The sequence below is a fragment of the Heterocephalus glaber genome, unplaced genomic scaffold, assembly GCF_053883595.1.
Source record: "Heterocephalus glaber isolate CG9 unplaced genomic scaffold, H.glaber_assembly_v1.0 deba00001805, whole genome shotgun sequence".
NCBI classification, from domain to species: Eukaryota; Metazoa; Chordata; class Mammalia; order Rodentia; family Bathyergidae; genus Heterocephalus; species Heterocephalus glaber.
In genome coordinates, this window is record NW_028258480.1 from 3,282,982 (window position 1) to 3,346,868 (window position 63,887).

General features: G+C 41.4%; 5 protein-coding genes and 1 pseudogene across 5 annotated transcripts; all 6 read left to right on the plus strand.

Moving 5' to 3' along the window:
• Nucleotides 1-5,841: 5,841 nt before the first annotated feature.
• Nucleotides 5,842-6,786, plus strand: LOC101708083 (olfactory receptor 5A1). The gene has a single exon (XM_004869724.1). The coding sequence runs from the start codon at nt 5,842-5,844 to the stop codon at nt 6,784-6,786; it is 945 nt and encodes a 314-aa protein (XP_004869781.1).
• A 5,944-nt stretch (nt 6,787-12,730) lies between these two features.
• On the plus strand, nt 12,731-13,654 carry LOC101719022 (olfactory receptor 4D6). The gene is given in 5 exon segments (XM_087203596.1): nt 12,731-12,782; nt 12,785-12,842; nt 12,844-13,081; nt 13,083-13,572; nt 13,575-13,654. Coding segments are annotated over 5 exon segments (915 nt in total). The 5' UTR covers nt 12,731-12,733.
• A 6,586-nt stretch (nt 13,655-20,240) lies between these two features.
• Nucleotides 20,241-21,174, plus strand: LOC101718328 (olfactory receptor 4D11-like; annotated as a pseudogene).
• An 8,329-nt stretch (nt 21,175-29,503) lies between these two features.
• LOC147820765 (olfactory receptor 4D10-like) lies at nt 29,504-30,625 on the plus strand. Its single transcript, XM_087203589.1, has one exon. The coding sequence runs from the start codon at nt 29,504-29,506 to the stop codon at nt 30,437-30,439; it is 936 nt and encodes a 311-aa protein (XP_087059715.1). The 3' UTR covers nt 30,440-30,625.
• A 10,524-nt stretch (nt 30,626-41,149) lies between these two features.
• Nucleotides 41,150-42,085, plus strand: LOC101717992 (olfactory receptor 4D10-like). The gene has a single exon (XM_087203590.1). The coding sequence runs from the start codon at nt 41,150-41,152 to the stop codon at nt 42,083-42,085; it is 936 nt and encodes a 311-aa protein (XP_087059716.1).
• Nucleotides 42,086-56,819: 14,734 nt separating this feature from the next.
• LOC101707714 (olfactory receptor 4D10) lies at nt 56,820-57,755 on the plus strand. Its single transcript, XM_013067469.2, has one exon. The coding sequence runs from the start codon at nt 56,820-56,822 to the stop codon at nt 57,753-57,755; it is 936 nt and encodes a 311-aa protein (XP_012922923.2).
• The last annotated feature ends 6,132 nt before the right edge of the window (nt 57,756-63,887 follow it).

Here is a 63,887-nt window from a genome sequence, read left to right on the forward strand (position 1 = left end):
CCAAGGCTCACTCATTGTGGCCGCCAGAGCTATGATCCCAGTGTCACCTAGGGCCGTTTGAGCTGTGGCTGGAGTGACCAAGGAGGACCGTGCCCACGTGCATGGGTCAGAGTCCCCTGGTGGCCCAGGGCAGAACTCCCATGGAGGGCACCCCCAGGCCAAACTCCTGGAACCACTCTGCTTATCTAGAGCTCCGAGACTATGACAGGAGAGGAAATTCCCAGGACCTCTGAAATGTCTTTGGGACTTCTCTGTCCACCTCCACAGCAGTCTCGACAATTAATCACTAGCTCCCTCCTATCCACGTTAATTCTTTTTTTTTTTACCAGAGATCAAACTCAGGGCCTTGTGCTTCCAAGGCAGGTGGCTGCACCACTTAGCTAAATCCCTGGCCCTCCATGTTAATTCTTAAATAACATCTGACCACACTTTTGTATGCTTCTTCATTCCTTACAAGGTCAGGTGGCTAATTTTTCAAATAATTACATTCTACTTTCTTTTTAATTATAAATTATATCACTACGGCATTCTTTATTCCAGTGTTGAATAACATATTCCTCATTTACATCTGAGACCTCATCAGAATGGCTCTTGCTGTCCATATTTCTATCAGAGTTCTGCTCATGACCCTGTAAGCAAATTTGAAGTTACATGATTCCCTTAATCTTGTCTTCTGAATTCTCATCAAAATTACCCTTAACACATTGTTTATATCCTTCTAGACATTTTATAGCTTGCTCCTCAAAAGTCTCCCGACCTGTTCATTCCCCAGTTCCAGAGCTACTTCCACCTGTTTAGTTATCATTATTGCAACTCTCCAATTCTCAGGACCAATTAATTTTCTTAGTCCATTTTCTGTTACACTAACCAAATACCTGATACAGAATAATCCATAACAAGAAGAAATTTCTTTAGCTCATAATTTGGGAGGCTGGAAATCCAAGATCATGTGGTCACACATTGAAAGGCCCTCAAGCTGCATCATAACATGGCAGAAAACGTGAAAGGCAGGCAAGTGTGTGCCGAAGAGAGGGAGAAGACAAAGCCGCTGACCACTTTATAACTACCCATTCACTACAGGACTTGATGTTTGCCCTGCTGCGTTTCAGTCTTACTTTGATTCTTTTATATCCCTCTCTTCCTCCCTTTTGGGACAGGAATATTTACTCTGTGCCATTGAACCTTAGGATTATGCAACTTTTTTAACAGAAGTTCACAGCTAGGAATTTGCCTTGAGTCTCTGAAGTGACTTTGACTTGAACTTTTGAAAAATACTGGAACTTTTGAGATTTTGAGGAAGGGATTGTTGTGCTCTTAGTGGTACACAGGATAGTTGTAACATGTTGGGTGGAATTATTGTTATTGTGCTTATTGGGAGATTAGGTGTGGTTTAAAGAGATTATTTGGGTGTCAGGTTGGCAAGGGGTGGAATGTGGCCCTGAATTATAGTTCAGGCATCAGGTCTCTGCTGAGCAAATGGCTGACCCTCCATGGGATGGGTAAAGGCTTCCTTCAGTAGAGCTCTTTCTCTTTTTTTTTTTTTTAATTAATTTTATAGGTACATTTTAGGTATACAATATAATGACATTCATCATTGGATATTTGTACCTTTACATAATCTCTCTTGGTTCTTATTTTTCTCTATTCCCCTGCCCTCCCTATAACCCCTCCATTCCTCCCTATTTACAAAGACTTTGTTTCCATTTTTTCATTTTCTCATATTAATTCCATTCCCTTCTTTCCTTTCCCCCACCTCTCCCACTTGCCCTTCCCCTTTGCCCCTTTTCTCTCTATTTCAAATTATATATTATACCTTTTAGTCCTTATTTACACTTTCAATCTCTTACACTAGAGAAATTATTTGGTATTTACACATGTGTGTTCTATTTATTTCACTTAAGAGTATCACCTCAATATGCATCCATTTAGCTATAAATGTCTCTAATTTCTCATTTTTTATGGCTGAGTAGTACTCCACTTTATTTTAAAAACCACTTTTTCTTTATCCAATCTCCAGTTGATGGACAATTGGACTGCATCCAAGTTGTAGGTATTACAAATTGTGCTGCTATGAACATTGGTGCACATATATCGCTATGGTAAGATTCTTTTAATTCTTTGGGGAAGATACCCAGCAGGGAAATAGCTGGGTCAAATGGGACTTCCAGTCCTAGTTCTTTGAGGTATCTCCACACTGATTTCCACAGTGGCTGCACCAGTCTACACTCCCACCAACAGTGGAGCAGGGTTCCTCTTTCCCGACAGCCCCGCCACCATTTGTTATTGGTTGATTTCATGATAGCAGCCATTCTTTCTGGGGTGAGATGGAATCTCAGCATTGTTTTCATTTGCATCTCTCGATTGACCAGTGATGTTGCACATTTTTTCATATGTTTATTTGCTATTTCTACTTTGTCTGAGAAATGTCTGTTCATTTCAGACGCCCATTTTTAGATTGGGTCTTTACATTTGGGAGGTCTGATTTTTTTTAAGTTCTTTATAGATTCTAGATAGTAGACCTTTGTCTGAAGAACAGCAGGTGAAAATTTTTTCCCACATTGTGGGTTGTCTCTTCACACTGTTGGTGGTTTCTCTTGCTGTGCAGAAGATTTTTAATAAGAGATCCCACTTGTTGATTGTGCTAGTCCATGGGCAACTGAGGTTTTGCTCATAAAATCTTTTCCTATACTGGTGTCTTCAAGAGTTCTACCTAACCACTGTTCCAGCTGGTTCAGTATTTCTGTTTTAATATTTACACCTTTAATCCATTTTTATTTCAGTTTAGTGCATGGTGAGAGATATAGGTCTAGTTTTAATCTTTGGCAAGTTGAAACCAGTTTTTCCAGCACCATTTATTAAAGAGGCTATCTTTCTCCCAGTGAGGGTGTGGTCTCCTTTGTCAAAGATGAGGTGGCTGAGTGTGTCTGGAGTTGTTTCTGCATCTTCTAATCTGTTCCACTGGTCCTCAGGTCTGTTTCTTTGCCAGTACAATGCTGTTTTTATCACAGTAGCTTTGTAGTATAGTTTCAAGTTGGGGGTTGTGATACCCCTTGCCATGTCCCTGTTGCCTAGAATTGCTTTTGCTATTCTAGGTCTCTTCTTGTTCCAAATGAATTTTGGATTGTTTTCTCAAGGTCCATGAAGTATGTTGCCGGAATTTTAATTGGAATTGCATTGAATCTATATAGCAGTTTTGGAAGTATGGCCATTTTCACTATGTTGATTCTTTCTACCCAGGAGCAGGGGATGTCTGTCCGTTTTCTGATATCATCTTCAATCTCTCTTTTCAGAGTGCTACAGTTTTCAGAGAAGAGGTCTTTGATTGCTTTTGTTAGGTTGATTCCTAGGTATTTCAGTTTTTTGGATGCTATTATGAAAGGAATTGTTTGCTCTATTTCTCTCTCAGTGAGTCCGTTGTTTGTGTAGAGGAAAGCTATTGATTTTTGTGTGGCTGACCTTGTATCCAGCTACTCTACTGAATTTGGTTATTAAGTCTAGAAGACTTTTGGTGGAGTTCTTGGGGTCTTCTATATAGAGTATAATGTCATCTGAAAATAGTGACAATTTGACTTCTTCATTTTCTATCTTTATTCCTTTTATTTCTTTCTCTTGTCTAATTGCTGTGGCTAATGTTTCCAAGACTATACTGAACAGGAGTGGTGATAGTGGACATCCTTGTCTTGTTCCTGATTTTAGTGTGAAGGATTTCAGTTTTTGACCATTTAGAATGATATTGGCTGTTGGTTTTTTATAGATGGCTTTTATCAGATTGAGGTACAGACCATCTATTCTAATATTTTGTAGGGTTTTTAACATAAATGTGTGTTGGATTTTGCCAAATGCTTTTTCTGCATCTATTGAGATGATCATATGGTTTTTGTCCTTGGCTCTATTGATGTAGTGTTGATTGATTTGCATATGTTGGACCATCCCTGCATCCCTGGGATAAATCCCACTTGGTCTGGGTGTATGATCTTCTTGATGATCTTCTGCATTCTATTTGCCAGTACCTTATTTAAAATTTTTGCATCTATGTTAGTGAGATTGGCCTATAGTTCTCTTTTTTGATTGGGTCTTTCTCTCCTTTGGGGATCAAGGTGATGCTTGCTTCCAGGAATGAATTCGGGAGTATTGCTTCTCTTTCAATTTCATTGAGGAGTTTAAACAGTAGTGGCAGTAGTTCTTCCCTAAACGTCTTGTAGAATTTGGCAGTGAAGCCATCAGGATCCAGACTTTTCTTCGTTGGTAAGTTTTTAGTTATGTTTTCAATTTCATTGATTGATATTGGGTTGTTTAAATTTTTTAGGTCTTCTTTGTTCAACTTTGGTAATTCACACATATCTAGGAATCTGTCCATTTCTTCTGTGTTTTCTGTCTTATTGGCATATAGGTTCTGGAAGTAGTTATTGATGATCCTCTGTATTTCTGCTGGGTCTGTTGTAATTTCACCCTTTTCATTCCTAATTGCATGGATTTGGGCCTTTTCTTTCCTTTTTCTGATAAGGCTGGCTAAGGTTTGTCAATTTTGTTTATTCTTTCAAAGAACCAACTCTTGGCTTCATTGATTTTTTGTATCATTCTCTTAGTCTCCATTGCATTGATTTCAGCTCTGAGAGCTCTTTCTCTTTTAACTCCCAATTTCTCTATGTGGCTCTACATCTCCATTCAAATATGCTACAGTTTGCTGCCAGACTCTTTTTTTTCACCAAGGAAAAAGAATCTTCTCAACCCTGGCAAGTTTTCATGCCTTTCCCACATGGGTGTGTAAGCTTCAAATATAGGTTAATGCATAATCATTCTGACAGGACTGCAGCTACTGTGAGGAGTCTGTGAAACTGCATAAAAGATAACATCGTGTTGACTAAAAGGAGCTTCAAATTCCCTCACCATTCAGATTTGAAGGATTCAGCACTGAAAATATATAGCAGCAGCTACTGAGGAGAGAGGATGGGCCTCAATTTCATCTCTCTGTGCAAGTTCCAGGAGAATCATTAAAAGGTCAGTGAGATTTTGACTAGCAATGAGGATACAGATTGATTTGTGAGAACTGGGGATTTAAAATGAAATGACTCTCCTAATTTGAGCAACAGGGAAAGTGTTACTTCCCAAATTATGAAGATACCTGACCTAGAATGATTTCTAGAACTATGTAGCAAGGCTGCGAATTGAATTGAAGGAGTTTAGATCCAGAGCCCACACTCTCGGTTAAATAGTTCAGGATTTGACAACTAAGATCATTTCTATACATAGCTGGCCTGATTCTTTGCATTAAAAGCATTCTGTGCATCTTACTGATCACCTCTCAACCACACACATCTACCTGCTTTCATTTATTTTTCCATTCTAATGTTGAAACCTGAACAAAGTAGATAACTAGCTACTTATACGATACCTTGACTCATCACAGAACCTTTCTAATCATAACTTACCGGTCACTACTATGTGTCAGACATTCTTACATATTTTGATTTATTTAATTCTTAAAACGTGTGTGAATCAATCACTGTCACCCAGTTTTACAGATAAAGAAATTGAAGCAAGAGATGTTAGGGTCTCTCACCTAAAGTGATAGAAATTGTAAATAATGGAAGCAGGAGGAGTTGATGCTGTGGCTCATGAATTGAAAGCTTAAAATCACATCAGCTACAATATTTTGTTCAAATGGTTAAGATAATGACACCAATAGCCTTCTGAGAAAGAAAGAATCTCTGTCAAGTTTAACCCTTGACGATCTCCTGCCCTCCTTCTCGTGCATTTGTGATCGTTTACTGACACCACTTGCAACGTGGATGGTCATTATTGGCCCAGGTCTGCATCTTGTCCTTCTGGTCCATGAGCAACATGCCCATAGCCGAAGCCTGGAACAGCTCATCCGTGGCCATGTTTGTCCTCCTGGGCTTCACAGACCATGTGGAACTCCAAGCCTTCCTCTTTGTGACATTCCTGGGCATCTACTTTGTGACTCTGGTTTGGAACCTGGCCCTCATCTTTCTGATCAGAGCTGACAGCCGTCTGCACACACCCATGTACTTCTTCCTCAGCAACCTGTCCTTCATTGACATTTGCTACTCTTCTACTGTGGCTCCCAAGATGCTCACAGACTTTTTTCGGGAGCAGAAGACCATATCATTCTCGGGATGTGCTGCTCAGTTTTTTTTCTTCGTGGGCATGGGTCTAACTGAGTGTCTCCTCCTGACTGCCATGGCGTGTGACCGATCTGCAGCCATCTCCAGACCCCTTCTCTACACCACCATCATGTCCCCAGGTGTCTGTATGCGCATGGTGGCTGGGGCTTATGTTGGAGGCTTCCTGAGCTCCCTGGTCCAGGCCAGCTCCTTATTTAGTCTCAACTTCTGCGGACCAAATGTCATCAACCACTTCTTCTGTGACCTCCCACCAATTCTGGCTCTTTCTTGCTCTGACACCTTCCTCAGTCAAGTGATGAACTGCCTTGTGGTGAGCGCTGTTGGAGGAACATCATGTCTCATCCTCCTGATCTCCTACAGTCACATAGTGTCTGCTGTCTTGAAGATCTGCTCAGTGGAAGGCCGATGGAAAGCCTTCAACACCTGTGCCTCGCACCTGACGGTGGTGACTCTGTTGTTCGGGACAGCTCTTTTCATGTACCTGCGACCCAGCTCCAGCTACTCGCTCAGCAGGGATAAGGTGGTGTCTGTGTGCTATTCACTGGTGATCCCCATGCTGAACCCTCTCATTTACAGTTTGAGGAACAAAGAGATCAAGGATGCCTTGTGGAAGTTGATGGAGAAGAAAGTGTTTTCCTAGGTCATGAGTGGAAACGATTCTCCATGCTGCTGGAGAGGTGCATGATTCATGGCACCACTTCCACCTCCACCTTCAGCATGGGAGACATTCTCTGTTTGTATTTTTAAAAGGAGGCTCCTCCCACCAAATTCCTCTCTCTGCTTTTCGTGGTCACTTGTCTATCAACCATTCATGCCCAAAAAGAAAGGAATTTCTTCAGCCAAAAGAAAATAGCCTGTTGTTATAAAAATCCTAACAACTAGCCTTTATTGGGCACTTAGTATATAACAAGTTACCTAATCGAATATTCATTACAGAGCTATGATGCTTATTGCACTATGGGTGTGTTGCCAGATGAGAAGAGGTCTCAGAGGGGTGCTTACTTGCTGAGCATCACACAGGAAGGAAAAGGGTTAGAACCCGGATTCACTCCAGGTCTTCCTGACACCAGAGCCATCTCTGCCCCAGTGCGGCACTCCACACCCGACACCTCATGCCCTACTGTGCTGCAAGCATACAACTCCTGTCACTGGCACATGGGAGCATTTCTAAAGATCCATTTATATACAGTCGAGGTGAATTGCAAGAACAAGATGTCTACCCATGAAACAGGTCTCCTTGCTGGATTTATTCTTTGCTATCATTTCTCTTTTTCAGCTGTGCAGGGGTCTGGCCGATTTGAGGCCAATCATCTCCCAGCAATACTCTTCTCTTCCCAGTCTTGGTCAGATAATCAGTCGGTTTCTCCTTGATGTCAGCCACACTCATTCTCCAGCAGTCTGGGACGGAAAACAGATTCCTTTTCACAGTTCAGTGTCACTTTTGATTCCCACACCTTGAATTGACCCTTGCCTGGTCCCATTGCTCACATTAAACCTTCTCTTCACCTACATGGATTTCCACCTGCAGCCCCACTGCGACTATTATCTGCTGTCATCTCAGGGTGGCGTAAGCTGCCTCTTGCCTCCAGGTGACTTCTTCCTGAGGGGCATCTGCAGGGGATTTGTCCAACACAACTATCTTTCCCGGTAAATCCCTCACTCATTTCCTGTGGCCCCCAGCACACTCCCTTTTCCATTACTGTCCATCTATTGCCTGTGCAGAAATTTGATTTGACCTCATTGCTTAGATAAGAGAACTTTTCTCCATATCTGGAGGACCATGCTCAGTGCACGGAGAAGGAACGATCTCGGGTTTTGTGGATTCTTCAGCGTCTCTCATTCCTATCCATTCAAGGCCAAGAAAACAGAATGACCTCTACAAACCATATGTAGTTACCCTTTAGTGTCCACCGGGGCTGGTTCCAAGACGATAAGTACCCAAAATCTGCAGATGCTCAAGTCCCTTCTATAAAATGGCATAGTATTTTTAGGCAACTTGTACACATCTTCTCATACATTTTAAGTAATCATTCTAAGTAATACATTTTAAGCGCTAGGCTATAACACCTAACAATATAAGTGCCATGTAAAATCACTGCTGTACTGTATTGTTTAGGGGAAACTGACAAGAAAAAACGGTGCATGTTCAGGAAAGAGGCAGTTTTTTTGAATATTTTCAAGCCATCTTTCGCTGGATATGTGGTCGTGGGACTCACAGATGCTGAGGGATAAGTCAAGTGATACACATACAGAGTTAATATTCACGTACTATATTTCAAGCGCTATTTTAAACATTTTGCACATATTAACACATGGGCTCTCCATTGAGGAAAAAATTCTGACTTCACATTCAAGAAGTATGGTTACCAAGACTGCACTTTTCCACACCGAGTTGTGCTGCCTCCCCAGGAACCCATAATGAGATCGATGGTGGCTGTTTTATAGCAGCAGCCAAGCATACCAGCCAGGTCAGCTACTAGAAAAATTCACCTCCTGCCTTCTCCTCTCCACTGGCCATATCCCACTCCTGCACCCTCCTGCTGTGGGCTTCCAAAGTGTAGTCCCTTACGCGGAGGCCTAGGACTGAAGGACAACTGCTCCCGGGGTCAGAGTGGTGTGTGAGTCAGCAACGGGGAAGGCGTAGAATGTTAGGAAAGAAAAGTTGGCAGCACAGCTGTGTACTAAGACCCACTTTGTAGAAATGTAAGCAAAGGAGCCCAAAATGTGCAGGCACCTTAACATCCTGAGGGAAATCTGAGGAAGAGTATGGGACAGGAGGCGTCTCGGGCTCTTTAGGGAAGAGTCACTGGGTTTTCATTTCTTTCGTGGTTTATCCCAGCATTATTGGGTGGCGATTGAGCTCATGGCCAAACGGACTCCCTCATTTCCTAGCCGTCTGACGTTAGAAACTCAATATGTCTAACTCAGTGATAGAGTGCTGGGTATAATGATCAAAAGTGGTTATCCCCAGACAGCATACAGCAAACACTTAACAAACAGTAGCTAATAAAAATTATGTTTAAGGTAGAGGAAGTAGTAGTAGCAGAAATAGATTAATGCAATCAACAGTTATTAAGCTTTTAATACATACCATATACTGTAAGGAACAGAAAGAAATACTGACAAATCAGACAGTATCTGTATTACAAAATTTCATAATCTTTAAAGGTAAATATTCTGAGTTAAATTTTTTAGCCTAAATTTAAAACACGACATGCTCTCTGTGCTCTTTGTGCTGTTGATCGCATCTCTGTTGTCTAAATTGACTACCAGCAGCCCGGTGGGGCATCTTTCTATGTCCCAACCATTGCAAGCAAACTGTTTTTAAAATTTAGAATCTGAACATCTAAAATGTACCAATCTTAATATCTAAAATGTACCAATAAATATTTTGCTTCCAAAAAATTAGAACTCGGATGTTTAGATCCTTAGATAATACTTGTTTTGTTACAATTGATTTAATCATTTATTGTCAACTCTTGCAAGCATCGTTGATGGGCTGAGAGTGTAAAGGAAGGCTCTGAAATCCAAATCATTGCATAGCTCCTCTTCTTTAAACTAAAGAGCCTGATTTTCTTGCATATTTTTGATTGACCTAGAATATTTGTGCATATTGGTGAGGGGCAGTGTGATGATTTGACTTCCGTGCACAGTGAGAAGTAACCAGGGCCCCTAATTAACATAGCCATAGTTCTAGACTATCAGGCTTTCTAAGGTCACTAGCCCAGAAAACAAGTCAAATATTACTGACTCAAAAGAGAAGCCAACAATAAACAGCTTTGACCTCAGTTCCCAGAAACACAACTCGGCCGCTCCTGGCCAATCCTCTCTACTGGATTCCTCCAGCCAGTGCCTGATGGAGCCATAACATATGGAAAGAAAAATTAGAACTGTCCTTCCCTCAATAAGTCAACTTTCTTAGAATAATTTTGCAGAAAAGGAAAAAGAAAATATGCTTAATATCAGAGCCCTTACTAATGGAGAAAATCTTTTACTCCAAATTGTAAACAGGTATGTGCAATCTGGTGATTTTCAAAATCAGAAGCCATTGTAAATCATTCTCAAATTGGACACAATACAATTACTTTTACAATTACTCATAGATGACAACTGCTAGTATTGGGCTATATATTTTTCCAGAATTCTAGGCATGTGTATTTTCTTTCTAAAAAATAACATTCTATGATACACTGAGTGTTTTAACCTGTCACTAAAAGGGAACATCTTGTCATGTCTACAAGTACAATTCCACACTTCTACATTATCAATTTGAATGGCTGCAAATGCTAAATTATATTATTGTACCATACTTACTAAACTAATTTTGTATCTGAGACATTAATTTAAATTCTAATTTCTTCCAGGTTAAATTGTACTTGGACAAGCTTTCTTTATACTTAAGCATTTGTTTTATGAACTCTTTAGCATAAATTCTTAAAGTAGAATTTCTACCAGGATTTGTAGCTTTAGGATTTTCTGCTAGGATTTTAAGCTTTAGTACACATTTTCAGAATGACTGGAAAAATTTTGTTTCTGTGTGTTGTATTGTCAACCAGCTATGAAGGTGTCTCTTTCTCCACATTCATGCCAATGATGGGCCTTTTCAGAATTGGTCAGTATTGTAGATGAAAAAATCATATCTCACTGAAATTTAAATTTGTATTTCTTTAATAAGAGTGTGATTGATCACCTTTTCATGTGTGGGCTCACTAACTATATTTCTAGGTTATGCATGATCCATTTTTATTTTACAGTGTCTATCTGTTTCTTACTGATTTATAAGAGCTCTTAAATATCAAAGATATGAAGTCTGTTTAGTATTATGTTTTAACACATATTTTCCCAAGTTTTTCACTTATATTTAGTTTTTAAATTATTTATAATGCTTTTGAAATATAGAAGTTTCTTTTTTTCTTTTTGGTACTAGGGATCTAACTTGGGACCTTGCTAAATCCCCAGCCCAAAGTTTCAAATTTTTAATTAGACAAATCTAATAATCCCTCTTATAATGCTCTTCTCCAAAAAATTATATAAACATTTACTTAAATTTTCTTTTAATATTTCATTGTTTTAATTTTTGTATTTATATTATTAAGACAGCAGAATCTTTAGCCTTCTCTTTCTATGAGAAACTAGAAGGTGTGCAAATTATTTCGGCTTAGAGTATCCATGAAAAGAAATCTAACCCTCAAACACAATTAGAATTAGGCTCTTTCTTTATATTGCCTTAATCATCACTTAAAATTAGAAAACACATCATTTGATTCTGTAACTCCGTTTATAGGAATTTGTCTTGAAGAAATCAAATATGCATGCAAAAATAGACTTTAAAATGTGTAGCACAGCATTATCTGAAAACACTTTTAGGGTCAAATCTGGCAAACAGAATAAGGTAACACTGGACTTTTGAGATCCTTTGCTTTCTGTACAGTAAGAAACCGTGACTCCAACGCCAACCACCCACCATGGCTTCTGTACTCGCTTCTCACCTCTGTCTCCCCCGCTGCTGTGCTGCCTCGGTGGCCCTCATTCCACTCCAGCCTTCACCACCATTGCGGGTCTACACTCACTTGGTTCCCACAGACCCAGAACACTCTGTCCCTCTCTTTACAAGCAATGTACTATGGATCCCATGGAGATTTTTACAGCAGCAACAATAAAACACATGCAATAAGACAATAAAATGTAAAGGAGGACCCAGATGGTAGGAAACTAAGCCACAAATATATTATTTAGTGTAGGGAAGGCAAAACAAAGATGTGTGGTTGGTTACAAAGTCCTCATTTTCTAAGAATATGAGTCTTACTGATGTTCCAAGGAGCACATCCTTGTTCTTGACTCTAGGGTGAATATGTCCCTGGGAGTCTCGTGTGGGGATAGCTGAATAGATTCCGCCCTTAGGCCCATCATGGGCGGGTGCCCTTCCTTGTAGAGAGACTTCCTTGATGAAAAACAGTAGCATAATTCCAAGTGTCTGTTTCTATTTGCAGAGCTCTTTGATAGATGCCAAAAAGAAACATCAAGTATCAGTTTTAGATCAGGTGTTGCTGGATGCTGGTACAGTAAAGTAGGATTTCCACTAGATTGTATATCTCAGCAATATAAAATATATTGTTAAATTTGTAATTAAAAATAAAGTGGGAGGCTGGGGATGTGGCTCCCGGATAGAGCGCTTGCTCAGCCCACATGAGGCCCTGGGTTCCATCCCAGCACCACAGTAAGCAAGTAAACAATTAAATAAGTAAGACCACCCACACTCTGCCAGTTATGGCTACTTTCCTTCCTCTTGCCCTACATCCTTACCTCCCCTCCTGCCACCTCTCCTTTATAGATAGATAGATAGATGATAGATAGATGATAGATAGATGATAGATAGATAGATGATAGATAGATAAGTGGCAACTCGATTTCCCAAGGAATGAAATTGTCCCTAACAGTAGGCAGGGACATTCTCCATAGTTTTCTATCAGACCTGATAGATAAATGATGATGTACCTTCCCAGTGCCTTCCTCCTCACCCTCCCTCCCTTCTCCCCAGGCTGACTCCGGACAGGGCTCGCCTCTCCACGGACCCGAGCAACCACACCATGGTGAAGGAGTTCGTCTTCTCAGAACTTACTCACTTCCAGGAGCTGGAGCTCTGCTGTTTGTGTTCTTCCTTGCTGTGTCTGTGACAACTGTGCTGGGAAATGCTCTCCCTGGTCACCATCACCTGCGAGTCCCGCCTCCACACCCCCATGCACTTTCTCCTGGGAAACAAACCAGACCTGGACATTGTCTTTCAACCTGTTACGGTCCCCAAGTTCCTGGTGGATCTTCTGTCAAAGAGGAAAGCCATCTCCTACAACGGCTGCACGGTACAGATCTTTTTCTTCCACTTTGCTGGTGGGGCAGATACTTTTTTCCTCTCTGTGGTGGCCTTTGACAGATACCTTTGCAATCGCCAAACCCCTGCACTATGTTATCATCACGAGGAGAGGCTTGTGGGTGGCGTTGGTGGTGGCTTCCTGGGTGGGTGAAGGTTTCCATTCAATTGTCCAGATAATTCTCATGCTTCCGCTCCCCTTCTGCGGCCCCAGTGTCCTGGATGCCTTTTACTGCCACATGCCCCAGGTGGGGAGACCGGCCTACATGCACACTTACGCTCCGGAGCTTCTTCTGATCTCTAACAATGGACTGGTGACCTTGCTGTGGTTCTTCCTGCTGCTGGGCTCCTACACTGCCATTCTGGTGATGCTCAGGTCCCACTCCGGAGAAAGACGGAGCAAGGCCCTCTCCACCTGCACCTCCCACAGCCTGGTGGTGACTCTGCACTTTGTGCTTTGCGTCTACATCTACTGTGGGCCCTTCACCACCCTGACCATGGACACAGCTGTGTCCATCAATAACACAGTCACCACCTCCATGCTGAACCCCGTAATCTACACCCTAGGAACCAAAAGATGAAGTCAGCCATGAGGAGGCTGCAGAGGAGGCTGGGACCTGATGAGAGCACTAATGTGGGGTGAAATCGGGTGGAGCCTGGGCGTCTGAGACTGGACTCTTTGTCTCAAACTGCCAGCTTAGGAGTAGAAGGTGGCCAGCTCTTCGCTCTAGTCATCCCAGTGTGCATCTTCATAGCCACTCGGCTCTCACAGAGGGGCAATAAGAACAGAAGAGTTGCGACTGAACGACATGAGCTAACACCATGTGGACTGGGAAGAAGTGCAGGCAATAAGAGTAAAATCCACAACCTAACTGCTGCTTCAGTGTCACCTCTTGCTCTTTGGCCATCAGTTACTTCATTTTTACCACCTGTAATGTGGAGATGGCATTGGCTGATCACAGACCTGTCATAGGCATGAAACATGGACAGTGTCATATGCTCCCAGTTGGTTTTCCCTCCACTCCCAAATATGCATATACAAAGACTAGAGACATATTTCACACATACTCTCTCTGGTGACTCTGTTATTTCCAGTCAATTATTAAAATCATTTGTTCTTTTTTTTTCATTTTAATGTTATTGGCACAATTTAGATTTACATAATGATCGCATTCATCATAGGGGATTTGTCACTTCACATGATGTACCTTGATTCACTTGTTCATTTTATATGTTTTCAGTAAACTGTGAACATTTTGGCATAAGTCTTTATTTTTAATATTTTTCTCTTTATATCAGTGCATGTTTGCAGTGCGTAATGAGCACCTTCATCGTGGATAGCTGGTGCACATACATAACACGTCTTCACCTTTGCCTACCTCCTTTCTCTCCCCCTTCTCCCCTCCCTCCGTCTCTGGGTCCGCTTCCTATTTGCAAAAGATCAGTCTCCCTGTTTCCTATTGTTCATTTTTCATTCTGCTTTTTAGTTTTATTCTATGGTTTTCTCATATTCGAGAAACGATGTCATATTTAAATGTATGTGTCTGACTTATTTCACCTGATAGATTCAAGGTGCATCCGTTTTCCTACAAAAGATTCAGGTTTATTCTTTCTATAGCAGCGTAGTTACAGTATCTTAGTATGTTTCACCAGCTGGTGAAAAGAGGGGATGTTTTCAGCTGTGTTGAGTCAGGCATACACAGGAATGAATCTACACATGAATCAATTTATTTCCTGTTCTGAGGTCCATTCTACCGGCTTGGCCACTGAAATGAACCTCAAAGTTACTTGTGCAGTTTAGAAACATACTTGCATGAAACCCACAAGGACGGTTTATTTTATGTTAACCTGAGCCCCCTTTCACCTCTATCCCTTCTTTCCATTTCACCCCAAGGCTCTTATAACTGAAGTAAACTTGTAACTTTTGACTGTGCGTGCATGAACAATCCAAGACAAGTCATTTTAGTTTTTAAAAATCTACCTAAGATATACCTTCTCCCCTCAAGGCCTATATTTTGTACCAGAAGAGAAAAAGAACACGTTGTATTTAAATTCTTTCAGGAATAGCCACTGAGCTTGTGCTGGAATCCACCTCTCTCTCCAGGGAAATATTCCAGGAGAGTAGATACATCAAGAAACAATGAATCTCCCTCTCCTTCTGTGGATGCCTCAAATTCCATCCTTTAGCTTTCAATATTTATTCAAAACTAGGCCAAGAGAAGTAAAGCAGCTCAGGAAATTGCAACACAATGAGCATATTTTTCACAAAATATCAAATTGTTGTAAGGCATTAATATTTGACCAAGAAGGGCTTAGATAATGACACATGACACACATCTGTCATCCTCCTGGAGTCTCGTGAGACAGAGATTCATTGAACCAATACACCCATTATTTCCCCTATAAGGTGCTTTTTGAAATATTTTTCCTAGCTGCTCCCCACAAGGAAATTTAACACCAAGGATCTATTATGTGTCCTTTATGTATCGAGGATTTCTGAAGGGCCACACATTTCTGGAATAGCCAGCATGATTTCGCTTCCTCAAGAGCAACTAGTTGTCCCTTGGGGCACGTTGCACTGGAGTGAGTGACCATATAGCAGTAGCTCTTTCGAAAGAGAGAGAGAGAGAGAGTCTTCTGGGGCCTTGCAAGAATTTGGAAAGCAGAGGTGTGTGTGTGTGTGTGTGTGTGTGTGTGTGTGTGTTGTAGTGAACTATTTAATAACTCCCACTGGAGCTCTGACACTCAAGACTGCCCATTCTATTTTCATGCTGTCATCCAAATTCCCTTTGCCAATTCTCACATGGGGTTTGGGACTAAGAGACTAGTGCTTTTGCTAGGGACACTTTCAAACAGGCAAAAGAATCGCGATGGGTCTGTCTTCCCAAGATGAAGAATAAAGACATGACGGTGAAGTCTGGCATAATCGTCAAGAGGATGCCACCTTCACCCACAATGCTCCCCCTCCATCACAGGCGCTGAGGCCTCGCTGCCCATCTCCATGGTGTAAATTCGTCACTGGACACTGGAGGATTTAGGTAAGGATACTGAAATGTCAGTTGAGAGATATTATGGATTAAATACAAATATGATGACCATGAAAAATGTGCCAAGTGTCTAAGATAATGCAGAAATAGGTGAAAACTCTAATAAGTTTTAAAACTCTAATAAGTAAAAACTCTAATAACTCTAAGAAGTAATAAAGGAGTGGATGTTAAATATTGGGAAGTGAACCATGCTTTCTAGAGAAGAGTCACAGAGATTGGGTCGTCCAGTAAGAGAAGGCACTTTTTGTTGGTTTTTTTTTGTTTTTTCTTTTCCAGTACCAGGGATTGAACTCAGGACCTTGCGCTTGCAAGGCAGATGTAGCACCACTGAGCTAAATCCCCAGTCCGAGAAGGCAGTTTTTGAATGAAAAATGAGTTGGATGCGGTACAGATTTTGTTTCAGTTTAGGATTTTTCCATGGGGATCATAAACCTCTCTCTACCAAATAGGAGCTTCCTTTAAACAACCAAATTCCCTTACAAACTGTGGAGGGTTAGACAGCAGCCTCTGTGTGCATCCTCAGCCCTGGTTCACTGGGTCTCCTCCCCCTCTCCTCCAGGGGCTTGTTCATTCCCAAACCCCAGAGCCAGAGCCAGAGCCTTTATTCCACTTGCCCAGTTCATGCAAACTCATTCGGGGAAAAATAATCAAGTTGGTTCAGAGAGAAGCTCTTCCTTGGTGGGACGGCATTTTCCATTTTGCAAATGCCTTCATACGTAGCTTTCATGTCATCCAAGGAAGATATGCTTTCAGAAGAAATGGAAAGAACCTATTCTTGGAAATCATGCCACGTGCTGAAGAGTTTCCAACACTGTCATATTTACTCAATCTGAGGTGCAGAGAAGCAAAGAGGCAACTGAAACATAAGAGCATGAGGTTGTAGCTTGTACCTGGAGACCTGTGTCACAGTCTCCAGTGCTGGTGGTTATCTGTCAAGGTGTACGCTCATCATTCAAGTCGTTCACTCATTTAGTCTTTATTGAGCACCCACCCTGTGCCCCAGACAAGGTAAGATTCTGACGTCAGGGTGGATAAAGCATTGGAGAATCAGGATGAACTTGAGGGTTAGTAGGGAGATTATGCCAAGTTAAGGAGACAAGAAATTAGTTCAAGAAACTGTTACAGGTGCCTGAAGAGAAGTCAGTCCAGGGAATGATGGAGACTTGTAAGAGGAAGGGAGAGGGAGAGGGAGAGGGCATGCACAAGAGAGAGAGACAGACACAGAAAGAGAGAGAGAGAGAGAGAGATCATGCCCATGCTTTGCAGGACTCCACAATGTGAAGAAGAAAATTCTTCTCAAATTTGCCAATAGATTCAATTCAATCCCAGACAAAATTCCAGCAGTTATTTTGATGGAAATTGCTGAACTGATTTTAAAGGACCAAAGGACCTAGAATAGTTTCAAAAAATTTAAGTAGACAAAATTCTTGCCAGGGATTTAGCTCAGTGGTTCCACTGCCTGCCTTGCAAGCACAAGGTCTCGCGTTCAATCCCCAGTACCAAAATTCTCACAGAGGAAGACAACTCAAACCTGAGAGTCGAAGGTGGGTGTTTGCCAGGAAGATGGGCTGGAGACTGAGTGGGGAGGACATGGGAGGCATAGGGAACCAAAGGAATTCAGATCCTAAGGCACAGACTTCCAGCAATCTGTGCGAGATCCGAGCCACTGAAACAGAGGATCAAAGGAAACAGGCCCTGGATGACGTCTGAGATGGAGGGAAGTCTTAGGTCCCACTTTAGAACAACCCTGGCCCTTGATCTGCGGGTGATAGAAACCACTGAAGATTTTCAAACAAAAGGATAATGGGGCCCAGTGCTGACATAGAGCTATCTCTGGAAACAACAGAGAGAGGAATTGGAGAAATGCAGACTGAACAGAAGTAAACCATTGAGGGAACTCTTGCAATAATCTAAGGAGCGAGGACACAGGCTTAACTGAGGATTAAGAAGATGGAACAAATTGAGAGAAGCGAAGAAAATAGAATACTCAAGAAATTTAATTTTGTGCAATATCCTGGTTCTTGGCGGTATGGACAGCTCATGGAAGACTTTCGGTTCATAGCCACAACGTGCTGTGAGAGGGATTGTTCCTCTCGCAGTCACCATGGGTTTGCCTATGTAATTCCCCAAGGTGTTTATACACTGCTGGAGCACGCTGCTCCTCAGCGGGGCACTGAACTGGGAGCTATCAGTCTCTGTGATGGCCCCAGGGAATCGATGCTTGGCTGAGGCTGGCTCTTCCTCTGACCACTGTCACGAGGCCATCAGAGGTCTCCTCAGGAAGTACTGATGTGACACAGATGGAAAATGCGTTGGGCTGAAAGGCAAAGCTGGACTCTGCCATTAGCTTGCTGCCCAGATTTCTCTGCCGCTCAAGCCCATCAGAAACTATGTTTTTCATGAATTGATCTTCAAGCAACGAGACATGATTCATTCCCAACTCAGACAGGAAAAGCCCACTGAGGTGCAAATTCTCCCTGGTGGATCTGCCTCTCCACTCAGACTTCATAACAAGGAAGGCTACAAACCACAGGGGAGGGAGGCTGCCATTTTTTCCATCCTGTGCTGAAGGGAGTCTGGGTCTGAATTCTGCCAGGAAATGCAAATCCTGAGCTGGACAGACACTGCTTAACATCTTCCCTTTTTATTAGTTTATGTTTGCAATAATAATCAGTGCATTCATTCTGGGAAGTTGGAACATATGCATATCGCACCCTGATCGTTCTTACTTCCCCTTCCTCTCTCCTGCCTTCCATCAGTCTCCACCTCCAGATCCCTTCCCATCTGAACAAAGGCAACTTCCCTGTTTCCTGTCATCTGTTTTTTATTTGGCTCTTCAAATTATTTATACTTTGTTTCTCATCTAAGAAAAACCATGTGACACTTAACCTTCTAAGTCTAACATGTCACTTTAGCATTGTGGTCTCAAGGTGCACTCGTTTTCCTCCAGATGACTCAAATTCATCCATCTTTACAGCTAAGTAGTATTCCATTGAGCCACTGCTCCATATTTATAAGAAGAGAGAAGAAGAAAATCCACCTACCTGACTGATTGCATCACCATGGTGACTTTGCTTCCCACACCTTCTCCTACATGCCTGCTTGGGCCTTAACCCTCATGAATACAAGCATTTCTTACCATCTTTGTGTCGAGCTCTGTCATTATCCCAACACCGGAGTGTCCATAAAATGAAATTTAAAAAGCTAAGAGGAGAGGTGCCGGTTACAGAACACATTTTGTGAAAGGTAACAATCACCACTGCCCTAAAGTCTACAGTGGTGGAGAGAGGAATTTGTTCTGTTTTGTTTTGTTTTTGGTACCGGGGATCGAACTCGGGTCCTTGCGCTTGCAAGGCAGGCGGCAGAACCACTAAACTAAATCCCTGGCCCTGGAGAGAGGAATTTGAAAGGACAATGACTCCTACCATTGAGAGGTTGGCGAAAATCTGTGAAGAGTTCCTTATGCCAATGGCTGTTGAACTTATGAGTCCTGCAATAGGCAGGCAGTGAACTGTAGTATTTATCACGGAATGAGAAGCCAGAGGAATTCATCTTCCCTGCCATTGCCTTTCTTTATGTCCTTGGAAAATCAACTTGGTTGTCTCGTGTTCGTTTTTGGTATTATTGATGCAGGAATAATAATATCTTCTCTTGAATCTCAGAGGGACGTTATGAGAATTTATTGTATTTAAGGACACGGTCGTTTTAAAGTTATCATACGCTGTTTAAATGGATTCCTGTCACATTGTAAATGAGCGTTAATTCAGTCCAATGTCTCTTAAGCCATAGAAACAACATGGAAAGGGAATAAAATCAGAGCTTCTCTGATTCATGAAGGTGTGAAGAACCCAGAACGACGTGCACAAAGACTTCCCTAAGATCCCCTCCCTTGACAGCATCTATAGGTAAGTTTTCACAGAATCTATGGCCACTCTCCGAGTACAGTAAGAAAGCAAGTGATCTAGTCCAACCCACAGCTGATACAGATGAGAAAACTGAGGCAAGGAGAACTGAGTGATTTTTCCCAAGCAGTGCAGCCAGTTCAGGAAGAACTTGGTGCAGTGACAAAAGCAGACTCGTATGCGTGGTCAATTTCTGTAGAACAGATGAACCTTGCTTGATGTCGTTGTCTCAGTAATAGTATTCCCTTCAAGGTGTGCATGGAGGAAGAAATAGCATCCAATGGCCCTCAGAAATCATACCAAGGTAACTGAATTTATTTTTTGTGGACTTAGCCAGTCTCCAGAAGTGAGCTTACTCTTATTTTTCCTTTTATCTCTGGTTTACGTGAGCACTGTGTTGGCAAATGTGGCCATCGTGGTGACCGTGACCTGTGAGTCCTGCCTTCACACCCCCATGTACTTGCTGCTCCACAATCTCTCTGTCTTGGACATCTGCTTCTCCTCCATCACGGCTCCCAACGTCCTCATAGACCTTCTTTCCTGGAAAAAGGCCATCTTCTTCAATGGATGCATCACCCAGATGTTCTTCTTCCACCTGCTGGGGGGAGCAGATGTGTTTTCTCTCTCCGTCATGGCCTTGGATCGGTACGTGGCCATCTCCAGGCCCCTGCACTACGTGACCATCATGAGCAGGGGGTGCTGCTTAGCCCTCATCGCGGCCTCCTGGCTGGGGGGCTTTGTCCACTCCATCATGCAGATTTCCCTCTTGCTCCCTCTCCCCTTCTGTGGCCCCAACGTCCTTGACGCTTTCTACTGTGATGTCCTGCACGTCCTCAAACTCGCCTGCACGGACACCTTCATGCTCGAGCTCCTGATGATTTCCAACAATGCCCTGGTCACTACTGGGTGGTTTATCTTCCTGCTTCTGTCCTACACGGTCATCCTGATGATGTTGAGGTCTCACACGGGTGAGGGCAGGAGGAGAGCCATCTCCACCTGCACCTCCCACATCACGGTGGTGACCCTGCACTTTGTGCCCTGCATCTACGTCTACGCCCGGCCCTTCACCGCCCTCCCATGGACAAAGCTGTCTCATCACCTTCACGGTCATCATCCCTGTCCTGAACCCTGTGATCTACACTCTGAGGAACCAGGAGATGAAGTCAGCCATGTGGAGACTGAAGAAAAAACTCATGCTTCCTCCAGGAGAATAGCCTCATTTATGGATTTCTGGTCAGATGGAAGTATCAGGTTAAATTATTTTCCTAAAATATTGTTCATGAAATGTTAGGACCCAGCCATGCACAGTTAACTGTATAGCAGGAGAGCAAAGATGCAAAGGATCAGTGACTTGCAGCACTGGTTTAAAAAAGAACATTATCAGAAAGCTAACAGGAAGGATACAGCCTTCATGGTGCAACTGAGAGCAACCAGGAAACAACTTTGAAGTATAAAAGCAGTTTGGGGTGTCCAGGCAATGGGTAAAGGATAGCTCTGTGGTGTTCTGACATGCAGTAGGCAACAGAGGCATCTGTCCCAACATAGCAGGACTCCAGCTGGTAGGTCCCAGTTCATCTGTAGTTGTCCTGTGACTACTGCGGATGCACTACGCATGAACACTGTTGGGAAACACGCTCTATCACTTCTGCTCTGTCAGTAATTTTGGACATCCTTTCAAAATAAACTCACCTTAAATTACAGTAGCACTACATGTCCCTCCCAGCCCATGTGGTAGATGTAGAGCTTTAGCTTTTAAGGATTTCCTGTTGTTTTTCCCTCCTTGTGACTGTCAGAATTGAGTTTGACTGGACTTGTGCAGTCTGATTTGTAAAATCTCACTCTATGACCACAGAAATGGCAAGAACCTGAAACTATCTATCCTGCTATTCATAAAACCTCAGGCATACGTCAGTTTGACTAACTGAAAAAAATTAAAAGCTCTATCCAAACCCAATAAATACTTCTATTGTTCCTATATGATGCCCTTCTTTGTCATTTCCTCTACTTTGGTGCATTACTTTGTCTCATAAAATTGTCAAACTGTGGGGTTGGGGATTTAGCTCAGTGGTTCCACCACCTGCCCCACAACCACAAGGACCCAAGTTCAATCCCCGGTACCAAAAAAAAAAAACTGTCAAACTATGGAGTCTAATTCTCCTTTATATTCCCCATGGCTAGAATGTGCCAGGGCTATACGAGGCTGTAAATGAATGTCAGCTGAATCTGTGGAATAAAAGAAAATGAATGTATGGAAAAGATATTACCAAATTCTAGTTACATGGCTTTTAGTTTTTAAAACTGACCTTATTTCTTGAACACATACACTTCTTCCAGAGAAGCCAAGGAAACAGAAATGACCAAGTCAGAGTACACTACAATGCCACACTCACGACCAAAGCATCCGCATGTGTGCCTTTATGAGGTCAAATCAAAGGTTAGATTTGAAAATTTTGTCAGAGCTTGTGTACACAAGAGAGGAGAAAAACCACAGAGCGAAAGAGTCTTTGCACATAGAATCATTCATTCTGAGTTCCAATGGGCCTATGTCCTGAGGATGTACAGACAGGCCCAAGGTACCTAAACTAAATTGTAACCGTGTATAAGAGGGTGGATTTTACTTCCTCCTTTCTCCTTCTAGGGCACTGAATTTAGGTAAATCAAGGTAAGAAGTTCATTGAAATGTGTCCAAAAATTAATAACTATTATCATAGTTACGATAATAGAGTCAGACAACTGATTTGATAACAGAATTGCATTTTCTTATTGAATTTATAGAGCCAGATAGCTTTTGAAATTCAGAATCTCTTAGAGTTTAGAAATATAATCAGTGTTCATATTGTATCCTATATTCTTTCCTCCTTGATAAGCAGCCAATACCCAAACACATTAATGTTTCTATAGGAAGATGTGTGGATATTCCTACTAAGTACAATAAATAAAAACTATATGCTGTCACATCAATTCAGATCAAATATTGCCACCAAAATAGTTCAGGTTGGATCAAGTTTTACTAACAAATGACTTTCTACAAATCTTTCTGCATGCAGAGATGGAGCTTTCAGGATGACTGCAGGAACTGAAAAAGAGGACAGTGCCAGCAAAAGACCCCTTGCAGATTTGTTCACATCCTATTCCCTGGGGTCTGTGAGAAGCTGCCCAGCACAGGGAAACTGAGGTTGCAGCTGGGAATAAAATTACTAATGGGCCAATCTTGAAATTAGGGAAATTATTCTGATTTATCCTGGTGGCCCCATTGTGACAAGGGTCCTTAAAAGTGAACAAACTGGAAGAAGAAGAGTCCCAGGAAGGCCACCGAGAAACGCAACTGGCCACTGTCGACTTTGAAGGTGGGAGGGGATGGGAGTCGATCTCTAGCACCAAGGTAGGAAAAGCGAGGCAATGGCTCCTCCCTAGAGGCCCCACGTCGGAGCACAGCCTCCAACACCTCAGCCTAGCCCCTCGAGATCGCTCGGCATTCTGACCTGCAGAGCCGTAAGATAACACATTTGTGCTAGGTTAAGCCACGAAGCTTACAGTGCTGCTGTACGAGCAGTAGGAAACTAATAGAAGGGCAAGACTTCAGTTGAGGGCTGAGAGGCTCTAGGAGCTGAAGAAGGAAAGGAAAAGAATGATAGATGGAAGCAGAAGGAGCCAGAGGAGAGCAGAGGCCTCTCTGGTAACGAAGGGCAGCAGCGCGTGTGTCTCCAGACCTCTGATTTGCTTCTTGTGACAAAGAGTATTAGATACGAAGCAAACCGCCCCTGCAGTTTACAAAAAGAGGCAAAGCGATGTAGTTTCAAATACTCACCTACTATATTTACCTGGAAAGCGTCACCCACTATACGATACATTTGCCACTCTGATAACAGCCAAGTGGTAAACAATAAACACTTTCATGAAGTCTATTGCACATATTCATTGGTTTGGGATGCAAATTAAATTCAGAGATGTTAAAATGGGAAGGGAAGAAAGGCTTCCCTGCCAGTTTAAGAAGTTCAGCACCTAAAGACACGAGGTGGCCGGCCCCTGTGACACACACACACGGTTTCCCCAAGACAGGGGAGAAATGTAAGCAAGTTCTGCTTTATTATTTCTGTGCTTTAAAAACACACAAGCTGGCCAGGGATTTAGCTCAGTGGTTCCGCCACCTGCCTCGAAAGCGCAAGGACCCGAGTTCGATCCCCAGTACCAAAAAAAAAAGAAAGAACGAACAAGAAGAATACGCAAGCACGTAAGACCTGTGTCAACTTACTAGTAAGAAATGGGCCTCTTGGGCCGGGGATTTAGCTCAGCGGTTTCGCCGCCTGCTGCGCAAGCACAAAGACCAGAGTTCGATCCCTCGTACAAAAAAAAAAAAAGAAATGGGCCTCCTAAAACTAGAATCTGATTATCTATGACACACAATAAACTTTCTCAATATTAAAAGAAAGTGTGAGACTCGAGTTTTTATGCACTTCAAAAGACCAAAGTACTGGCACCAGTTTCCTCATTTTGAAGTCATGAAGATGCCTCCTCTACCCTACAGAAACCCGACAAGATGAACTTCTCAGCTCTCCGCCCAGGGTCACTGGTTTGTTCCCGGAGGATCCAGGCACATTCAAAGCTAACAATCTTTCAGTTAAACAATAAATGAATGCTCTCTGTGACCTAGCCGCCTACAGAGGAAATGAAGTGAAAACTCAATGGTTGAAATGTAGTTCTCAAAGTTTATGGTCTGGAAGGAAGCATATAAATTCCACGGGCACCGAGACTGAGGGAATCAGAACTACTCTGCTTGGGCAGAAAATGAAGAATAATTAAATGAAAGTGTTTGAGATCCAGTTATATAGAGATAGATATTCCCCATTTAATGACCAGGCTCTGTCCCTGTGACCAGGTAATTAAATGAATCGGTCACTAAATGAGGAATTGTGTGTAGTATGTACTGGACATTACACCAAAGAAATGACCAGGAAACTCCAACTTGATGGCTTTGCTTTTATGTATTTCCATCACTCTTACATGTGGTGCTGTCATGGATAACAGAACATAAAACTACAGTACTGTACTGTACAGTACAGTCAGCAAAAGTTAGAGCACTCTATAAACAAGGTGTACTGTAAAAAAAGACACTGAGGCTCTATAAACAAGAGGTACAGAACCGTAGGAAAAAAGGCAGGTCATAAGTCAAAGCAGCAGGGCATAATTTCAAAGGGCATGGCTCAGTCGTAGGTCTGAACAGTCATTAAATGGGTAGGTCATTAAACAAGGAATAACCACATATGTTTAAGTTTATATTTATATTTCTATCTATATTTATATTTATATACAGTGGTACTTCAGTTCACAAACTTGATTTGTTTTATGATTTGGGGGGAAAATGGCTGTTTGTGTTTGTGTGGGGAAGATGTCACAGTTGTGTTTGTCACCCCATGTGGAGTTTGTGCACGGAAGCAAAATTTCATCAAAAGCTTTTGTTTGAGAACCAAATTGATTGTGAACAGAGGCATTTGTGAACCAAGGTGTTGCTGTCTTTCAAATATATACTTTTTATAATTTTTGAACCTTGAAAATGGAGCTTGGAAAGATTTTAGGCCCATGTTTTAAGAAAAAACTGGTTGAGAGCCAGGTATGGTGGCACACACCTGTAATCCCAGCACTCGGAGGGCTGAGGCAGGAGGACTTCCGTGAGTTCGAGGCCAGCCTGAAATATATAGCGAGACCCTGTCTCAAAAAAAACTGGTTGAGCTGTGGGTGACGGGATTGACTTCCTCTCCTGCCAGTAGATTTTGTCTCTTGCCATTAGACCAAAGGTGGCTGTATTTCCGTAATGAGTCTGGTGTGTGTACGCGTGTGTGCATGTCTTACCAACAAGTTAATAGCTCCCCCTGGAACCCCATCCTCACAGTGGAACTAGCCACCTGACCTCCCTTCCCCTCTCTCCTAATAGGCCTGGGGCCAAGGGACTAGGACCTGAGGCAGGCAGGGCACACTGGAAAAAGCGAAGGTATAAGCCAGGCGCATCTCCTCCACAGCCTCGGAAGACTTTGGACACCAACCCAAATGTGTCCTTAGGTGTGTGTGCACACACGCACTTGGACATCTGGTGACCTTCTGACTAAACCTGCATCGCCAAAAGCGGATTCAGCCTCTTTCCCCTTCAGTAACACTCCCTTTGCTGCTCTCACTCCAAGTCTGGGACTGATGGGTTTGCACATAAGACGAAGACATCACGGGAGAACTTGATGATGTGACCCCTGGAGTCTGCCTTTCCTTCCTGGAGGTGCAGCAAGGGAAGCCACTGAGATGTATCGCTCCCCAAGGAACTATACCCTCAGAAACAAAATTTTCAGAAGCTGTTACCAGATGTTAATAATGTATGTTAATAATGCACTTAATAATGTATGGTTTTTAATCAGGTTTCAAGATTAAGCAAGTAAAGTCATTAAACTAGTAGCACAGGGTAAGATGATGCATAGTGAAATTGACTTGTTACTGAGCATGTGTAACTATCTATGTGCATATTTTTCAGGTATATTAAATGCTTCAGGGCCAAGATGACCATCTCAAAGAAAAACACAACAAAGGTAGGAGTCGTACACTGGCAAGACAGTTTTGTTAAGAAGGATGCATAAGTGTGGTGCTTTGGGTACAAGAGCAGTCACCATATTTGTTAAATCCTTTGCGTTGCTTACTAGTGAGGCTGCTTGAGATTAAAGTCTATAAGAAGGATCTCCATCAAATTCTTTTGTCAGTTAGACACTTTTTTCTTTTTCTTTTTCTTTTTTTTTTTTTTTTTTGGTATCAGTGATCAAACTTGGGTCTTAGCACTTACAAGGCAGGTGGTGGAACCACTGAGCTAAATCCCCAGTTAGACACTTTTAAATGGTCTTGCAACACAAAATTTGAACTTCCATAGATTGGATGGGAAGGTTGTGTCCCTTTCTGTTTCCATCTATTTTATACATTGTTCCTTATAACCAAAAGAGATAGCTATATGAACATGAAAAACAGGATTCACAATTACCTGATGAGTGGAGATAAGAATTTTTAAAAATCATCTTCCTATAGCATGTCACACATGCAAAGGATTCAAAGCAATAACAACTTTTATTGTTTCTAGAAGTGATCCCATCTTCTACCATATTTCCTGTGATGCCCAAATCTATGTCCACTTCTCTCACAAAGTAACTCACTTTTATCATGCATTAAACTGGTTTTGTTTTATTTTGTTTTGTTTTGTTTCAGTATCATGGATTGAACTCCAGGCCTTAAGAATACAGGGCAGGGCCGGAGATTTAGCTCAGTGGTTTTGCTGCCTGAGCAAGGACCTGAGTTCGATCCCTGGTACCAAAAAAAAAAAGAATACAGGGCAAGTGTTCTTCCACTAAGGTATATCCCCAGCCCGCCTTAATCTTTTAATTTACACAGATCTTCCAGATTTGTTAGAATTTAAACACTTTAGCAGCATGGCCCAATTCATTCCTTTACTTTTTATTTTTATTAACTCGTACCAGTTGTAGATGTTAGTGAGGTTCACTGTGACATAGGCATACAGTGAGCAATGATCAAATCCAATCTAGTTTATCCACTATCCTCCCACACGCACATCTCTCCTCATCTCTATTAATCAAAATTCTACAATCCGGGCAGGTTTCTAATTTTGTCTAGTCCATGTTTCTGGTACAAAATATTCACGTTCTTTGTGCAGGGTTGGCACGTGTTCATAGCACATCTTAATTCTCTTTTTTCACTGCCTCTCCCTCTTGCCCCCCATCTGTCTCTTGATCCCCTCCCAATGTGAGAAAGATCTATCTCCCTACTTCCTCTTACCTATCTTTTATTTCGGTCTTTACGCATAGTTTGGGTTTCTCAGGCGCAAGCCCAGAGAACATGTAGTGCTTTCCTTTCTCTGTCTAGCCTACATCACCTAACATAACACACTCCAGTTCAATCTACTTACCCACACACATGTGATGATTGCAGCTAGGTTAGCTGGCTGTGTATGAGGTGGAACCAGCAGTGGTAATAATAACATTGTCATGCCATGATCATAAGACCTTCTAAAATGGATTTTTCCACCTCTTAGGAGAAAGCTGTCATGATTTCCTCTCCCCCTCCTGCTCGAGCAAGACCCAGAATGTCCCACTTTCCCATCATCACGTTCCAGAGTACTTCCTGCCACATAATACCAGATACATGAATGAAAGCTGACAGAAAACAGTCAAAGGATGTTACTCACATCACCAGGGAGAAATATTTTAATTTTATAGATCTGACTATGAGAACAAGGAGGTCAGTAGGCTTAGATCAATCATTTATCAAACAGACAATACCTAAGAATTATTGAACATAACAAAAAATGTTTATTGATGAGGTAAGAAATTGCTTGTCACTAATAAAAACACCCTTTCTTCCCCCACTCCCTTCCACTGTGCTGGTGCATTCCAGTGCATTCCAGGGCTCTCTGTACAATCCTATTACTATCACCTGCTGAACCCATATGAGTTCTCCTCTGTGTGAATCAGTCTTGCTTCTTGTTTCTTGGAAATTCATCAGGGATGAGTGAAACTTCTGCCCCCTCTGGGAAACCTTCCCCAACCAGCTCTCAATAGAACTATGGTCCATTTATGCCAGCACTGTATCTCATGCATGCTTAACAATTTAAATATCTGTATTTTCCATCAGACTGAAAACTGTTTCAAACTCAGAACTTCAGTGTGCTTGTGTATATACTGCCAGCATTGGCCCAAATGCTACCATACTGTAGGGACCAGAACATGTGCTGAAACCAAAGGTACCACAGACTAAATGAATGTGCCCTTACTTGACTAGTAAACATAGTGGTGGATTGTAATCAAGTCTAAGTCAGGGAGACGGCTCCACATTACTGACACCAGCATCTGTGGCACATCTTCCTGAGGCTCCAGCACAATGCAGGAGAGTCAGGAGAACCTATGCCGAACCTAGGCTTTTCTGGAAATCTGCTGGTATTGTTTTCTGCCACCATCATCCTAAAATTGAGGTAAAGAAATAATTCCAGTCCATTGCATTGTTAAATAATGGTTGTATGTTGTAACAACTGGGATGTAGACTGGGGAACTGCACAGAATCACATCTGAACTTCAGTTCCACAGCTTCCTACAGCTGTGACTTGGAAAAGTGGGCTCACTTTTACCAGCATCAATTCTTTATAAGAAGAAACAAAGACCTGTTATAAAAACATTTAAAGATTCTTTGCTATGAAGTATGCTTAATATATTTCAATGATTTAACATATACTTTTAAAATATTTAAAGTATACTTGATGTATTTTCTTTTCCAACATAGTTCTATAATAAAATAAGTATTGAATGATTATGCATGTAATAACTTAATTCAATCACCACACTGATTGCAATCATAAAACCGTGGGCACTCAACAAGTTGCAAACACTGAAGCCACTAGTGGGACCATCTGAACTGCATTCCACAGGCTGAGGGGAACCAGAAAATACCTAGCCCAGCGCTTTCATGTGACACAGCTTTGAAACAATCAGCAAAAGAGAGGATGCTTGCACAGATATGGAAAACTGCACCGGGGTAAGAGAGTTTGTCTTCCTTGGCCTAACCCAGGATCCAGACGCGAGCGGGCTCCTGTTTCTCCTCCTGCTCCTGGTGTACGTCACAACCCTGCTGGGAAACCTCCTCATCATGGTGACCGTGACCTGTGACTCTCACCTCCACACCCCCATGTACTCTCTGCTCCGGAATTTATCTATTGCCGACATCTGCTTCTCCTCCATCACGGCTCCCAAGGTGCTGGTGGACCTTCTGTCAGAGAGAAAGGCCATCTCCTTCCATGGCTGCCTTGCTCAGATGTTCTTCTTCCACCTCATCGGAGGCGTGGATGCATTTTCTCTCTCCATCATGGCCTTGGATCGGTACATGGCCATCTCCAGACCCCTGCACTACGTGACCATCATGAGCAGGGGGCACTGCTCAGCCCTCATCGCGGCCTCCTGGCTGGGGGGCTTTGTCCACTCCATCGTGCAGATTTCCCTCTTGCTCCCTCTCCCCTTCTGTGGCCCCAACGTCCTTGACACTTTCTACTGTGATGTTCCGCAGGTCCTCAAACTCGCCTGCACTGACACCTTTGTTCTCGAGCTCCTGATGATTTCCAACAATGGGCTGCTCACCACACTGTGGCTTTTCTTGCTCCTGGTGTCCTATCTGGTCATATTATTATTAATAAGAGCTCAGGCAGGCGAGGGCAGGAGGAGAGCCATCTCCACCTGCACCTCCCACATCACGGTGGTCACCCTGCACTTTGTGCCCTGCATCTACGTCTACGCCCGGCCGTTCACCGCCCTCCCCATGGATAAGCCCGTCCATGTCACCTTCACGGTCATCTCCCCGCTGCTGAACCCCGTGATCTACACCCTGCGGAACCACGAGATGAAGTCAGCCATGAGGAGACTCAGGAAAAGACTTGGACCTTCTCATGAAATGGACCAGTAGTTCCCCCCGATCTCCACTTTTGAAAATGTTTGTACATCAGATAAACTCTATTCACCAATGATTTCTAATTAAAATTTTGTTCCTGCTAAGATCCATATGACCTTCCAAGATTCTGATCAATATGCTACAAAGGCAAAAAAAAATTTTTTTTAGAGTTTTTTATGTCCCAGAAAATCTTAAGCAAAATTCTTAGCAGGAGAGCTGTTCATTGCTTTTCCAACACAGCCTTGGAAGAAATAAATGAAACTAAACCAGAATACACCTAGACCCTCCCACCACAACCCTGCACCTTACCTGGAAGAAAGCACAGACATGTCATTGAAGCACAATGTTGTGTGGGCTTTGGGATGCTGTGGTCTTTCATGAACTAATCACAAACTAATTAAGCTCCTCTCCCAATTCTTTAAAGGAATAAATTAAATTATTCTCAACTCAAAAAAATTTTAACTTTTTCAATTCATATTATGCTTTGCTCACATTATGCTTTGTTGACAGCCTTGCCTGTGGGACTTCAAAGGACCTCATCAGTTCTAAGTTCTGTAAACTTTAGCAAATTGTTTACTTGATCTTCCTCTAGACAAAAATGCACTAACCACCTCTTTAATGAATTTCTCAGCAACCTATAGTTTGCTCTAGTGCAGTCCTTTGACCTTGTTGTAAATTTTCTGTTCTCTTTCTATCTCCCCCAGGAGCATCACACTTTATTCACTGTCATAGCCCAGCATCTGCCACAATTAGAATATAATAAACACTAGTATACTTGTGTTGAAGTAAAATACTCAGTGAATAAATATTGTTTCTCACCCATCTCTCCACTGGAAAAATAATGCAACAACAGGATCCAGGAAATATAACAATAATCCTCAGTGTCTATAGCCTTTACTTCCCCAACAAAAGACAGACTGGCAGACTGGATCAAAAAAACAAAACACAATCATAAGTTGCTTACACAAGACATCCCAAAGGAGGCCATACACTGGTGCCTCAATTTACAAATTTAATTTGTTTTATGATTTGGGGGAAAATGGCTGTGTTTGTATGGGGAAGACAGCCGTGGTTGTGTTTGTCACCCTATGCGGAGTTTGTGAATAGAAGCAAAATTTTGCCAAATGGTTGTTCGCAGACTGAATTGTTTGCAAACAGAAGCATTCATGAACCAAGGTACAAAAGTGAAGGGATGGAATATGACAATCCATGCAACCAGAGCCTGAAGGCAACCAGGAGAGGCTCTTTTTTTAAAAAAAAAATATTTATTTAGGTTTTTGGGGTTTTTTTTAGTTTTATAATTTGTTGGTACCGGGGATGGAACTCGGGTCCTTGCGTTCTCAGGGCAGGCAGCAGAACCACTGAGCTAAATTCCCGGCCCAGAGAGGCTCTTTTATCTTCAGACACAGCAGAATTCAAGCCAAAACTGATCAGAAGGGACAAAGTTGACCACTACACACTGGTAAAGGGGACAATTAAAAATGAAGACATTGCAATTTTAAATATAGGTGCATCAAATGTTGGTGAACAAAAACTCACAAAACAAAAACTATTGGCTATAAAAAGACAGATAGATCCTGTTATGGCTTGTGTCTAGATGTCCCCCCAAAGCCTCATGGAAACATAGTTGGAGTTTTTCAGATGTGGCTGGATCTAGAGTGTGTGATGGATGCTGGGATTAAGTTGTGATGCTGGCATTAAGGGTGTGTGATTACTAAATTAGTACACTAATTGGTTTGACATAGTTCTGGGTGTAGAGAATAGGAAGGCCCACCTAGGTGTGAGTGGCTCCACCCAAAGGGCAGAAAGTCTGGAAGGGATAAAAGGGAGAGGCTGGCTGCTGCTACTGCTGCTTCCTGACTATTCACTGCTTTGTTAACTTCCTGCCTCTTGCCTGCCCTGCCATGGACTGTTTCTCCTCTATGATGCCCCTCTGCCATGGCACCATGCCTTGGAGCCAGGCAACTATGAACTGTGAGTTAAAATGAACCTTTCCTCCTTTAACTTTGGGTGTTCGGTGTTTTGTCTCATCAACAAAAAAAGTTACTAAGTCAGACCCTAAACAATCATAGCAGGAGACTTCAATACCATACTCCACAAATACAGGTCAACCAGAAAAATCAACCAAAAATATCAAAGTCAAACCACACCATTAAAAAAAATGGAGAAATATAAGAAACTATTTGGAAAACACATATTCCAAAATTTGGAGAAAATAGGAGAAATGGAGAAACTCCTAGAAACATATAAATTACAAAAAAATTGAACCAAGAAGATAACAAAACACTAAATAAACCAATAACAGGCAATGAAATAGAGACAGTAATGAAAACCCTACAAACTAAGAAAAGCCCAGGACCCCATGAATTGAACACAGAATTCTACAGGAACTCTGGGGTTCTAACACCAATACTCCTCGAACACATGAACACATCTATGAAATTGAAAGGGGAAAAGCACTACTAAACTCATTCCTAGAAGATACCATTGTCATGATATCAAAACAAGACAAAATTTTAACAAAACAATAAAACTGCATGACCATTTCCTTATAGACTAGAGAAGCAAAAACATTCTCCACAAGATACTGGTAAAAGAATGCAAAAACACATTAAAAAGATCATACATCACAACCAACTTGGTTTCACCCCAGGGATGCAAGGAAGGTCCAACGTATGTAAATCAATAAATGCAATACATATACAGAAGCAAAGACAAAAAACACATAATCATCTCCATAGAAGCAGAAAAAAGCCTTTGACAAAATCTAACATCCATTCATAGTTAAAAAGATTAAAGAAAATAAGTATAGAAGGACCTTATTTCAAATTCATAAAAGCTATTTATAACAAATCTACTGCCAACATCATATTAAATGTGGAAAAACTGAAAGCTTATCCTCTAAAATCAGTAAGAAGACAAGGAAGTACTCTCAACACACCTGTTCAACACAGTATTCAAAAACTTTAGTCAGAAAAAAAACTTTAGTCAGAGCTATCAGGAAAGAAAAATAAATAAAAGCAATTTGAAGGGGAAAGAAAGAAGTTTGATCTGATCATTCCATTTGTAAATGGCATAATCTTTTAATAGAAGACCCAAAAACCTCCACCTGAAGACTTTTAGAGCTAATGAAAAAATTCTGCAAAAGACAAAATCAATGTGAAAAATCAATAGCATTTCTGTACACCAAAAATGAATCCACATAGAAAAAAAATAGGAAAACAGTCCATTCACAATAATTTCAAAAAAACTAAATACCAGGCTGGGGATTTAGCTCAGTGGTCCCACTGCCTGCCTTGCAAGCACAAGGTCCCAAGTTTGATCCCTGGTACCAAAAAAAAAAAAAAACTAAACCAGAATATAAAAAACCTCTTTAACAAAACTATACAACTCTGAAGAGATTGAAGAGGACATCAGAAAATGGGAAGCTATTCCCTATTCCTGGTAGCCAGAACCAATATTGTCAAAATGGCCATGTTACCAAAAATGATATATAGATTTAAGGCAATCTCAATCAAAACATCAATAGCATTCCTTACAGAACTATGAAGAACAATCCTAAAATTTATATGAGATCAGAATAGACCCATAATAACACAAGCAGTAGGAGGGAAACACGGGCAAAGCAGGAGGCATCACAATCAAGTTATACTACAAAGTTACCATGATAAAAACAGCATGGTACTGCTGACAATACAGATATGTGTATCAGTGGAACACAGCTGAAGATGAAGGAACAACCTCAGGCACATTCAACCATTTCATCTTTTTGTGTGTGTGTGGTACAGGGGATCAAACTCAGGACCTTGCACTTGCAAGGTAAGTGCAGCACCACTGAGCCAAATCCCCAGCCCCACAACAACCATCTCCTCTTTGACAATGGACCCAAAAACACTTACTGGAGAAAAGATAGCCTCTTCAACAAATGGTTTGGAAAAACTGGTTATCCACACACAGAAGAATGAATCTAGAACTATATCTCACCCTGTCCTAAAATCAAATCAAAATGATCCAAGACATATAAAATCAGAAACACTAAATATGCTGATAAAAGATAAAATAGGAAAAATTCTTGAAGATATAGGTACAGCCAAGGACTTTCTGAACAGAATCTCAGTTGCATAAGAACTAACACCTTCAATAAACAAATGGAATTACATCAAACTAAAAACTCCAGAACAGCAAACGAAACAAATAACAAAATGAATAGACAGCTTATGTTCCTTGCCAACTACTCCACAGTCAGAGAACTAATATCTAAACTACATAAAGAACACAAAAAATAGATCTCCAAAATAAAGACCCAATTAAAAATGAGAAATTGAAATAGACACTTCTCAAAAGAAAATTTAAGATGTGTCAGATACCTATACCAAATACCCACAATGAAAGGAGTCATCATGTATTGCAAACATGTACTGATAAGTAAATATTTTTAAAAGATAGATAATAGACAACAGGGAGGCAGACTCTGTGGTGTTGGGAAGGGGATCTGAAAATGGGGCCTGATGGGATGGAGAGGAGGGGAAGGGAAAGTAAAGAGGATTAAAATTCAATATGTAAATGTTCCGATTCCCCACCATGAATGGATTTACTATCTATCGCAAACACTAATAAAGAATGTTACGGAAAAGGGAAACCTAAAGAACTAACACACCCTTATGCTCCTTTGCACCTGTAAAAACACCTGCCATATAGAGTGAAAGAAGAAAGAAAATAGGACCAAAACAACCACACACACACAGAAACAGGACAGTAAAGGGTCCTCTTAATTCTGCATTCAGAATGGACCCAGTGTGCCCTGCCCCCACATCCACAAACAAACGAGGAACCTGAGGGGGCCAGCTGGACCCCGAGCCCGCCCTGTTCCCTCCGCAGGTGCTGCTGTGCTTGGTTTAGCTGCGTTCCTGTTGGCCTGGCTCCTCTGTCCTCCTGGTCAGACAACTTTACTTCTGCAGTAGCGGCCGAGGGCACAGTGTGCCTGCTCAGGGACCAGCCTTCCGAAGCGTCTGAGGGGGCCTTCTCCATCTCCACCCGCTTCTCTTTACTGCAGCCCTGGGGGCCTCGTATGCGTGCTCTTTCCACAGCAGCCTGCATCAGCGTACTTTGCTGTCTACAATGCTCCTCTCCAGTGCTCCACCCACACCACACTCTGTCCAAACTGCACACCGCCTCCCTCTCCTGGACTCTGGCTGAGGGAGGCAAGCGGTGCAGACACACAAGGGTGGGCAATGGTCAGGACATCCTGCAGGCACGAAGCCCCCTGTCTGGGGAGAGGAGGTGCCTGTTCCAGCACTGCCCAAGTGTCTGTTTTCCTTCCACGTCTCGCCAGCCTCAGCTACTGCCAGCCCCTGGGACTCACTGAGCTGGCCCCTCTCCTGTGATTGTTGTCCTGCTTGCCAGGGAGCAAAGGGTCTTGGGGGTTTGAAGGACCCACAGAGCTTGCTTCTTGCTGCCTCGGCCACGAGTGCTTACCATAATAACTTAAATAATATTTAACTCTAGGGTAGGGCTTATCTCAGAAGACAAAAGGGGAGAAAGAAGTGTGGGAAATTCCTAAAACTATGAAATAGCTGTCTTCTTTTTTCAAACTATAACCGAATTTTGTTTGTTAAAATAATCTTCAGGGCTGGGGTTTTAGCTCACTGGTAGTGCACCTGCCTAGCAATTATTAAGTCCTGTGTCTGATTCATAGGACTGCTGAAGTGATAATAACAACAGCACAGTGAAATTGACCCCCAGGCTGCACACTCAGTAGTAGGCATACTGGTCTACCTCGCCCCGTTCCTGTTCTGAACACTGTCTTGAGTCAGAATGGATCACTTCTCTACTCTTCATCCTCTAGTAAGTGCCTTTCTACACATTCAGAGACAATGAGTCCTGGGCCAGGGATTTAGCCCAGTGGTGTCCGCAAGATCCTGAGTTTGATTCCTGGTACCGAGAAAAAAAAAATGAATCCTTACACTAATGACCAGACATGCACATGACCAGAGCAGAGTTGCCTTGCCTTATGATATATTTCTTCATCTGGACTCCACTTCAGTCATCCTTCCCACCTTTGCCTTCCAAGAGCTAACCAGATGTCCCCTCCTCACCCTTTCAGAAATTGCAGATCGCTAATGAATTACTTCCTATACTTTCCCCTGCCTTGTTTCCCTACACCTGCTTTTTACCACCTAAAATCCATACAATTTTGTTTGTTTTGTTAAATATCTGTATCTTCCTGCTAGAATGTAAGTACCACGAGGTCAAGGATTTTACTCTCTCATACCTGATAACCTAGAAGTGCCTGGTACATAGGAGCTACTCAGTAATATTTTTAGCGAATACTATGTTTTTAACGTCCTATATGTTTAAAATATGTTAAAGAGATTTCCTGTAACTATATTAATTTTCTCAGGTGAATGTCATTTGCTGCTTCCTAGTCACATATTTAGTCCTGTTGTTATTTTATTTTTTAAATTCCACTTGATGCAAAAATGTTCCAATGGAAATTTGGATCCCTCTTGAGCAAAATTTATTGACTAGTCCAAAAGCTCCTCCCAATTGGTTTATGTTTAATCTGTGGTTGTGGTAACCTTGCCCATTGTATTACATTATTAATTAACCTTAGGACGTTTGGGCAAGCTGCGTAATCATCCCTTTGATGTATAGATTTTATTCCTCTTTGTATCTGCTGCTTTGCATTTAAGATGGCATATTGTGACTGAGATAGGAAGAGTAGAACCAAGGGTTCACTTAATCCTGGGTATCTGGCATCAGATATTGTGGCCCTCGAAGTAGCAGAGAAGAATTCCTGTTTCAACTTCAGGACATTGCTTTGTTCTGCAGACCAATAAATCGTGACTGTGAGAACACTTTTACCAGCTTATCTAGCTAGCTAGGTGTAAAGTTAGTTCCGTCTGGCTGTGTACAAAGTAAAACACTCTAAATGGACTAAGGGGAAAGTGTTAAGAAGGGCACATTTCTGATTATCTATCACGGGCTTTACAGGTGGGAATCCAGGCTCAGGGAGCCGCCACTACTCTCTGCTTAGGAGGAAGTGAACAGAAAGTGCTCAGGCCTAGTCCTCTCCTTCTGGCTCCTTGACAGCCTAATCCAGGTGATAAATATATATAATCCAAATATGTCCTCTTTTATACTTTTCAAAATATGAAAATCAATACTGGAAAGATTTTAGGCCCATTGTTTGAGAAGTCTTAACAAGAATTGATTGAGTGAGGAGAAGGGAATTCATTTTTTCTCTTGCCATTAGATACCCTGGACACGGACCAAAGAGGGATTTTTCCGCAATGGATCTTTGTGTGTTTACGTACTTTCATATGCATTTGCAACACATTAATAACTCCCTCTGGGATTCCTTCACCAGCAGTGAAACTAGCCACTTCACTTCCACTTCCTTGTTCAATAACATTTCTTCATCTACATCTCCTAATAAGCCCGGGGCTAAGGGATTTGGATGTGAGGTGGGGTCACAGTTCAATAACACTTGCATGCCAGTGCACACGTGTGTTCTGGTAACATTTTAATTACTCCCATTGATACCACATCAGGAAAACTGGAATCCAACATTTAAACTCCACTTTCTTGTCCAATCCTATTTCCTTTGCCATTCTTACATTAAGCCTGAAGCTAAGGGTTTTGAACATAAGACAGGGACAGAGTAAAAGAACCTTAAAGATGTGAATCTTTGAGTCTGCCCTTTCTTTCCTGAAAATGGAGCAAGGGGATACCCCAAGGCCCTTGACCTTCAGAAACAAAATTTTCATAAGTTGTGACTCTTTATATACCTAATAGTATACAATTTCTAGCCAGACTTTCAACATCAAATGAAGTATGTAAAAACATTAAATTGCTATCACGGACTAAGGCTATGCAGAGTAAATTGAGATGTTGTTACTGATTATGTATAACTAACTTGACTTTGAATATTTTACAGGTATATCAGAGCCAAAGTGATGTCTTATAAAAAACACAACAAAGGTGGGTATCAAACATTGGGAAAATTTTTTTTAAATATGGTGCTTCGGATGTGAGAGAAGTCATGCATTTGTTGAAAGATTTTGCATTGATTATTGCCAAGCCCCCTGCGTACTAAAACCAACATAAGAAGGGATTCTGATGAATTCTGTTCTTCAGACAGACTCTTTTAAATTCCTTTGCCATATATAGTTAGAATTTGGGGGGAAAAGTAAAAGAAAAGAGCATGTGTCTTCCATCTTGTTTCCATCGCTTCTATTTTTTGCACTCTTCTTTGGACCCAATATATATTATTCTATATCTTACATGAAAAATGGGGCTAACCCTAATACTTGCCTATGTGGAGATAAGAATGAAATGAATCAGCTGGGGACTTAGCTCAGTAGTTTCTCTCCCAAGCGCAAGGTCCTGAGTTCGATCCCCAGTAACAAAGAATAAAATGAATCATCTTCCTATACCATGTCACAAATAAAAAGAATCCAGAGGAAATCAGCTTATGTTGTTTCCAGAAATGATTCTGTCTTCTATCATAGATCTTTTTTTTTTTGGTACTGGGGATCGAACTCGGGACCTTGCACCTGTGAGGCAGGTGGCTACACCACTCAGCTAAATCCCTAGCCCTGTTCTATCATATCTCCTATGCCACCCTAATTCATCTTTACTTCTCTCCCCAAATAAGTCACTTTTATCATGCATTATCTTTTTTTTCCAGTACTGTGGGTCAAACCCAGGGCCTTGTGCATGCTAGGCAAGTGTCCTATCAGTGAGCTATTTCCCCAACCCATATTGTGTCTTTTAATTTGCACAGTGCATTTTTTGTTGGATTGTTATCAATATGGCCCAACTTTTCTGTATCCTGTTTTGTGTTATTTTTATTTTTATTAACATGTATTAGTTGTATTTATTAATGAGGCTCATTGTGATATTTCCACATACCCACATAGTCTATAGTGATCAAATCCAACCTCCCTTTATCTACCACCCTGAACACACACCCTTCCCAAGTCTCTTTATCTTAGTCTACATTCAGTTCAAATTTTTTAGCTTTCACATAGGAGAGAAAATACATAGTACTTGTCTTCCTGTGACTGGCTTATTTTACTTAAGATATTATCTTTCGTGTCAATCCATTTATCCATATACATTTGAAGATGACAATAAAAGTTTATTGACTATATAAAAGGTGGAACAAGCAATAGAATAACTGAATTTCCTTGACCCAGTCAAAATAATATACACAAAGCACCCATTTTTCTGACGATTCCAGTGCCTTTCACCGCCCTATGCCACTATGCTTTTCTCTCCCCTGAGCTGAAGCATGAGCCCCAGTGGCCCGTTACCTCTTTCTAGAGCACTTCTTGCCATATAATACAGGATACATGAACCAGCGTTGAGGCAAAATAGTCAAAAGCTGTTGCCCACAGCCACCATGGAGGAAGGTTTCAGGTTTACACACCTGAATGTGAGAACCAGAAGGACAGTGGACTTAGATCGATCATTCGTCAACCAAACAATACCTCAGAATCACTGAGTATAATAACAAAGCATTTACTAATGAAGTCAGAAATTGTCTGTTATTAATAAAAATCTCCTTTCATTCCACAGTCCCCTACATTGTGTCAACCATGCTACATTTTCCAATGTTCTCTGTATAGTCGTGATATTTTCACCACTGTCTGGCTGCTTATAGATTCTTTCCCTTGTGTGAATTAGTCTTGCTTCTATTTCTTGGAAATTCATCAAGGCTGAGTGAAACTTTTGCCCCTTCTGGGAAAGCTTCCCTAGTAACCCTCCACAAAGCTCTATTCTGTTCATACCAGGATTGTATCACCTGCAGGTTTATCCACTTTAGTACTTGTATTTTCCATCAGACTGAAAATTGCTCCAGAGTAAGAACTTTGCTATGCTTGTGTGTATATTGCTAGCACCTGACAATGCTATAAAAAATCACAGGATATAGGCTGAAGGACTAAAGGACTTACTGATTAAATGAATGCCTTCTTGCTTGCCTAATAAACATAATGTCTGGAATGCAGTCGAGTCCACCATTAGGGAGTCTGGTTCACGTTACTAACTTTACTCTCAGCTGCACAGTCTGAAGGTGCTGCAGTTATGCACAGCCTTGGGTTGAACCTGTGCTGACTACAAATTTACCTGGAAGCTCACTCACAATTCTTTTTCTACTACTTTTAAAATTGAGATGATGAAATGATTCCAATCCATTGTTCAATAATGAGTGTCTGTCGTAGCACATGGAACGTAGGCTTAGGAGCCAAGCAGAGTCACATAAGTTCCACAACCTACTCCTACTGTGGTTTGGGAAAGTGGGCTCACCTATTTGAATATCAGTTCCACAACTGGAGAAAGAAATAAAGACCACTTCATAATAATATGGAAGAGCACCATTCACAAAACATTAAGCCTTATTAAATATACTTAATATTTTTACATTGTTTAAAATATTCCTTTGAAATAGTAAGATCTACTAAGTGTGCTTTCTTTCTCAACATGCTTCTATTAGAAAACAATTACTGAATAATTTTGCATGGGATAATTTCATTTGATCACCAACTGATTTCCATCTGACAAATGTGGATGATCAACAAATTGTGAACACTGAAGCCACTAGTGGGACCATCTGAACTGCATTCCACAGGCTGAGGGGAACCAGAAAATACCTAGCCCAGTGCTTTCATGTGACACAGCTTTGAAACAATCAGCAAAAGAGAGGATGCTTGCATAGATATGGAAAACTGCACCGGGGTAAGAGAGTTTGTCTTCCTTGGCCTAACCCAGGATCCAGACGTGAGCGGGCTCCTGTTTCTCCTCCTGCTCCTGGTGTATGTCACAACCCTGCTGGGAAACCTCCTCATCATGGTGACCGTGACCTGTGACTCTCACCTCCACACCCCCATGTACTTTCTGCTCCGGAATTTATCTATTGCTGACATCTGCTTCTCCTCCATCACGGCTCCCAAGGTGCTGGTGGACCTTCTGTCAGAGAGAAAGGCCATCTCCTTCCATGGCTGCCTTGCTCAGATGTTCTTCTTCCACCTCATCGGAGGCGTGGATGTGTCTTCTCTATCAGTGATGGCCTTGGATCGGTACATGGCCATCTCCAGACCCCTGCACTACGTGACCATCATGAGCAGAGGTGTTTGCACTGGGTTAATAGTGGCCTCCTGGGTGGCAGGCTTTGTCCACTCCATCGTGCAGATTTCCCTCTTGCTCCCTCTCCCCTTCTGTGGCCCCAACGTCCTTGACACTTTCTACTGTGATGTTCCGCAGGTCCTCAATCTTGCCTCTACAGACATTTTTGTTCTTCAACTGCTGATGATTTCCAATAATGGGCTGCTCACCACACTGTGGTTTTTCTTGCTCCTGGTGTCCTATCTGGTCATATTATTATTAATAAGAGCTCAGGAAGGCAAGGGCAGGAGGAGAGCCATCTCCACCTGCACCTCCCACATCACGGTGGTCACCCTGCACTTTGTGCCCTGCATCTACGTCTACGCCCGGCCGTTCACCGCCCTCCCCACGGATAAGCCCATCCATGTCACCTTCACGGTCATCTCCCCGCTGCTGAACCCCGTGATCTACACCCTGCGGAACCACGAGATGAAGTCAGCCATGAGGAGACTCGGGAAAAGACTTGGATCTTCTCATGAAATGGACCAGTAGTTCCCTCCAATCTCCACTTTTGAAAATGTTTGTACATCAAATGAACAGTATTTGCCTAGTAATTTCTAATTAATTTTTCTGTGTCTACCAAGAAACAAATGACTTCCAAACCTTCTGATCAATATGCCATGAAAGTAAAGAGTAACTCACATCACGGGGAAAAAAGTAAGATTGTCAGCATGAGAGATGCATGTTGCTTTTCCAACACAGCCTTGGAAGAAAGAAAGGAAACTAAATCAAATTACACCCAGGCACTCCCACCATAAGCCTGCACTCTTCCCAGGAAGAGAGTGGGGATATGGACTGGAAACACCAGGTAGGATGGGTTTGGTGATTCTGTAATGTCTTTCATGAAGTAATCATATCCAAATTAAGTTCCTCCAATTCTTTAAAGCAATAAATTAAATTGTTTTCATGTGAAAATTGTTCAATCTAAATCCCACATTCCAGAGTAGATGTCTTGGAGTTAACCCTGCTTGAGTTACACACATGTGCCTCACAATTAAGGTGTATGACTTCAGCAAGGACCTGCCTGCCCTCCTCTGAACACCGAGCCCAGGACCACCCTGTGTGTTCCTTCAGCAGCCTGTGCATAGCTCCAGCACAGGATTTGGAGCCTTCTTGAAAATTTCCTCTACCTTCTTCCTATCATCCCCACTAGAAACACTACTTATGTCCTATCCCCAGCCATGGCACAAATGGAATGTAGTAAACACTATTAAATCCTTGTTGGATTTTTAAAATCCAGTGAGGGAATATTGCCTCTCGTATCTGCTCTTCAAACCACTGGAGGATGTGTTTAAGGAAAAATGGTGCTGTGGCATGCACCTGTATTCTCAGTGACTCAGGAGGCTAGGGCAGGAAGATAGCTTGATCCCAGGAGTTTGAAGCCAGCCTGGGTAACAGTGAGGAGGGAGAGAGAGAGAGAGAAAGGGAGAGAGAGAGAGAGAAAGAGAGAGAGAGAAAGGGAGAAAGAGAGGGAGAGAGAGGGGGAAAGAGAGAGAGGAAGAAAAAGAAGAAGAGGAGGAGGAGGCAAAGTTTAGGAAAGGGAAGGAGAGGAGAGGGAAAGAAAATTTCTTTTTAGCCTTTGATGAAATGACTCCCTATATATGATAAAACTATGAAGCTGCTTCAGACTATACACATGTATTCAAAAATGCTGAATTGAAGTGACAAGTATTATTCAATATAACAACATGCTCTTTCTTTGTTTGGTTATATTATTTATATTATATTATATTTGTGCTGGGAGGATCTTCCTCCATTTCTGCAAGGAGGATCTAAATCTTAAAGTAGTTGAGACTACAAAAAAAGTTTATATCCAGTATAAATCTCAGCCAACAAATCAGATATGCAAAAGCCCTCATGGTACAGGAAACTGCAAGGAGACCACTGCAAAAGGATCAAATAAGCTAGGAGAGGGGTGGTAGCTGAGATACAACAGAAAATGGGGATCACTAGACATTGGGTCATTACTGTCAGTAACGCAGGCCACTGGAAAGCTTTGATGCTCACACTGAATAAGACGGAAAGTATTTGGAGGATTGAGCAAAATAATGAAGCATATTTTAACAGGACTGCAGGGGCTACCCTTCTGAATGGATAGATTAAAGACTGATAAGAACAAAAATAGAGACCAAAAAGAAATTTCTGCAATAATCCCACAAAACAAATAATTAAGATGTGACTTAATATAGTAATAGTGTGGAGGGTGTTTAAAAACCATGGCAGCCAAGCCAGCAGGATGTGCTGATGGATTCAAGACAGGTTCCTTACTACCACTGTGTCCTAGGGGCCTTAAGTACCAAGATCATCAGCCCCATGGCAGCTTCTTCATGCTCACCATGTGGTACCTTCCAATCTCATCCCTCTTCCCAATACTTCTGGGTCACACCTCAGGGAATAACTCTGGTGGGTGAAATTGCCTAAAGTGATTGTTAGCATCCCCCAAAGTATAAATTTATTCCCACAAAGAAACTAGCTTTTAACATCACTCAGTCACAATGTAGGAATCAACATGGTTGTAGGATTTTACTAGGGAATCCAAGCTTGCCTGAAAGCAACTAACAGCTATTAAATCTAATAAGAAACACCTATAGACAAAGAATAGACAAGGAATGGGGATTAGCTCAGTGGTTCCACCACCTGCCTCACAAATGCAAAGTCCCAAGTTCAATCCCCAGTACGAAAAAAAAAATTTTTTTGAGGAGAAGGTGAGCCTTCTGGGCTGCCATGTCATCACCCCTAGCACCAAGGAAATGAGCCCCTGGGTGCCAGCAGCACCCTACCCCCACTCCCGATGAAATGAGAAGACATGTAAACAAGTCTCAAAACCAGACTTCCAGATCACCCACGGCAACCCCAAAGGGAAACAAGATGGAACAATCTGATACTCAACAACCTGGACTCCCTGAACTGGCAACAAAAGGGGATCTGGAAAAAATGAAATCAGAAATAATTTCTCAGATAACAACAGAGATTGTGCCCATAGTGCAAGACATGATTAATAAATCTAGAGAGGACACAGACAAAAAAATAGAGGAACTGAGGAACATGATAGAATCCCAACATAGGAAACACATGGAATCCATAAAACAGATGCAAACAGATTTCCAGGACATTAAAAACTCCATTGAAAGTTTACTCAGAAGAATGAACCAATGTGAGGACAGAATTTCAGATATAGAAGATAAGATTGCAATTAGTGACAAAGAAAAGAAAATTTTCTTTAAACTAGTAAGGAACCAGGAGAAATCAACCCAGCAGCTGCTAGACGATGCAAAGAAGAATAACATAAGACTGATCTGGGCCAGGGACTTAGCTCAGTGGTTCCAGCGCCTGCCTTGCAAGCAGAAGGTACCGATTTTGATCCCCAGTAGCAAAAAAAAAAAGTTTTTGTGAACGTAAGACTGATCTGAGTCAATGAAGATACAGGAAAGAGTGCAGATGACATGAAAAAACTGTTCACAGAAGTGATAGCAGAAAAGTTCCCAAGCAGGGGAAAAGAACTTGACATACAGATAAGTGAAGCATATAGGACTCCAATTAGCCTTGATCAAAAAAAAATCTACACATAGGCATATAATAGTTAGGATTCCAGAAACCCAACGAAAGAACAAAATTCTACAAGCAGTGAGAGAAAAGAAACAAATCACACACAAAGGAAAGCCCATCAGAATCACAGCAGACTTCTCAACACAAACCCTCAAGGCTAGAAGAGCTTGAAGTGAAGTATTTCAAGCCCTAAAGGAAAACAGCCTCCAACCCAGATTGATGTACCCTGCAAAACTATCTTTCAAAATTGATGGAGAAAGAAGATACTTTCATGACAATAAAGCAACTTAGGAACTTCATGAATACAAAACCAGCACTCCAAAAACTTTTAGACAATATCCTAGGAAAAGACAATGAGGATCACAACCCCAGGAATACCAGAAGAATGTATCCATCAGGCACAACAAGAAATTAAAGCAAAGAGGGAGAATCCAACAAAAAGAAAAAGTCATGACAATGATAAGTCAATATGTATCAGTTATAACCATCAATGTTAATGTCTCAAGCAAGATCCAACAATATGCAGCATAGAAGAAACATACTTAATTCGAAAAGAAACTCATAGACTGAAAGTTAAAGGGTGGAAAACAATACTGCATGGGACAGGAACCCGAAAAAAATCAGGAGTAACTATCCTCTTTGCAGATCAAGTGGATTTCAAACTAACACTGATTAAGAGACACAAAGAAGGTCACTACATTCTTGTAAAGGGGACAATCCAAGAGGAAGAGGTGACAATCATAAATACATATGCACTAAACACTAGTGCACCCGACTATATAAAAGAAATACTAATGGACATGAAAAATCAAATAAACACTAATACAATAGTAGTGGGGGACATCAATACCCCACTGTCACAAATAAATAGATCAACTAGAAAAAAAAATAAACAGTGAAATACTAGAACTCAATCACACTCTTGAACAAATGAACTTAACACATGTTGACAGAGTGTTCCACCCCACAAAAGCAGAATACACATTCTTTTCAGCTGCACATGGGTCATTCTCCAAAATAGACCACATATTTGCTCATAGAACATGATTAGGTAATTACAAAGGAATTGAAGTTATCCCCTGTATATTATCAGACAATAGTGTGATGAAAATGGAGATCAATAGCAAAAGAAACTGCAAGAATTTCATAAAAACATGGCAATTGAACAACACACTTCTGAATAGCCAATGGGTCACAGAAGAAATTAAAGAAGAAATTAGACAGTTCCTATGATTAAATGACAATGACAATACAACATATTGGAATCTATGGGACACAATGAAAGCAGTCTTATGAGGGAAATTCATAGCAGTGAATACTCATAGTAGGAAAACAGAGTGAGCCCAATTAAATAACCTCATGCTTAACATGGAGCTTCTAAAAAAAGAAGAACAGGACAAACCCAAAGCTCATACAAGGGAGGAAATTATAAAGATCAGAGCAGAAATCAATGCAATGGAGACTAAGAGAATGATACAAAAAATCAACGAATCCAAGAGTTGGCTCTTTGAAAGAATAAACAAAATTGACAAACCCTTAGCCAACCTTATCAGAAAATGGAAAGAAAAGCCTCAAATCCATGCAATTAGGAATGAAAATGATGAAATTACAATGGACCCAGCAGAAATCCAGAGGATCATCAGTACCTACTTCCAGAACCTATATGTCAATAAGATGGCAAATACAGAAGAAATGGACAGATTCCTAGATACATGTGAATTACCAAAGTTGAACGAAGAAGACCTAAACATTCTAAACAATCCAATATCAATAAATGACATTAAAAACATAATTAAAAACTCACCAAGGAAGAAAAGCCTGGGTCCTGATGGCTTCACTGCCAAATTCTACAAGACATTTAGAGAGGAACTACTGCCACTACTATTTAAACTCTTCAATGAAATTGAAAAGGAAGCCATACTCCCGAATTCATTCCTGGAAGCAAGCATCACCTTGATCCCCAAAGCAGAGAAAGACCCAACCAAAAAAGAGAACTATAGGCCAATCTCACTAATGAACATAGATGCAAAAATCCCCAACAAGATACTGGCAAACAGAATACAGAGGGTCACATACCCTGACCAAGTCGGATTTATCCCAGGGATGCAAGGATGGTTCAACATACGTAAATCAATAAATGTAATACACTATATTAACAGAGTCAAGGACAAAAACCATATGATCATCTCAATAGATGCAGAAAAGGCATTTGACAAAATCCAGCACCCATTCATGATAAAAAAACCCTACAAAAAATTGGAATAGAAGGTCTTTATCTCAACCTGATTAAGGCTATCTATGAAAAACTAACAGCCAACATCATACTAAATGGTCAAAAACTGAAAATTCACGCTAAAATCAGGAACAAGACAAGGATGCCCACTATCACCACTCCTGTTCAATATTGTTCTGGAAACATTAGCCATAGCAATTAGACAAGAGAAAGAAATAAAAGGAATAAAGATAGAAAAGGAAGAAGTGAAACTGTCATTATTTGCTGATGATATGATACTTTACATAGAAGATCCAAAAAACTCAGTCAAAAGTCTTCTAGACCTAACTGACAGATTCAGTAGAGTAGCTGGATACAAGGTCAACACTCAAAAAACAATACCCTTCTTATATGCAAATAGCAGACCCATTGAGAGAGAAATTCAGGAAATAATTTCTTTTACAATAGCATCTAAAAAAATGAAATATCTAGGAATCAACCTAACAAAGGAAGCAAAAGACCTCTACACTGAAAACTACAGCTCTCTGAAAAAAACAGATCAGAGAGGATATAAGAAAATGAAAAGATATCCCTTGTTTCTGAGTAGGAAGAGCCAATATAGTGAAAATGGCCATACTTCCAAAACTACTATATAGATTTAATGCAATCCCAATTGAAATTCCAACAATATACTTCACAGAACTAGAGAAAACAATCCAAAAATTCATATGGAACCAGAAGAAACCTAGAATAGCAAAAGCAATTCTAGGCAATAGAGACATGGCTGAGGGTTTCACAATCCCCAACTTGAAACTATACTACAAAGCTACCATGATTAAAACAGCATGGTACTGGCAAAGAAACAGACCTGAAGATCAGTGGAATAGATTAGAAGATGCAGAAACAAATCCAGACATACTCAGCCACCTCATCTTTGACAAAGGAGCCAACCACCCTCATTGGAGGAAAGATAGCCTATTTAATAAATGGTGTTGGAAAAACTGAGTTGCAACCCTCCAAAGATTAAAACTAGACCCATACCTATCACTATGCACTAAACTAAGAATGAAGTGGATTAAAGATCTAAATATTAAGACAGAAACAGTAAACTTGCTGGAAGATAAGTTAGGTAGAACTCTTGATGACATTGGCATAGGAAAAGACTTTATGAACAAATCTTCAGTAGCACGGGAACTAGCACAAAGAATCAACAACTGGGATCTCATCTTATTAAAAAGCTTCTGTACTGCAAGAGAAACCACCAACAGAGCTAACAGACAACCTACAATGTGGTAAGAAATTTTTAGCAGCTGTACCTCAGGCAAAGGTCTACTATTGAGAATATATAAAGAACTGAAAAAAATCAGACCCCCCAAATTCAAAGACCCAATTCAAAATTGAGCATCCAAAATGAACAGACATTTCTCAGACAAAGAAGTAAAAACAGCAAATAAACATGAAAAAATGTTCAGCATCACTGGTTATTCAAGAAATGCAGATGAAAACAACACTGAGATTTCACCACACCCCAGAAAGAATGGCTGCTATCAAGAAATCAACCAATAAAAAATGCTGGTGGGGGTGTGAGGAGAAAGGAACCCTTTTCCATTGTTGTTGGGAGTGCAGACTGGTGCAACCACTGTGGAAGTCAGTATGGAGATACCTCAAAGAACTAGGACTAGTGGTCCCATTTGACCCAGCTATTCCCCTGCTGGGGATCTTCCCCAAAGAATTAAAAGTATCATACCACAGTGATACTTGTGCACCCATGTTTATAGTGGCACAGTTTGTAATAGCTAAAGCTTGGAAACAGCCCAAGTGCCCATCGACTGGAAACTGGATAAAGATGTGGTTTTTTTTATAAAATGAAGTACTACTCAGCCATAAAGAATGAGAAACTAGAGTCATTTATAGCCAAATGGATGCATATCAAGGCCATACTCTTAAGTGAAATAAAGAGGACACACGTGTAAATACTGAAAAGTTTCTCTAGTGTGAGAAACTGAAAGTGTAAATAAGGATGAAAATGATTAAAATAAATAATTGATCATTTGAAATAGGAAAAGGTCCAAGGGTTTGGGAATGGTGGGAGTGGAAGGGGAAAGGGAAGAAGGGAAAGGAAAAATTATGAGAAAGAAAAAAAATGGAATCAAAGTCTGTGTAAATAGGGAAGGGTGGAGGGGGTGAAGGGTGCACAGGTAATGGGAGAAAAAATAAGAACTAAGATACATCATGTACAGGTACAAGCACCCAATGATGAATGTAAATGTATTGTATACCTAAAATGTACCAATAAATATATATAAGAAAAAAAAGAAAATGTGGTTTTTCTATAAAATGGAGTACTACTCAGGCATAAAAAATGAGAAATTAGAGACATTTATAGCTAAATGGATGCACATTGAGGCGATACTGTTAAGTGAAATAAATAGGACACACATGTGTAAATATGTGTGAGAAACTGAAAGTGTAAATAAGTACTAAAAGGTATAATAGATAATGTGGAATAGGAAGAAAAGGGGCAAAGGAGAGGGGGAAGTGGGAGGGCTAGGGGAAAGGAAAGAAGGGAATGGAATTAATATGAGAAAATGGAAACAAAATCTCTGTAAATAGGGAGGGATGAAGGGGTTGAAGGGAGGGCAGGAGAATGGGGAAAAAATAAGAATCAAAAGAGATTATGTAAAGGTGCAAATCTCCAATGACGAAAGTCATTATATTGTATACCTAAAATGTACCAATAAAACTAATTTTTAAAAAAGAATAGACGAATACATGAAAAATGTTGAGACATGGAAAAGAAAATCAGTGAGTGGGATAAGTAATGTGTATGTGACGTGTGTTCCAGAAGGAGAAAATAGTAAGGATGAAGGCACAAGGGGCCAGGGATTTAGCTCAGTGGTGCCACACGTGCCTCACAAGCGAAAGGTCCCGAGTTCAATTCCCAGTACTGAGAGAAAAAAAAAGGACACACTCTACTATGAGATAACATTGGTAAATTTCCACATTTGATGAAAAATACAAATGCTCAGATTAACAATATAATCATAGTAGAATACCAGAACTGAAAAGAAAAAGCTTTCTACAAGGACTCACCTTCAGATTTAAGCAGGCAGAAATAAACAGCAAAGGAGGGGATGTAGCTCAGTGATAGAACACTTGCCTAGTATGTTCAAGATCCAAGATTCAGTCCCCAGACTGCAAAGAAAGATGATGATGATGATGATGATGATGATGATGATGATGATGATGATAATGATGAAAATGAGAGAGAAAAGAAAGGATGAAAGAGGGAAGGAAGGAAAGAAGAAAAAATAGGAAGGGTGACTATCAAGCAAAAGCATTTATGCATATTTGGAATCCTAGAACACTAGGGAAAGAGATAGAGTTAAAAACAGTATGTGAGGCCGGGGATTTAGCTCAGTGGTTCTGTCACCTGCCTCGCAAGTGCAAGTTCCCAAGTTTGATCCGCACTACCAAAAAAAGAATATATGAAAAAATAATGACCAAAAGCTTCCCAAATTTTATGAAAAATATTAATCTACACATCAAAGAAATTCTACAGACTCATGGTAAGATAAGCTCAAAGATACCTAGATGTGGATATCACAATCAAACTGTGAAAAGACAGAGAATACTCCAAGTAGCAAGAAAAGTGACTCATCACCTGCAAGCCACCCTCTCTAGCAACAATAGCTACTTTCTCCAAAGAAATCTAGAACCCAGAAAGCAACAAGAAGACACACTCAACTTGCTGGGGAAAAAAAGATTCAACCAAGAATTCTGTGCCCAGCAAAACACAGGAGAAATTAAGACATCCCCAGATGAACAAAAGAGAAGAATGTGTATATAGCTATTTATTTCTCCCTCCAAGAAATACTAAAGGCAATTTTTGTGGCTAAAAAGAAATGACACAAGGCAGTAACTTAAATCAATATGAACAACTAAAGAGCACCAGGAAAGATAACTATGTGAGATAAATTTTACAAATTGTGAATGGTATCTGAATTTTTTAAAAGTGAAAAGATTATCAAAGGAGCAACCATTAGGTTGACAGCAGACACTTCAAGAATAGCAGTGGAAACAAACATGTATTTCTGAAGTTTCTTATAATAACTTATAGAAGAAAAGTATTTTAAATATTTATGTATATATAAATTTAAAAGAAATAAACTTGAGTAACTACATTGAAGATAAACTATGAAAACAGTAAAAGAAAATCACACAGTCAACATGATGTTATCATCAGAGTCCAAAAAGAAAACAATTCTCATTCCATGAGTCTGAAACCAGCAAAACCATTTTTAAAAAAGAAATGTGGAAGGGCCGGGGATTTAGCTCAGTGGTTCCACCGCCTGCCTCGCAAATGCAAGGTCCCGAGATCAATCCCTGGTACCAAAAAAAAAAAGAAAGAAAGAAATTTGGAAAGAGATATTTAGCAATAAACTTTATCCTTTCACCTCTCCTTCTCCTCTGACAAAGAACCACAAGGAAATCGAGGGTGAGGAAGAAACATTCACTGTCTTGATGGTGAAATCATCTTCACAAGCGAATAAATACATCCACATTCACCTGTCATCCCCTTGAAATCTGCCCAGGTCCATGTATTATGTGTCAGTAACACATTGATAAATCTGATAAAAATAAGTGTTACTGATTATAGATCACATGTAGTATATTAGCTATTCAATAAACAATAACTTTTTTAAACATCCTAAAAATAATACAACTCTAAAATAGGGATTACCTTAGGAGAAGTAAGGAGAGAAGAAACAGACAGAAATTTCCCTGAAGGTGTCAGTTTTATTTCTTTTTCAGACATAGAACTGAATTATGCTTGGAATATAATCTGCATAGTTGAGTTGTAGTTCAATAGTCAGCACTTGCCTAGCATGACTGAAGCCGTCGGGTTGACCTCCAGAAAGATGACGATGATGATGATAACGATGATGAAAATCTGAATCACCCTGCTGCTCACAGGCAGGTGCATTGGTCCACCTGGACTGGTCTGAGCTGTTCTCCACACATCAGTCGGTCAGACCACCTCCCTCTTCTCTTGACCCTCCAATGTCTCTACACACCCAGGGCAAAAGAATCCTTTCTGTTCTGTGGGTCTCCCAAGTAGATCAACATAGCTGTCTCCCACCTTCCAATGTGTGTTCTCATCACATCAAGTGCCTCTCACTCACAGGGGTCACCTCCTCCTTCTGAGAGGTCACCAGACATTCCCTTGCACCCTTTTAGAAATTGCAGATCCTGGGCCAGGGAGGTAGCTCAATGGCACAGTGCCTACCTCACAAGCACAAGGTCCGGAGTTCCATCCCCAGTATCACGAAAGAAAGAAAGAGAGAGAGAGAGAAGGGAGGGAGGGAGGAAAGGAAAGGAAAGAAAGAAAGAAAGAAAGAAAGAAAGAAAGAAAGAAAGAAAGAAAGAAAGAAAGAAAGAAAGAAAGAAAGAAAGAGAAAATTGCAGATCCCTAAGTTTGTCCTAAACTGTGCCCTGCTTTATTTTTCTCTACAGTGCCTTTCACATTATTTCATCAAATGTCCTTATCTTCCTGCCAGAATGTAAGTGTCAGGAGGGCAGCGACAAGTATCTGAGTCACTGCCTCGCGTGCAGGAGTTATGAAGTACAACTGAGTATTTGTTTGAACTAGGTGAGAGATACCAGAGTTCCCATCACGCTTCTAATGTTTTTCCTCAGGAGAGTGTGAATTCATGTCTCCTAGTTGTGTGTCTATTCTGCTTCTGAGATGACTTTACTCTAAATACCATTTCCATGTGGACTCATACTTTTCCTGAGCAAAATTCAATGCACAACCCAAAAAGCTACTCTCAATTACTTTGTGTGTTTGGTATATAATAGTGTTGAGAGTCTGCATTCTTTCTGAAACTATTGATGAGCTATTAGACATCTTTGACAATGTACATACTAGTCTTTTCCATACATGGGTTGTATTTCTCTCTTTTATTTTTGTGCTTGTTTAATTTTTATGAGTATATGTTTGTGATACAGAGAAATTACATTAATTTCCATGATTGGTGCACATGCCCATCAAATCACATCAAAGCTTGGTCACTTTTACTTCCCCTCACCTCCTACAGATCCAGAAGGGTTACCATTTGAGATCTAATTTTCTTTTTTCTAGCTTTTTACCACCATATATATATATAAAATTTTCAAAACTTGAAAATGGAGCTTGGAAAGATTTTAGGCCCATTGTTTGGCATGTTTTAAGAAAAAACTGGTTGAGCTGTGGGTGATGGGATTGACTTCCTCTCCTGCCAGTAGATTTTGTCTCTTGCCATTAGACCAAAGGTGGCTGTATTTCTGTAATGAGTCTGGTGTGTGTACGCATGTGTGTATGTCTTACCAACAAGTTAATAGCTCCCCCTGGAACCCCATCCTCACAGTGGAACTAGCCACCTGACCTCCCTTCCCCTCTCTCCTAATAGGCCTGGGGCCAAGGGACTAGGACCTGAGGCAGGCAGGGCACACTGGAAAAAGCGAAGGTATAAGCCAGGCGCATCTCCTCCACAGCCTCGGAAGACTTTGGACACCAACCCAAATGTGTCCTTAGGTGTGTGTGCACGCACGTACTTGGACATCTGGTGACCTTCCGACTAAACCTGCATCGCCAAAAGCGGATTCAGCCTCTTTCCCCTTCAGTAACACTCCCTTTGCTGCTCTCACTCCAAGTCTGGGACTGATGGGTTTGCACATAAGACGAAGACATCACGGGAGAACTTGATGATGTGACCCCTGGAGTTTGCCTTTCCTTCCTGGAGGTGCAGCAAGGGAAGCCACTGAGATGTATCGCTCACCAGCTGAGTTGTTACTGATTATGTGTTAATTATTTGAATATTTTTCAGGTATATTAAAAGCTTCAGGAACAAGATGACCATCTCAAAGAAAAACACAACAAAGGCTAATGTCACATATTGGAATGAGAGGATGCAGCCTGGCGTGATGGCACATGCCTGTCATCCCAGCACTGAGGAGGCTGAGACAGGAGGATCGCTGTGAGTTTGAGGCCAGTCTGGGCAACATAGTGAGTTCAAGTCCAGCCTGAACTATAAAGTGAGACCCTGTCTCAAAAAAACAAAAAACAGGGCCGGGGATTTAGCTCAGTGGTTCCACCGCCTGCCTCGCAAGCGCAAGGACCCGAGTTCGATCCCTGGTACCAAAAAAAAAACAAAAAAACAAAAAAAGAAGAAGAAGCAGAAGGATGCAAAACTATGATGCTTTGGATACAAGAGCAGTCATCATACATTGGCTAAATCCTTTGCGTTGCTTACTGGTGAGGCTGCTTGAGATTAAAGTCCACTACAAGTCTCTGCCAAATCCTTTTGCACTGATGGGTGTTTTCAAATGACCTTGAAAACCAAAATTTTGGAAGAGAAAGTGTATGTGTTCTATCTTGTTTGCATCTATTTCCATTTCATACATTCTTTCTTACACTCAACATAGATCATGCTCTAGTTTCATGAAAAATAAGACTAATGCTTAACAAAAAAAAGACTAATGCTTAACAATAATTATCTAATGAGTGGAGATAATAAATACAGCTGCATTCCAAACAATAGCTGCATTTATTATTATCAGAAATGATCCTATCTTTGATCTTCTGTCATATCTCTGATGTCAACAAAATCTATCTCTACTTCTCTCACAACATAATTCACTATTGTTATGCATTATGACCTTTATTCAGTACTTTGGAATGAAACCACAGATGTGAACACAGTAGGCGAGTGTTTTGGTGCTGATGTATAGATACAGAAATATCCCCAGTCTGCATCACCTCTTCTAATTTACAGAAATCTATTTGTTAAACTATAAAAGCTTCAGCAACATGGCCCAGGTTATTCTTATATTTGTATTATTAACATGGTTCAGCCGTACAGATGAATTAGGCTCACTGTGATCTATTCTCATGAGCATATGCCGTGCACTGGTAAAACCCAGCCTCTTTTATCCATGATCCCCTGACACACACACGCTTCCCAATCTCTAGGAATCAATATTTAACATTCTTGTCAGCACATTGCACTTCCACAAAGGGAAGAGAACGGGTGGTATTTCCCTTTCTCTGTCTTGGCTGTTTCGCTTAACATAACGTCCTCCAGGTCAGTGTATTTATCCATACACACTTGAAGACTGCAATTAAGTTTAGTGGCCATGTATGAGGTGAGACCAGTAATGTTAACAATAACATTGCCCTGAATGATCACTAACACCTTACACCATCTCTTAGAAAGAAACCACTATCCTGTTCTCCCTCTCACACTCAAGCAAGACCCAGATTTTCCATCACCGCTCCAGGATGCTTCCTGCTGTAGAATACAAGATACATGGATCCAGTGGAGGGAAAGAAGTCCAAGGATGTTGCCCACAGCCACCAGGGAGGAATATTTTAGGTTTTGCAATCCTGAGTACGAGAACAAGGAGGTCAACAGGCTTAGGTCAAACACTCAACAACCAAACAACACAGAAGAGTCATTGAATATAATGATAAAATGTTTATTAATGAGGTAAGAAATGGCCTGTTGCTAACAAACATCTCCTTCCACTCCACAGTTCCTTGTGTTGTGCCAACCACATTGCGTTTTCTGATGTCCTCCACCCAGTCACGCCATTTCACCACTGATTGACCTCCTAGGAGTTTTTATCTTTGTAAGAATTAGTTCTGCTTCTATTTCTTGGAAATTTGCCAATGCTGAGTGAAACTTTTGCTCCAGAACCAGCCCTAACTAGCCCTAGATGGAGCTGGCAGAACACTGCACCAGCATTGCGTCCCGTGCAAGCGCATATAATTAAGCATTTGTATCTCCAACCAGACTGAAATCAGCAGCAGAGGAAGAACTTTATTGTGCTTGAGTGTATATTGCCGGCACTGGCCCAGTCCCCCTGTGAGGGTCATGGAATGTGTGCTGAGGAACTAAAGGACTTAGAGATTAATTAGTCCCTGCATAGTGTGGTGAATTGAATGTAGGCTTTACAGTTAAATGGTACCACACCTGAAGTTCACTTCTGCAACTTGCTACTGTTGTGACTTGGGGCAAATGAGTTCTCTTCTTTGACATCATTTCTTCATCTGTGAGAAGAAACAAGGACCCCTGCCTCATAGGAATATATAAGAGAAGCATTCACGAGACACTCTTTTATAAGGTATACTTAATATACTTAAATTATTCAATGAAACTTTAAACGTTTAAACTACACTTTTTTCCAACATAGTTCTATAGTAAAATAATTGTTGAATGATCATTCATGTAATTAATTCGATCGCCAAATTGATTGTGATTTTATAAATGTGGATGACTCAACAAAGTGCAAGCACTGAAGCCACTAGTGGGACCATCTGAACTGCATTCCACAGGCTGAGGGGAACCAGAAAATACCTAGCCCAGTGCTTTCATGTGACACAGCTTTGAAACAATCAGCAAAAGAGAGGATGCTTGCACAGATATGGAAAACTGCACCGGGGTAAGAGAGTTTGTCTTCCTTGGCCTAACCCGGGAACCAGACGTGAGTGGGCTCCTGTTTCTCCTCCTGCTCCTGGTGTACGTCACAACCCTGCTGGGAAACCTCCTCATCATGGTGACCGTGACCTGTGACTCTCACCTCCACACCCCCATGTACTTTCTGCTCCGGAATTTGTCTATTGCCGACATCTGCTTCTCCTCCATCACGGCTCCCAAGGTGCTGGTGGACCTTCTGTCAGAGAGAAAGGCCATCTCCTTCCATGGCTGCCTTGCTCAGATGTTCTTCTTCCACCTCATCGGAGGCGTGGATGTATTTTCTCTCTCCATCATGGCCTTGGATCGGTACGTGGCCATCTCCAGGCCCCTGCACTACGTGACCATCATGAGCAGGGGGCGCTGCTCAGCCCTCATCGCGGCCTCCTGGCTGGGGGGCTTTGTCCACTCCATCGTGCAGATTTCCCTCTTGCTCCCTCTCCCCTTCTGTGGCCCCAACGTCCTTGACACTTTCTACTGTGATGTTCCGCAGGTCCTCAAACTTGCTTGCACTGACACCTTTGTTCTCGAGCTCCTGATGATTTCCAATAATGGGCTGCTCACTACTCTGTGGTTTTTTCTTCTCCTTGTGTCCTACATGGTCATTTTGGCAATGTTGAGGTCACACACGGGTGAGGGCAGGAGGAGAGCCATCTCCACCTGCACCTCCCACATTACAGTGGTCACCCTGCACTTTGTGCCCTGCATCTACGTCTACGCCCGGCCGTTCACCGCCCTCCCCATGGATAAGCCCGTCCATGTCACCTTCACGGTCATCTCCCCGCTGCTGAACCCCGTGATCTACACCCTGCGGAACCATGAGATGCAGGCAGCCATGAGGAGACTCGGGAAAAGAGTTGGACCTTCTCATGAAATGGGCCAGTAGTTCCCTCTGATCTCCACTTTTGAAAATGTTTGCACATCAGAAAAACTCTATTTACCAAAGATTACTAATTAATTTTTTTCTGTTTCTACTAAGAAATAAATGACTTTCAAGGATTCTGATCAACATATCATAAAACTAAAATAGTCTTTCATGTCACAGAAAAAAACAAAGAATAAACCTGTTAGCAGGAAAGACATATATTCCTTTTCCAACACATCCTTAGAAGAAATAGAGGAAATGAAATCAAACTGAAATACTCTCACCACATACCTGCACTCTTCCCAGGAGGCAGCAGAGACGTGGATTAGAAGCACAAGGTACCATGGGCTTTGGGATTCTATAATGTCTTTCACGAGCTAATCACATATTAATTAAATTTCCCCTCCAATTTCTGAAAGAAATAACATAAATTAGTGTCGCCTAAAGATTTTTACTCTAAAGCCCACATTCTGTAGCGGGTGCCTTGGAGTTAGCCCTGCTTGGATTACTGTAAGGATCTAACCAGTTATGGTTTTGTGATCATGAAAAAGGTCTTTTTGTGATCTTCCTCTGAACAAAAACCCCCTGACCTCCCCTGTGTTCCTTCAGCAGCCTGGGCTTAGCTCTAGCACAGAACTTGGGACCCTGTTGCTGATTTTCTGTTTTCTTTCTTCCCACTTACCCCAGTAGGATCACACTTTATTTATGTCCTATCCCAAGCACCTAACACACTTGGAATATACTATGCACTACTAAAAACTTGTTGAATTAAAACATTCAATGAATGAATATTGCCTCTCATGCATATTTGCCTTTCAAATCAATGAAATTATATGTTTAAGAAAAAAGTCTGATTGCACAGACTTAGAACTGTGGTCCCAGCTACTCAGGAGGCTGAGGCAGAAATATAGCTTGAACCCAGGATTTTGGAGCCAGCCTGGGCAAATCAAAAGAGAAGAAGGAAGGAAGGAAGAAAGGAAGGGATTTTATTTTTTATTTCCTAATGATATGACTCCTTAAAAGTGACAGAAACTTGTGGAACTACTTCAGACAGCATGTTATGGTTTAGATCAAAAAATATCCCCCAAATCCTCATATGTTTGGAAGGTAATTGGGTCATGAGGCAATAGTCTCATTGGTGGATTTATCTGTTGATTAGTTCAGTAGCTGGGTATGCTTTTAGGAGGTGGGGCCTGGTTGGTTGTGGGTCACTGAGGCGTGACCCAGAAGAGTGCATCTCCCTGGCTGGCTCCTCTTTTGCTTCTCTGCTTCCTGTGCACCATGGTCAAGTAACATTTACTCTCCTATGCTCCTCTGCCACCCTGCTTCTGCCTCAGAGTCTGCCAACCATGCACTAAAACCATGAGCCAGATTTAATCTCTCCTTCTTTACATTTCAGGGGTCAGATATTGTGTCCAGCAACAGGAAAGTGACTAAGACATATGTTCAATCTGAGAGTGGGGTCATTGCTGTGGCTATAGATGACCATGTGGTTTAGAAACCTTTGGCAGTGGTTCAGGGGAGGAATTTGGAAAGGTTTGGAAGTACTGGCTAGAGAAGCCACAGAATGCTGCCAGCTGAGCTTGTTGGGAGATTCTAATTAAAGCTCATAAAACTAGAATGACAGAAATGCAGATAGTAAAGGCCAGGCTAGGGATGTTTCAGTTAGGAACAAGGATTTCATTGACAGTTGAACTAGGGGCCATGTATGTTACACTCTGGAAAAAAAGTTGTCCATGTTTTTCTGATTACTGAGACTATGGGAAATTGAGATTAAGGGCAGTGGACTAATTAATCTAGTAGAGGAAATTTCAAAGCATCCCAGTGTTTAGGTTGTGGCTTGGGTACTTCTGGCTGCCATTAGCCAGATCTACAGTAAAAATCAGGATAAAAAAACCCATGTGAAAAGTCTGAAGTTTCATCAGAAAGGAAGTGCCTGCAGAGTTGGAACAAAAAAGACCATGTTTGTTAAAAACATTAGCATTAAAATGAAGCTAAGTACATTTCAGGGCAATAAAAAAGATAACTGGAGGGCATTTCTTGAATCAATAAGATCTCACCCTTCAGAGGCTCAGGGGTGCAAAACTGTATGGGTTTCATTTGAGAAGAGATACACAGGGCCTCTTGCTCAAGAAGGGCCACCTAGGGAATTGGTCACCCAGGATTTGTTTCATAGTACTCAGCCATCCAGGTACTTACATGTCACTGCAGCCATGGTCTAAGGAGGCCTGGCTACTGCTCAAGCTGGCAGCAATCCTTAACATCATCAATGTGGTGCTAGTCATACAGGCATTAATAACACAAGAACTATAGGGTTAGGGAGGCCTCCACTCAGATTCCAGAAGAAAGCCTGAAAATCTAGGCAGTGTGCCCTTTAGAGGGTAGTGCATGAAGCTATGAGAGTGAAGCCAGAACTGTAGTGGAAACCCCAGGAAGTTAGAGATGCCAGAAACATGAAACATCTGCTGAGAAAAAGCTGTAGACAGTGAACAAAGCCATCCCAAGAGAAGGGTCATGTGGATTGCAACCAGCAGTCCCACAGGAACAAGGCTACTCAAGTCCCTTGGAGCTACATCTCACCACAGTTTGCCTCAAGTGCTGAACATGGAACTACAGGATTTAATGTTTGCCCTGCTTTGTTTCATTCTTCCTTTGGTTTCATTCCTGTCTATTCTCCTATTTCTCCCTTTTGGAATAGGAATGTTTACCTTGTGTCTTGTATGTCAGCAGTGTTTCACTTTCTCTTTTATTTTTATAGGGGCTCACAGGTAAGAGTTTGCCTTGAGTCTCAGCTGCAACTTTGGACTTGAACTTTTCAGCACCGTTGAAATTGTTAAGACTTTGGTGACTCTTAGAGATGAACTAAATGTATTTTGGGTAATGTGATGGACATGAGTCTTTGGAGGGCCAGAGGCAGAATATTATTGCTTAAATCAATAATAGCCCAAAAAAAACCTCATGTATTTGGAAGGTGATTGTATTATGGAGTACTGTACTCATCAATAGATTCATCCATTGATGAATTCAGTAGATACATGTACTCTTAGGAGGTCACTAGCAATGTGGCCTGGAAAGATATATCTTCTTCTCCAGCTCCTCCATTCTCTCTCAGCTTCCTGGCAACCATAAGTTGAGCACCATTTCCTCCACCAGGCCCCTGTGCCATCCTATTTCTGCCTTGGAGCCTGCTAACCATGAAACCATGAGCCAAAATAAATCTCTCCTTCTTGAAGTTGCAGGGGTCGGGTATTGCGTCCAGCAATGGGAAAGTGACTGCACAGTGTGTGTATATATATATATATATATTCAAAAATGTTGAAACAAACCGATAAGCATTATTCAATACATCAACTTGGTTTTTATTTTTTTACTTATGCTCTTAAAATACTATATTTGTTATTCTGAAAGTTTTCCCCCTCATTTCTGGAGGTAAATCCTAGATCTTAAAATTGTTGAAACTACAAAAATGTCTATGTCCAGTATAAATCTCCATCTCAAATCGGATATGCAAAGGCTCAGAAGATATAACAATCTGCAAGGAGCCCATTGTAACACAGATTAAAGGAAGCAAGGAGGAGAGAGGTAGTGGCTGAGGTCAGACAGATAATGGAATGTGGGTCATTATAATCTATAAAGAGACCATTGTAGAGCTTTGCCTTTCACACTGAGTGAAATAGAAAGCATTTGGGGGGGCTTTAAAGAGCAAAATAATAATGCATATTTTACCAGGATTGCAGAGGGTACCATTATGAATAGACTGAAGGGGATAAGAACAAAAATAGGAAAACAATTAAGTTTCTGCAATAATTCCACAAAGGAAATAATGAAGACGTGACTTAATGTAGTAATGGTGGGTGCAGGGTATGTTTAAAAACTTTGGTGGCCAAACCAGTGGGATGTGCTGATGGATTCAAGACACATTCCTGACTACCACTGTGTCCTAGGGACCTTCAGCGTCCAGGTCATCAGCCCATGGGCAGCTTCTTCGTTCTCACCCCTGTGCCTTCTTCCGATCTGATTCCTCTTCCCAAGACTTCCGTGTCACACATCAGAGAACAATGCTGGTGGGTGAAATTGCCTAAAGTGATTGTTCCACCTCCTCCAAAGTAGAAGTTTACTTCCTAATGGAAGTTTCATGGTAACTTCACTCTGTCACAATGTAGGACTCAGTATGGCTGTGAGACTTTCTCAGGGATTCAAGCTCCCCAAAACACGTCCCTGTAGTCAAAGCTGGGGAGAAAAGACAAAACAATAAAATTTATATTTTATATTTACTAATAAGTTATGTGCCTGGAAATGACCAATCATATAAAGTATCAAGGGTTTTGTTTTATTTTGTTTCAATGTTTATTACTGTTGTGCCCAGATTGTGAGGTCCCAAAGACCACCAGGAGGCCGTTTCCGATGTAAGCGCACGAGGGTTGTTTATTCAAGCTTAAGCAGGGACTCTCAATTGTCACCGACACAGCGGATCGAGATTGAGAGCCCCGAGTTCCAAATTAGCGGGGTTTTTATAGAGGTTACAGCAAGGTTTGGAGATTTTCCACCTAGCAGTTACATGATTGGTTAACGTTTAGCGAGCATGAAGTGTACATTTTTGATTGGCTGAACTCATCAGGGGTAAGGGGGATTATGTATAGGTTTTTACAAGGAAAATGGGGACAAAGGTTAGTGGCCCACTGTCACGTATTGATGGTCAGCAGACACGGTGACTAATGGTCACGACCACTCAGCACTGACAGTCAGCACATTGACAGACGGTTCCTACAGATAGTGGGCCCAGGATGTTCATTTCCTGGGTAAACAGATGGCTGAGTAATTAACTTAGGAACTTTGGTTTGTTACAGATTGTATCTTTTGTCCTAGATCAAGCACATTTTAATCATTAATGTGAGAGGACAAAGGAGACTACTCCATTTTGGGCAAAAGTGGAGTCATTCTGGTTTCACATAAGCAAAATGGAGCCACTTTGGTCTCACATTACCATTTATTGTGTTGCTTATATTTATGAATAGTTAAATAAATATCATTTTGGAAGAATAAAAGAACCAGGTTTCCTTGGAGAAACAGCTGAGATTACAGCTAATAGACAATATGGGCCGGGGATTTAGCTCAGTGGCACCGTGCCTGCCTTGCAAACACAAGGTCCTGAGTTTGATCCCCGGTACCAAAAAAAAAAAAGTGACATGAAAAGTGACATGATAATAGACAATATAAGCCTGGAGAATTTCGTGGTGTCAAAAAAGCAAGCAAGTCCTCAAAAAACAAAGCAATGGGAATGTGTCAAAGAACACAGGAGCCAACCAAAACACTCCCAGTGGCGAAAGTTGGGATAATCCAAGCCACAAAGTACGTAAATAGTGTTGGCTTCTTGCCCAAAGTATAAAATAAATATCCATGCATCCAAAAAGGTATAAAGAAACAACTGAATAAGTAAATGAATGGAGGGTAATGAAGTCTCACAGGCAGATAGGTTCCAGGTAACTTATGCAGATGCTCCACCCTCAAGGAGGGGTAGCCGACTACCAGCACCTTAGCAGGAGTCATGGCCCAGTATGGAGACGGAGGGTGGCCTGGAGAACTGACAGACGCTCCCCAGACCCCTTTCACAGTAGCTAGCATCAGTGGTAAGTCAGGTCCACAGCTGCACCCTTTGCTATGAAGGACTGGAAATAGAACTTCACCTCTGTGTTCCTTCTCCAAAACTCACAACTTCTGTCCACCCCTGAGAAAGACCACCAGCCCGCCCCGAATCGTGAAACATTCTATAAAATACCAGAACAGGCTCCTCCATAAGCTCCAGGTCATCAGCACCAAGGAAAGTCTGAGAAATCGTCTCAGTTCAGAGGTGCTTATGGAGACACAAAAACTGCACGAAACATGGGACAGAGAAGGACTAAGTTAAAAACTAAGAAAAAGTAAGAAGCAAGATGTGTCACGTACAGGTACAAACTCCAGTGATGAATGTCATCACACTGTACACCTAAAATGTACCAAGAAACGTAATGAATAATAAAAAAAACTAAGAAAATCTAAATAAAGCATGGACTTCATTTTAAAATAATGTATCAACACATAACGCATTATCTGTGATAAATGTACCATAGCAATACTAACCGGGAACTCATGTAAAGAACTACAGGAACTCTGTGA

Coding starts and splice junctions, on each gene's coding strand:
- LOC101708083 (XM_004869724.1), top strand. CDS start 5,842: ATGCCCATAGCCGAAGCCTGGAACAGCTCATCCGTGGCCATGTTTGTC.
- LOC147820765 (XM_087203589.1), top strand. CDS start 29,504: ATGGAAAACTGCACCGGGGTAAGAGAGTTTGTCTTCCTTGGCCTAACC.
- LOC101717992 (XM_087203590.1), top strand. CDS start 41,150: ATGGAAAACTGCACCGGGGTAAGAGAGTTTGTCTTCCTTGGCCTAACC.
- LOC101707714 (XM_013067469.2), top strand. CDS start 56,820: ATGGAAAACTGCACCGGGGTAAGAGAGTTTGTCTTCCTTGGCCTAACC.